Below are 72,089 nucleotides of genomic sequence, written 5' to 3'. Positions count from 1 at the left end.
ACGCGCCTCACGATTCTCCCTTGGTTCCGCTCTGCTCTCGACTCACTAGGCGGTCGAGTGTCTGATCTGTTTTGCTGCTATGGTGCTGGCGCAGTGTTTCGTTGTGAAGCCGCCCGACAGGACGATGAACCTGATGATCTGGCACAGCACCATCCCCGGCAAGCAAGGGGTAAGCGACCTGGGGCTTAAGACCCTACCTCTAAAATGTGTTATTGCGCTGGATGTTTGGATTATTCCACTGCATCATCGATCGGGGCTGGATCAGGCGGGTCGATTTGTGTCCCTACAGTTGCCCACTGTTTTAATCAGAATCCTCGTCCGATGAACAAGGCGGGGGGGGGACTTGTAAGTATGCAGCAGCCTCCAGTCTACCACGTGACATTTCAGTTCCTGCTTTGTGTGTCACGAGTTTCAGAGCTTGATTGAGATGATTTATGTGCCATGACATTCAGAGTTTGATTGGGGTAATTTGTGTACCAGTACATAGGGTAATCTGACGCCATTAAATTTTAAGGGTAGGTGCATTGTTTTCACTCTATTGTATAGGTTCTATGAGTGCTAGAGCAGGTAATAGGTTCTATGTGTGCTAGAGCAGGTAATGGAGCAAGAGGTTCACAGTGTCGACGAGGTGTATGCCGTGACTAAGGCCTGGGCGCCAAATAATGGCATTCTGATCAGTGGGTGCCAGACTAACCAAACAACAGCCGATGCAACTACACCACAGGGTGTCTCCTTCGGTGCTCTAAGCAATGCTATCCAGATCATTCTTGCAAATGAGCACGAGAAGGTGACGAATGCTATCCAGACCATTCCTGCCGACGCGAGCACGAGGCACACGAGCTGTGCTGTGTCATGCATGGCAAGCGAAACAAGTGCATGATGATGAAGAATGATCACCTGTTGCCGAGGAGAGCGTGGAGCTGGATGATGGTCTGCTCCTCCTGTAGCGTGAACTTGCCCCGCTTGATGTCCGGCCGCAGGTAGTTGGTCCACCGGAGTCGGCAGCTCTTGCCACACCGCCGCAGACCTGCAGAGAGACGGACACGCGACAGCATGCATGCATAGATGATGAGCATTCTGCTGGATGGCAAATCTATACTACTCCTATTAAGTACCTAAAGAAGGCGTCCACATGCCCCCACCCCCGCCCCCGCGTGCCATCGCTCGACCCCTCACAGCGCCCCTCGCCTGCGCACGGTCGCACGTTACCCGCTGCTCAACCCTCGCCCCGCCTCCTGAGCCCCAAGATCGCGTCGATCCACCATTCCCATGCCCTAAGATCACGCCGATCCGCCATTCTCGTGCCCTCGCTGCCCCACACCCCCCCACCCCCGCCCCTGCCCCCGTCCTCAGCGCTTCTTCCCCACTGAATCGCAACTGCCGCTTCCCCACTGAATCGCAACTGCCGGCGAGGATCGACGCCACCATGTCACGGATCCTTCGTCCCCTTCACCAGGGCGAGCCGGCGGCGGTGGCGGAATGGCGTCGAGCGCCCAGCCCACGCACGCCCCCCTCCAAATGCGGATCTGCGACCCCCGACCCTCCACCTTGGTGTGCCGGTCACAGCTCCGTGGAGGCAGCTTGCTCGCACCTCCCACGTCGCCGCTGCCTTCAGCACGCCGCCCAGCCCACGCCTGCCCGCCTTCGAATCCGAGTCTGCCGCCCCAGCCCTCCACCTTGGTGTGCTGGTCGCGTCTCCGTGAAGGTGGATTGCTCGATGTGGTGCTAGAATCCAGCTACATCGGGTGAGACGAGGCAAACCCAAGCGAGTATTATCATAGGTGCTTTAAAAACTACTTTTGTCTTTTGATAGGTTATAAAATCAATAGACAGGAAAATACCTAGGTGCTTTGTTTCATAATGATAAGAGATATCAATATTACAACAGCTGAGCAATTGTTAATTTGGAAGACCTTGTTGAAGACACCAGCATCAATTGTTCTGATTATCTACTATTTTCTTTGTGTATGGCGTAACAAGGCAGGTCACATTCTCGAAGCACCGTCGTGGCGTCTTCAAGAAGGCCACGATCTCTTCGTGCTGTGTTGTGGGATGCCGATCTTGTTGAAGACACCAGCATCAATTGTTCTGATTATCTACTATTTTCTTTGTGTATGGCGTAACAAGGCAGGTCACATTCTCGAAGCACTGTCGTGGCGTCTTCAAGAAGGCCACGATCTCTTCGTGCTGTGTTGTGGGATGCCGATGACACACTCATTTCTTTGTTTCTTGCAAGATATGCTTAATGTTCCATTAAAAACAAACATGTTCAAAGTTCAAGTGAGTATTATCCTCTTCGTTGCGGTGGAGTGAGAAGACGACACTGTGGCCTGTGGGCCTTCTCGGTTCCGTCTCTCCTATGGCTTCCAGGCCTACACCTCCTCGGTCCTCTTCCTCCAGCAGCTCAAGGTACTGCCTAGAACCCTTGTTGCTACTCTTCTTCATCCTTTAGCCGTCACTATTTGTTTTGTCTTCCCCCCTTCACGCACGTTATTGATACCTATGTAACTCCTTTCACTTTGAATTTTATCTTTTTGTTGGTGTTGAATATATTATTGTTCCTTCATATAGTTTGTGTTCTTTGATAATGTGATATGTAATGTTTGGTGTTGATCGACTTGACATGATTAAGGGAATATCACAAAAGAATCCGGCATTTGAAAAGTTTCATGAGGAAAACCCAGACTGGAACGACCAAGTTGTCCTTCTGCAAATTGTTGTGCCAACAAGAACTGACGTCCCTGAGTGTATGTGCTCCTATGTTCATGAACTACATATAATCTCATAAATTTAACTGCAATTCTTCCTTTTCCTTTTGCTCCTATTCGTGCAGCTGCATTATTTAGTAAAAGACAAAGGAAGAGTTCGCTCTGCTAAGAAATATTTCCAGGAAGGTGCTAGACACTGAATAAGTTGGTGGCATTTTTCATGAAAAAATTGTTGACTTATTATTAGCCATTTGTCTACACAGGTCATAATCAAATGGGTTTACATGGAGGAGATCTCAACAGAGCTCTTCAATCTCAAAGTTAATGTCGTTTGTAAACCCCTTCTAGTGTTACCTCACAAATATCACTAAAGTCTTAGGGTGATTAGTTTCACGTCTTCTGCTTGAATGGTTCCTAACTGATGCACAAATAACTTAATGGCCAACCTCTGTCTATGTTGGGTCTGCAATAGATAAATCCTTACATGTTAGGTTGATTGGAAAGCTTTAGCGAGGAATTGATGATCAAGATACATAGGATCTTCAAGCTTTAGTTTCCTTTATTTGCTAAATTTGGTTTGTTGATCTGTCAAAATCTTGTGTCAATGTTTTCATTTCTTCTTGCAACTAGGAATGCATACCCTCTGTCATGAGAAGAGTTGCTTCAATTTGCATACGCCTATTGCATTCATCTTGCAGCTTGAAATGGACATGAGACTGTTTTATCCAACCCAAACATGTCTTACTCCATTGGCAACAGCCATTTTTGTTATGATCTGTAACTGCAGGCGATAAGAATGCTGGGTGTTTGTGTGCGGGCAATAAGAAGGCTGGGGGATTGGTTCCACTCCGCATGCAACGACACGGGACGCGGGTAACATTGGAAGACCAGCAGAACATCAACCGCTTCGGTTGCCTCAGCACCCGCCTCCACGAATTCCAGGAAAAGATCAAGCTTGCGAAGGTGGATTCCTTGACATTTTGAGTTCACCATTTCGCAGCCTTTGAGCAGATTTATATTGTGTTGCTTTATCAGTAGACGTGATTTTGTGTTTAGTTCAAAAATGTTCATATAGTTTACAAACTTTTCAATCAGTAAAATCGGTGCCTCCTTAAGACCACTTGGGTTATGGCTCGTTGTCAAGATGAAGGCACCAGTAGTCTTTGATCCCTTTTGTTCATGTGTTTATGGACTCAGGAACGCCTTCAGGAAGGGCAATGGCGTGTCCAACTCCATTGGCATCCTCCTGCTCTTCATCTACCCTGTCTGGACCGGGGTGCTGCAAATCCTGTAGGCGCGGTTGCCTCCGTGTTCTCTGCTGTCCAGGCATCCAGCTCCGTTGCCGTTCGTCTCTTGTGCAAATGTTTCTTCTATGGTGAATTGGTGATCGTGGTTCTGTGCTATCGGGGTTGGATGCGTAATGTATGCTTGAGGTAATCAGTTGGACCCGTTGCTATGGTGGTGGACAATTTTGTTATCTCATTTGTTGTAGTTCGATGTCTACATTTGGTTTGTTCGAGTACATAAACACCAATAAAATCATTCGAGTACATAAACGCCGCCAATAAAATCAATAGTGGTGGCTTGATGTAGATCGAGATGTTATTTTATCAGGCGTGTAAACCCTTGTCGCTTCTGTTAAGTTGTCGCAAGTTTGAGGATGGATGTTTATAACAACTACTGTATATCATTTGATGCTATTTCTGAATATGATGTCGCAAGTTTGTGGTCCGGCATCCGCGCACGGCGCGCACTGTTGTCCTCTACACCTGGCTTCCAGTTCCAGCCGTCCGTTGATTTTGAATTTTAGTGAAAATTGTACACCAGAATATATTCCCTGTACTGACGATATGTTTCCGTTGCAACGCACGGGCATCCACCTAGTATATATATATACACACACCTCCTCTGCTTCTTTCCGTCATACATCATCCACATTCCACACACTTGCATAGTTGCATTATATGCAAGCAGGCATGCACCACGCACCAGGGCAGCGTGCAAGCAATTACCAGCAGACACATCACACAGAAGCTAGAGCACATCACGGGCGGGCGCCGGCGATGTCGTCGTCAACACCGAGAGAGCGAGGCGGCGGGAGGCAGTTCCCGGTGGGGCGGCGCCGGTACGCCCCGGTGGCCGACGCGGGGTGCGGCGGGTGCCGCCCGACGACGTCGAGGCTGCTCCGCCTGCCGTCCTTCCTCAAGCCCTGCAGCCAGCTGTTGGGTGGGGGTGGTAATAGCAAAGCTGCCGCGACGACGACGACAAGGAGGAGGAGTGGTGGCGGCGCCGCCGCCGTCGGTGAGCATTACTCCTGCGCCTCCACCTCTACCACGGCTTCCTTCTCCTCGTACTCCTCCTCGTCGTCGGCCGCCACGCGCAGCACGGGCGGCTACGCGGCGTCGTCGGCGGCCTACTCCTCCTCCGACTGCTGCTACTACTACCACTGCCACCCGTCGCGCGTCGTCGTGTACGGAGCTGGACCCACCGCCCCCATGCAACAGTACCAAGACCCAGCGTCGTCGTCGCTCCACAAGCAGCAGCAGCAGGAGCAGGCGTCACCAGCTCGCGCGGCGCCGTCGGCAGTCGGCCATAATAATAAGAAGAAGAAGATGAGGAGGAGGGCGGCGGAGGACGGCGTGGGCGTGGGCGTGGCGGTGGAGAAGGAGTCGTCGGACCCGCGCGCGGACTTCCGCGACAGCATGGTGCAGATGGTGCTGGAGACGGGGCTGTGCGACTGGGACGGCCTCCGCGGCATGCTCCGCCGCCTGCTCGCCCTCAACGCGCCGCGCCACCACGCCGCCATCCTCACCGCCTTCGCCGAGGTCTGCGCGCAGCTCGCCGCCGCTCCTCCTCCTCCTGCGCCGTCGTGCCAGTACCGGCGCTGCTGATGGCACATGGCAGCGTCCACCCACCACCCTACCCCGCTCGTGCCGTCTGCTAGCTGTAACGGACGGACGGACCTGATGGCGACAACAGGGCTATGCGCTTACAAAGTGCAGATTTTTAACTGTGGTTATTAGTCAGGAGATTAAGCTAAATCAAGGACAGATAATAAAGTGGCGTGGCAGCAGCGTTATTAGGCTACCACCATGCATGCATGTTCTTGAGATCCCAGGTAGTAGTAGTTGCCCCGATCTTTTGGTTTGTTATTTTCAGTCGATCTCGCAGTTAGAATTGTGTGTGTGAGGTTGTGCAGTGCAGTGCAGTGCACTTGTGCTTGCTTGTGCTGTGTGTATACTATGGGACGACATGGCCTTTCCAAAAGCATGAAGAGGCCACCCATGTGTATCATCCATAATCTGTACACGTATGCATGTTGTGACTTGTTGAATTGTACGTACGCTTGTGTTTATGTAGTATGTTTGCGTTAAAAGTTGGTGTGTATGTATGATTAGTGAATGAGAACTAACTCCACTCTTCTACGCAAGGTATACAACACACACACATGGCGTAGTGTGGTGTCCGGCTCACGAACCGAGACCAAGGCGTAGCTAGGATTTTTTCATAAGGTATGCCATAATAAAGTTTTTATAAATAGTTTAGTATAATCTATAATGATAGGATGTACTCGCGTAACCCTATGATGCTGCTATTTTTTTTTCTATTGGTGATACTGTTGCATGTTACTTAAAGCCCAAACCTGCACCACTGCGAGAGCTGAACTGGACATGCGCTGCATTTTTTGCTGAATTTGGTGGGCTGGTGGCTTGGTGGGCCGGCCTATAGAGTATGTCATGGCCCACCCGGACCACCCATCAGCTACGCCAAACCCATGTGTCACATGTCAAAGACAAGGAGGCGCACGGCGGCGCAGACTTGACAAGTCAAGGCACGGGCACACGACGACGACGACGTCCAGCCATACATGATCTTTGATACCTCAATTTAGTTGCGCGTTTAGTGTGTTAGAAATGCCATTGTTCATCTTCATCTAGCTAGAATAATAATCAGTTCTCGATCAAGAAAACCCAATTCATCTTCATAGCTCTGGCAATCAGCTCTGCTCCTTGTTTGTTGTGCGGGAAGCAAACTGAACTCAATTAGGTGCTGTTTGGTTGGTTATAGTTAGTTAGTTAGTTAGTGATTTGGTCGCGTCTTCAAAATATGGCCTAAAAGGCTAAAAGTTGGAACATGGCACATGCGCTTAATGTAACCCCACGCGTATCAGCCGGCAGATATGGATGCAGCAGGTGAGATCGAGCTTTGCCTTTCGCAAAAAAAAAGAGAACTTTGCCGGCATGGGCCGGGCCCAGAACCACGTGAACTCGGCCTCAGTCGGTAAAATTCGGTCCCATAGCGAACGCACACAGCCCGTGTGGAACGGCCGCCGGCCCAACCCAAGTATTTTCAAATATCTGATCTGGAGCGCCCAGCTCCGGCTTGGGCTGGAGGGTCTTAAATGCGCCACTGGAACCGATGATGCTTTCCTTCCCTGGGCAAAATATTTGCATGTCAGCTGCCCCTTGGAACGCTCAACGCCCCTAATTCCGATGCAACGCAGGCACTGGCAGGCAGTTGCACTCACTTTAAAGAAACACGCAGTCAATTGAATTACTCCTCTGCCCTTCCGACAGCAGTGTATTGTTTGTATGGCATGGTTTTCGAACAACACCAACTACCAATGCTACTCTTCATTCATTAGTAAAGAATATGAGAGAGAGAAAAAAACCATGGTACTCGATGGTATAAATTTTTGACTACAAATAACTATTTTATTATTTAGTTTTAAAACTTAATGTTTATATAAGTGGATTTGTCTTAACAAGTAAGAGTTTATTTATATTTTAAAGAAAAAATCAGTTAAAGTTATATTTTTTGGAGACCATGTCTGTGTCCTAAACGATAACTAATAGAAAATCGTAAAACATAAGTGTTGTCGCAACACTGGGCATGCATGCACGGCCGCCCAGACATGAATGCAAGGATTCTGCTGTTTAACTTCGAAAATAATTCAAATATTAGAAATGTTTCGGAGGACCGATTCATCAAGGGGCCGGCACACGCATCATGATGGGCTGGTGGTACTTTGCCGTACTAGCAAGTAGGAACAGCACGGCCGGCGTCTGCAGCTAGAGCTGATGTATATCTAACTGTACGCGTACTACGCGGCGGGCGCGGTGGTACAGTACAGCACAAATGAACGGCCATGGCGCCGGTCGAGGGCTCGAGGCCGGGGCCGGCCGGCCGGCTGGCCGGCGGACGCTAGTATAGCGCCACACCCACACACGCAAATACAACGTCTCGTCCATGATGAGCACAGCAAGAAAACAAAAAGGTGCTGGGTCGACATGTGCTGCAGCAAGAAACAAAAAGTGGTGGATCGGCTGCTGCCGCCATTTATGGCGGCCGAGCAAGATCAGATCGGAGGGGGCCGGGGTCCCGTTCATGCGTCGAAGATGGACGTGGCTCGACCGCTTGCCCGGCGCGCGCCGGGCTCACGAGCAGTCGAGCTCGAGCACGGCCGACGCAGGACCTGCCAACTGCCATGCATGCAGATGCACTAGTACTAGAGGCAATGCAATGCAATGTAAAGGCAACGTCCTCGTCGTCCGCGCGTGCGACGGCGCCCGGCCTACTGGTACCACCATCACATCGCTTCCATGGAAGGAAAACCTGTCAGTCTAGTAGATATGACGAGTTAGCTGTAGAGATTTGCCTCACGTACGTACGTGGACGGATCCGATCCTAGGATGGAAATTGCTGTACACATACGCGGAAATTCACTGGAGGTTCCCAATCACTACTCTTCCAAAATAAAATTCGTTTTACCTTTTTTTATTTACTCGTACAGTAATTAAAATACTCCAACAGCTACTTGTTTATTACCCTAAACCCTAACAAATGTGCGCGTCGCCAACTGCCTTTTGCCATCTCGTTGACGCCACACAGATCCCTGACATCGAGTGGAAGCAATTGAAGGAGGGGTACGGTTGCCTAGGGCCAAAACCAAAACCGGCCTAGCGGTTTGTTTCCTAGTTGCTCATTATTCTAGTTTTATTTTGTCAATGCTTTGATTAAAATAATTGATGCTAAACTTTATCAATTTTTTGTTAACAAATATTGTTCTTTTATTTTCTGCATATTGTTTGATTAATCTAGATAGGATTGTCATCATGGGTCATCGTCGTCCATCTATCTTCCAAAATCTTTTGGACGAATCATCGTCTGACGATGTATTCGTATCCGTACTCGAATTAAAATATGGTAAATAGTGACATCTGAATTTATATCTGTGCATATCTAATCTTCTTGATTCATGAGGTGGGGTGGCCTCTATCACCGTGGAAAGAATCCTCGGTGGCGCAAAACGTGTGCGATTTTCTTGTTCCCGCAGTAGAGCAGCCACATCTTTATTAATTTTAATCGAAAACAAACACGACCTAAATGATATTGGCAGGTAAGATAGTGGCTGGACGAGCATCAAGTTCAAATATAATAAGTGTAATTGTAGATACGTATGCGCGTTGTTGTTTAGGCTTCCTATTAGTACTGAAGCTATCACTGAGATAAAATAAGTGTGTCGCATACGTCTCATGCACAGTCACAATGTAGCAATTAATGCGTCGTACATTAGACTTTCTCCAATAGAGTGCTGGAAATAGAGAACATGAAACTGTAGATGACACTATTTAACACTATTTGCAGAGAAAAATTTAAAATAGAGAATGATATAGAAGATGTAATAAGAGATCTGCTGAAGATAACCTTAGATACCTACCTTAGATACCTCCGGCTCCGACCTACCAAAGTTGAAGGAAACCTTAAAAAATGAATGAAAAACAGAGCCAAGACAGACATTACATTATTACGTACGCACATAACCTAGAAAAAAACAAGAAGCAAAATATAGTCGTTTCGTAATATCTGCTCATACAGATGACCAAATGGGCCATTAGACAGGACAGTGGCCCGGCCTGCTTGACACGACATGGTTAGGCAACATTAGTAGTTCAATGAAAAAAATACAATAGCAAAAAAATTATGATTGTTATACCTCTAATGTCATGTGTTGCAAAATTTGTGAGATCAATTGTGCTACAGTTATCTCGAAAGGTAACCACAAATCACGATGAGCCAAGATGCATGGTGCTACAGTTATATAACATTAAAGTGCATACAGTTATATAGGATTAATGCATACTAATCAGCAATAGGATCTATTGAAAATTGTTGGTAAAATGTTCGTTTGCTTGAACCAAGATGCACATCTCCACTTATTTCAACGTTAACCACCTCACGTGTATGCTTCGTATTTATGTCTTCTTCATTTAATTATCCATATAGAAAAGGCTACATGTCAACTTTGAATTGTAGGGATGAAAGGGAATTAGGCTTACACCTAGTTCCTAATTGATTTTGGTGGTTGAATTGCCCAACACAAATAATTGGACTTACTAGTTTGCTCTAGTCTATAAGTTATACAGGTGCCAAAGGTTCACAAAAAGCCAATAAAAAGACCAAGAAAAGGGTTCAACAAAGAGAGCAAGTGATAACCGAAGGCTGCCCTGGTCTGGCGCACCGAACTGTCCGGTGCACCACCGGACAGTGTCCGGTGCACCAGGGCACTCGAGGCTGAACTCCTCACCTTTGGGAAAACGCAGAGGCGCTCCACTATAATTCACCGGACTGTCCGGTGTACCACCGGACAGTGTCCGGTGCCCCAGAGAAAAGCGACTCTGAACTCGCCAGCTTCGGATTTCCGCTCCGCTATAATTCACCGGACATGTCCGGTACACACCGGACTGCCCGGTGAGCCAGCGGAGCAACGGCTACTTCGCGCCAACGGTCGACTGCAGGCGCATTGAATGCACGCCAACACGCGCAGAAGTCAGAGCACGCACGGGTGGCACACCGGACAGCCTACAGGGCTTGTCCGGTGCACCACCGGACAGCCAGGCGGGCCCACAAGTCAGAGCTCCAACGGTCGGAACCCAACGGCCAGGTGACGTGGCTGGCGCACCGGACACTGTCCGGTGGCGCACCGGACTGTCCGGTGCGCCATGCGACAACAGCCTCCACCAAACGGCTAGTTTGGTGGTTGGGGCTATAAATACCCAAACCACCCCCACATTCAAGTCATCCAAGTTTTCCACCTTCCAACTACTTACAAGAGCTAGGCATTCAATACAAGACACACCCAAGTGATCAAATCCTCTCCCAATTCCACAGAAGCTTTAGTGTTAAGTGAGAGAGATTTGTTGTGTTCTTTTGAGCTCTTGCACTTGGATTGCTTCTTCTTTCTCATTCGTTCTTGCGATCAACTCAATTGTAAACAAGGCAAGAGACACCAATTGTGTGGTGGTCCTTGCGGGAAGTTTGGTTCCCAATTGATTTGAGAAGAGAAGCTCACTCGGTCCGAGGGACCGTTTGAGAGAGGGAAAGGGTTGAAAGAGACCCGGTCTTTGTGACCACCTCAACGGGGATTAGGTTTGCGAGAACCAAACCTCGGTAAAACAAATCTGCGTGTCACATTCTTTATTCGCTTGCGATTTGTTTTCCACCCTCTCTCGCGGACTCGATTATATTTCTAACGCTAACCCGGCTTGTAGTTGTGATTAACTTTGTAAATTTCAGATTCGCCCTATTCACCCCCCTCTAGGCGACTTTCAATTGGTATCAGAGCCCGGTGCTTCATTAGAGCCTAACCGCTCGAAGTGATGTCAGGAGATCACGCCAAGAAGGAGATGGAGACTGGCGACAAGCCCACTACAAGCCACGGGAAAGCTTCATCGGAAGAGTTCCACAACAAGGGGAAGGGGAAGGAGAAGAAAGCCTCTTCCCACAAGTCACATCAGAGTGGCGACAAGAAAAAGAAGATGAGGAAGGTGGTCTACTACGAGACCGACACTTCATCACCTTCCACCTCCGGCTCCGACGCGCCATCCATTACTTCTAAGCGCCATGAGCGCAAGAAGTTTAGTAAGATTCCTCTGCGCTACCCTCGCATTCCTAGACATACTCCATTACTTTCCGTTCCATTAGGCAAACCGCCAACCTTTGACGGTGAAGATTATGCTAGGTGGAGTGATTTGATGAAATTTCACCTAACCTCACTCCACAAAAGTATATGGAATGTTGTTGAGTTTGGAGCACAGGTACCATCCGTAGGGGATGAGGATTATGATGAGGACGAGGTGGCCCAAATCGAGCACTTCAACTCCCAAGCCACAACCATACTCCTCGCCTCTCTAAGTAGAGAGGAATACAACAAGGTGCAAGGATTAAAGAGCGCCAAGGAAGTTTGGGACGTGCTCAAGACCGCGCACGAAGGTGATGAACTAACCAAGATCACCAAGCGGGAAACGATCGAGGGGGAGCTCGGTCGCTTCCGGCTTCGCAAAGGGGAAGAGCCACAAGACATGTACAACCGGCTCAAAACCTTGGTGAACCAAGTGCGCAACCTCGGGAGCAAAAAGTGGGATGACCACGAGATGGTTAAGGTTATTCTTAGATCACTTATTTTCCTTAACCCTACTCAAGTTCAATTAATTCGTGGTAATCCTAGATATACACTAATGACTCCCAAGGAAGTAATCAGGAATTTTGTGAGCTTTGAGTATATGATCAAGGGCTCAAAGAAAATCAATGAGCTAGATGATCCCTCCACATCCGAAGCACAACCGGTTGCATTCAAGGCAACGGAGGAGAAGAAGGAGGAGTCTACATCAAGTAGACAACCAATCGACGCCTCAAAGCTCAACAATGAGGAAATGGCGCTCGTCATCAAGAGCTTCCGCCAAATCCTCAAACAAAGGAGGGGGAAGGACTACAAACCCCACTCTAAGAAAGTGTGCTATAAATGTGGTAAGCTCGGTCATTTTATTGCAAAATGTCCATTATCTAGTGATAGTGACAGGGGCGACGACAAGAAGGGGAGAAGAAAGGAGAAGAAGAAATACTACAAGAAGAAGGGCGACGATGCCCATGTTTGTCGCGAGTGGGACTTCGACGAAAGCTCTAGCGACTCCTCCTCCGACGAGGACGCCGCCAACATCGCCGTCACCAATGGACTTCTCTTCCCCAACGTCGACCACAAGTGCCTCATGGCAAAGGACGGCAAAAAGAAGAAGGTTAAATCCAAATCCTCCACTAGATATGAGTCCTCTAGCGATGATAATACTAGTGATGAGGAAGATAATTTGCGTACTCTTTTTGCCAACTTAAGCATGCAACAAAAAGAGAAATTAAATGAATTGATTAGTGCTATCCATGAGAAGGATGATCTCTTGGACACCCAAGAGGACTTCCTTATTAAAGAGAACAAGAAGCATGTTAAATTTAAAAATGCTTACACTCTAGAAGTAGAAAAATGTGAAAAACTATCTAGTGAGCTAAGCACTTGCCATGAGACTATAGACAACCTTAGAAATGAGAATGCTAATTTGTTAGCTAAGGTTGATTCAAATGTTTGTGATGTTTCAATTCCCAATCTTAGAAATGATAATGATAATTTGCTTGCTAAGATTGAATAATTAAACATTACTCTTGCTAGCCTTAGGATTGAGAATGAAAAATTGCTTACTAAGGCTAAAGAATTAGATGTTTGCAATGCTTCCATTTCCGACCTTAGAAGTAAAAATGATATATTACATGCTAAGGTTGTAGAATTAAAATCTTGCAAACCCTCTACATCTACCGTTGAACATACTACTATTTGCACTAGATGTAGAGATATTAACATTGATGCTATTCATGATCACATGGCTTTAATTAAACAACAAAATGATCATATAGCAAAATTAGATGCTAAAATTGCCGAGCATGACTTAGAAAACGAAAAATTTAAATTTGCTAGAAGCATGCTCTATAGAGGGAGACGCCCTGGCATTAAGGATGGCATTGGCTTCCAACAGGGAGGCAATGTCAAACTTAATGCCCCTCCTAAGAAATTGTCCAACTTTGTTAAGGGCAAGGCTCCCATGCCTCAGGTTAACGAGGGTTACATTTTGTACCCAGCCGATTACCCCGAGAGCAAAATTAGGAGAATTCATTCTAGGAAGTCTCACTCTGGCCCTAACCATGCTTTTATGTATAAGGGTGAGACATCTAGTTCTAGGCAACCAACACGTGCTAAGTTGCCTAAGAAGAAAACTCCTAGTGCATCAAATGAACATAGCATTTCTTTTAAAACTTTTGATGCATCTTATGTGCTAACTAACAAATCCGGCAAGGTAGTTGCCAAATATGTTGGGGGCAAACACAAGGGTTCAAAGACTTGTGTTTGGGTACCTAAAGTTCTTGTGTCTAATGCCAAAGGACCCAAAACCATTTGGGTACCTAAAGTCAAGAACTAAAATTGTTTTGTAGGTTTATGCATCCGGGGGCTCAAGTTGGATCATCGATAGCGGGTGCACAAACCACATGACGGGGGAGAAAAAGATGTTCTCCTCCTACGAGAAAAACCATGATCCCCAACGAGCTATCACATTTGGGGATGGAAATCAAGGTTTGGTCAAAGGATTGGGTAAAATTGCTATATCTCCTGACCAATCTATTTCCAATGTTTTTCTTGTAGATTCATTAGATTACAATTTGCTTTTCGTTTCTCAATTATGTCAAATGGGCTACAACTGTCTATTTACTAATGTAGGTGTCACTGTCTTTAGAAGAAGTGATGATTCAGTAGCATTTAAGGGAGTGTTAGAGGGTCAGCTATACTTAGTAAATTTTGATAGAGCTGAACTCGACACTTGCTTAATTGCTAAGACTAACATGGGCTGGCTCTGGCATCGCCGACTAGCACATGTTGGGATGAAGAATCTTCATAAGCTTCTAAAGGGAGAGCACATTTTAGGATTAACAAATGTTCATTTTGAGAAAGACAAGATTTGTAGCGCATGCCAAGCAGGGAAGCAAGTTGGTGCTCACCATCCATACAAGAACATCATGACGACCGACAGGCCACTGGAGCTCCTACACATGGATCTATTGTAGGATTACGGGGAGGCTACGCTAGCGCAAAACAAAATTTTCATCCCCATAATACCAAGAACTACTGCGGTTATAGGTCATGGAATTACCACTAGACGCGCAGAGCAGCGGAAGACGTCTCGATGTAGACGAACGCGTCGAGCAGTGCCGTGCAGTCGCCGGCGTCCTTCACGTCCTCGCACGGTTCGTCCAAGTGCTCCAGATGTAGCACCTCCGAGGTATCCACACGTACAGGGAGGAAGCGCCGCGTACCGAACTGCTAGGTTCGCGACGGCGGCTTGGCGAGGGCGAGAGGTGGGCGGCGGCTGTTAGTCCGCTGGTGGCGAATTAGGTTATCCTTAACCGCGCCCCCGCCCCTCATTATATAGGCGTTATGGTGGGCTTCTGACGCCGAGGCCCATCATTAACCCTAAAGCCCAGTCTAATTTCGGATCTAATCCGAATTAGGCTTCCTTCCCCTTAAGTGTGTGACCCTATAGGTTCACGTACAAATAGACATAGGCCGAGTACTCTTACTTGGCCCAATAATTGACAGCGGCCTCTAGCAAGACATGTCAACTCCTATGTGTACGTAAAGATCATATCAGACGAACCATTGCGACATTACGTACATGCTGTTCCCTTTGTCTCACGATATTTGGTCTGGCTCTAAGCTGACCTCTCTTTCTCGATACTGTGAATAGGAATCCTTTCAATGGTTAACTCTTAACCCTAGCACGGCCATGCATTTCTTGATCCAATCACTCGAGGGGCCCAGAGATATCTCTCTCACAAAGAGAGGGACAAATTCCATCTTGACTGACCATGCCTCATAGCATGCTTCCTGACAAACCCAAAACTACCTTTATAACTACCCAGTTACGGGATAGCGTTTGATAGTCCCTAAGTAAGTCAATTCACATCTTGAGAACATGCGACAATCTCAGGTCTAAGGATACAGTATTCATGTTGCAAGAAGAGAACTATATTACAATATCTCACGTTGGGTCGGTCCAGCCTCATGTCATACATGCGCCCACATTATTAGTTTAACATCTCCATGTTCATGACTTGTGAAATGTAGTCATCAACTAATACATGTGCTAGTCATCGACTCTGACTAGGGACATCATTTAGAATAACCATATAAGTAAAGAATCTCACAAACAATTCACATAATTGCTAATCAATACAAGGTGCCTTCCATGGATATTCAATTAAGCAATATATATATCATGGATACAAAGAAATATGCTCATCTCTATGATTATCTCTAGGGCATATTTCTAACATCTATTCGGCCCGATAGCTTACATAAGCATCGGCGGGAGTAAGTACTGTCTAGTTATTGTGGATGATTATTCTCGCTTCACTTGGGTATTCTTTTTGCAGGAAAAATCTCATACCCAAGAGACCCTAAAAGGATTCTTGAGACGGGCTCAAAATGAGTTCGGCTTAAGGATCAAGAAAATTAGAAGCGACAACGGGACAGAGTTCAAGAACTCACAAATCGAAGACTTCCTTGAGGAGGAGGGCATCAAGCATGCGTTCTCTTCTCCCTACACCCCACAACAAAATGGTGTAGTGGAGAGGAAGAATAGAACTCTATTGGACATGGCAAGAACCATGCTTGATGAGTACAAGACTTCGGATCGATTTTGGGCCGAGGCGGTCAACACCGCCTGCTACACCATCAACCGCTTGTATCTACACTGAATCCTCAAGAAGACATCATACGAACTCCTAACCGGTAAAAAGCCTAATATTTCATATTTTAGAGTCTTTGGTAGCAAATGCTTTATACTTGTTAAAAGAGGAAGAAAATCTAAATTTGCTCCTAAGACTGTAGAAGGCTTTTTACTAGGATATGATTCAAACACAAGGGCATATAGAGTCTTTAACAAGTTCTCTGGACAAGTTGAAGTTTCTTGTGACGTTGTGTTTGATGAGTCTTTAACAAGTTCTGGACAAAGGTAGGTCCGACTGGCTCATCATTGATCGAACCATATCCAATAAAGTCCGATTACGTCGCTCAGACACGCCATTCCTCTGAGGCGTTCCAGGCGGCGTAAGCTGTGGAACAATTCCACAACTCTTTAGATGATTGCTAAACTCATGACTCAAATATTCACCACCACGATCTGATCGCAGTGCTTTAATTTTCTTGCCACGCTGATTTTCTACTTCATTCTGAAACTCTTTGAACTTTTCTAAGGATTCAGACTTGTGTTTCATTAAGTAGACATACCCATATCTACTAAAATCATCAGTGAAGGTTATGAAGTATTGGAATCCTCCCCTAGCTGTCGTACTCATTGGTCCGCACACATCAGTATGTATGAGTTCCAATAAATCTAACGTCCTCTCCGGTAAACCCGTGAAGGGCGCCTTGGTCATCTTACCAAGTAAGCAAGCTTCACATGTCTCGTATGATTCAAAATCAAACGAAGTTAAAAGCCCATCAGAATGAAGCTTCTTCATGCGATTCTCACTTATATGACCCAAACGACAGTGCCACATGTAGGTAGGACTTAAATCATTAGGCCGAGGCCTTTTAGCACTAATATTACAGATAGGTGCATCATCAAGATTTAAAATGAATAACCCATTCATAATGGATGCAAAAGCCACAAACATGCCATTCTTAGAGATCACACAACCATTGTTTTCACTCGCAAATGAATAACCATCCTTCATCAAACATGAAGGAGACATAATGTTTCGACTCATACTAGGAACTAGATAACAATTATTTAACTCCAAAATAAATCCTGATGGGAGGTGGAGTTGCATCGTCCCGACAGTCAACGCAGCAACTCTTGCATTATTGCCTACCCGGAAATCAACTTCTCCTCTTTTCACGCTTCTAGTTCTTATCATTCCCTGCATCGAATTGCAAATATGGGCAACCGATCCGGTATTAAATACCCAAGAATTAATATAAGAATCAGCAAGAAAAATTTCTGTAATGTGAATAGCAAGTGTACCTGTTGCGGCTGTACCCTTACCGCCGCGATCCTTAATAGAGGCCAAGTACTGCTTGCAATTCCTTTTCCAGTGACCAAGTTCTTTGCAATAAAAGCACTCTGCATCTGCAGCTGGTCCAGCCTTGGGCTTTTGATTTGGCTTGGATACTGTATCCTTTGCCTTGCCCTTCTTCTTTTGAGATTTACCCTTCTTCTTAAAGTTGGGTTTGTTTTGGACCGCCATCACATGGCCGCTGCTACCAGCGCTTTTCTTTATGTCCCCCTCTGCTGTTTTCAGCATGCCACATAGTTCATTGAGGCCCCTCTCCGCCCCATGCATATGGTAGTTCGTGATGAAGTTTCCATAGCTGGGCGGAAGAGATGCTAAAATGAAGTCAGTGGCCAACTCTTGGCTTATTGGGAAGCCTAGCTTCTCCAACCTCTGACTGTAACCAACCATTTTGATTACATGTGGTCCAACTGCTGCGCCTTCTGCTAGCTTGCATTCCAGAAAGGCTTTGGACACATTGAACCTTTCAGTCCTAGCCTGAGTCTGGAACATATCCTTGAGCGCCACGATCATATCGTGTACCTCATGGTTTGTCTCAAACTGCATCTGCAGCTCAGGCTCCATGCAAGCAAGCATTAGGCAACTCACTTCAAGATTAGTATCCATTGCTTTCTTGAAAGCGGTTTTAGCTGCAGCAGTTGCATTTTCACCAGGATCCTCTGGCAGTGGGGTGTCTAGAACGTCTTCCTTTTTTTCAGCCCTGAGAACAATTCTCAGGTTACGGATCCAATCCGTATAGTTTGTTCCATTTAACTTATCCTTTTCAAGAATTGATCGCAAAGTAAATGTTGGTGTGCTAGGTGCCATCTACAACAAAATAATGCAAAATACTAAGACAAAAATATCCATGACAGAGTAAATCATATTAAACATTTAATAGTCTACTCCCACTAAAATCAATATCCCTCGATTGATACTTAGTGATTCAGAACCCACAACTAACAAGTCTACTAGTGAGCTTTAGCATCACCGCTAGAAGACAAGGTAGATCGGTAAGCAACTCCTTGCTAATCATATCATATATATGACTCCTGTTGTTGGGTGACATCTCTATGTCTCGGCTCCCAACCTTATGCCTCAAAGTCCTTAACCATTAAGCTGACTTTGTTTAAGTTAACCAACCCTTTCTGCAGTTCGTATCCGATACAAACCTATCTAGTCAAGGAAAACTGGTGGCACCCTAATTTCATAGACCCACCACCAATTGTACAAGACTTATGATAGTGCAAGGTTTGGAGAGGCATTAAAGCTTAAACATTTATGAGGGATCGTCCTACTTATAACATCGCACGCAAGGAATTATATGCAACATAAACAAGTAGAACAATAAGAATGGCATTCACACAACAGTTGTGATTCGGTATGGCTTGTTTTCACATCGTGATCTCCATCTCCAATAATCTGTCCATCACGATGATCTCCATCTCCATGATATAGGTATGCCATCCTCCAGGTGATGAGTCCTTCAAGACCTATCTAACGTATGCTGGTAAACAAATTACATATACGCTTTGGATCATCACATGTTGACACGCAGGTCATTACATTAAATTTGGACAATACATGTGGCTCCAGCCGTATTACCCTGGTCACGACACGCAGGTCATGAATAATTTGTTAACATGCATCACATACACATAATAGCCATACCGATCACATGTCCTGCAAAAACAGGTTAGACAAACACGTTTCTATACGTTCGCCACTACAGGATTCCATGCATCGTATGTATGGAAATTCCACTGGAAATCTCATGCGGTTGATCAAATCAACCCAAATCCGAGACTTTCGACCCGAAGAAGATTACACTCATGACGTCGATCTGTTGCGTCAATCTGCTGGTTGTGTACGCAGTTAGCCCCGATGGTGATTCCAGCCGGTAGGGGCAAGTCGCGCATACAACAGAGAAGGACGAACTGATCTCTCCAGTCATATCCGATGTAATCTACTTCAACCCTTTATTACCAATTGATCTAATCAAACCGTGCATCAAGTAGATCCATCACATAACCCATAGGTCCAGACCTAAAACTTACGCAGAACCTGGTTCTGATACCACTGTAGGATTACGGGGAGGCTACGCTAGCGCAAAACAAAATTTTCATCCCCATAATACCAAGAACTACTGCGGTTATAGGTCATGGAATTACCACTAGACGCGCAGAGCAGCGGAAGACGTCTCGATGTAGACGAACGCGTCGAGCAGTGTCGTGCAGTCGCCGGCGTCCTTCACGTCCTCGCACGGTTCGTCCAAGTGCTCCAGATGTAGCACCTCCGAGGTATCCACACGTACAGGGAGGAAGCGCCGCGTACCGAACTGCTAGGTTCGCGACGGCGGCTTGGCGAGGGCGAGAGGTGGGCGGCGGCTGTTAGTCCGCTGGTGGCGAATTAGGTTATCCTTAACCGCGCCCCCGCCCCTCATTATATAGGCGTTATGGTGGGCTTCTGACGTCGAGGCCCATCATTAACCCTAAAGCCCAGTCTAATTTCGGATCTAATCCGAATTAGGCTTCCTTCCCCTTAAGTGTGTGACCCTATAGGTTCACGTACAAATAGACATAGGCCGAGTACTCTTACTTGGCCCAATAATTGACAGCGGCCTCTAGCAAGACATGTCAACTCCTATGTGTACGTAAAGATCATATCAGACGAACCATTGCGACATTACGTACATGCTGTTCCCTTTGTCTCACGATATTTGGTCTGGCTCTAAGCTGACCTCTCTTTCTCGATACTGTGAATAGGAATCCTTTCAATGGTTAACTCTTAACCCTAGCACGGCCATGCATTTCTTGATCCAATCACTCGAGGGGCCCAGAGATATCTCTCTCACAAAGAGAGGGACAAATTCCATCTTGACTGACCATGCCTCATAGCATGCTTCCTGACAAACCCAAAACTACCTTTATAACTACCCAGTTACGGGATAGCGTTTGATAGTCCCTAAGTAAGTCAATTCACATCTTGAGAACATGCGACAATCTCAGGTCTAAGGATACAGTATTCATGTTGCAAGAAGAGAACTATATTACAATATCTCACGTTGGGTCGGTCCAGCCTCATGTCATACATGCGCCCACATTATTAGTTTAACATCTCCATGTTCATGACTTGTGAAATGTAGTCATCAACTAATACATGTGCTAGTCATCGACTCTGACTAGGGACATCATTTAGAATAACCATATAAGTAAAGAATCTCACAAACAATTCACATAATTGCTAATCAATACAAGGTGCCTTCCATGGATATTCAATTAAGCAATATATATATCATGGATACAAAGAAATATGCTCATCTCTATGATTATCTCTAGGGCATATTTCTAACATCTATTCGGCCCGATAGCTTACATAAGCATCGGCGGGAGTAAGTACTGTCTAGTTATTGTGGATGATTATTCTCGCTTCACTTGGGTATTCTTTTTGCAGGAAAAATCTCATACCCAAGAGACCCTAAAAGGATTCTTGAGACGGGCTCAAAATGAGTTCGGCTTAAGGATCAAGAAAATTAGAAGCGACAACGGGACGGAGTTCAAGAACTCACAAATCGAAGACTTCCTTGAGGAGGAGGGCATCAAGCATGCGTTCTCTTCGCCCTACACCCCACAACAAAATGGTGTAGTGGAGAGGAAGAATAGAACTCTATTGGACATGGCAAGAACCATGCTTGATGAGTACAAGACTTCGGATCGATTTTGGGCCGAGGCGGTCAACACCGCCTGCTACACCATCAACCGCTTGTATCTACACTGAATCCTCAAGAAGACATCATACGAACTCCTAACCGGTAAAAAGCCTAATATTTCATATTTTAGAGTCTTTGGTAGCAAATGCTTTATACTTGTTAAAAGAGGAAGAAAATCTAAATTTGCTCCTAAGACTGTAGAAGGCTTTTTACTAGGATATGATTCAAACACAAGGGCATATAGAGTCTTTAACAAGTTCTCTGGACAAGTTGAAGTTTCTTGTGACGTTGTGTTTGATGAGACTAACGGCTCTCAAGTAGAGCAAGTTGATCTTGATGAGATAGGTGATGAAGAGGCTCCATGCATCGCGCTAAGAAACATGTCCATTGGGGATGTGTGTCCTAAGGTATCCAAAGAGCCTCCAAATGCACAAGATCAACCATCCTCCTCCACGCAAGCATCTCCACCAATTCAAAATGAGGATGAGGCTCAAGTTGATGAAGAAGAAGATCAAAGAGATGAGCCACATCAAGATGACGACAATGATCAAGGGGGAGATGCAAATGATCAAGACAAGGAGGATGAAGAACCAAGGCCGCCACACCCAAGAGTCCACCAAGCAATCCAACGAGATCACCCCGTCGACACCATCCTCGGCGACATTCATAAGGGGGTAACCACTAGATCTCGTGTTGCACATTTTTGTGAGCATTACTCTTTTGTTTCCTCTATTGAGCCACACTGGGTAGAGGAAGCACTTCAATATTCGGATTGGGTGGTGGCGATGCAAGAGGAGCTCAACAACTTCACTAGGAATGAGGTATGGCATTTGGTTCCATGTCCTAACCAAAATGTTGTAGGAACCAAATGGGTGTTCCGCAACAAGCAAGACGAGCATGATGTGGTGACAAGGAACAAAGCTCGACTTGTGGCCAAGGGATACTCCCAAGTCGAAGGTTTGGATTTCGGTGAAACCTATGCACCCGTAGCTAGGCTTGAGTCAATTTGTATATTATTAGCCTATGCTACTTACCATGGCTTCAAGCTTTATCTAATGGACGTGAAAAGTGACTTCCTCAATGGACCAATCAAGGAAGAGGTCTATGTTGAGCAACCTCCCGGCTTTGAAGATAGTGAGTACCCTAACCATGTTTATAAACTCTCTAAGGCGCTTTATGGGCTCAAGCAAGCCCCAAGAGCATGGTATGAATGCCTTAGAGATTTCCTTATCACTAATGGATTCAAAGTCGGAAAGGCCGATCCTACACTCTTTACCAAAACACTTGAAAATGATTTGTTTGTATGCCAAATTTATGTTGATGATATTATATTTGGGTCTACTAACGAATCTACATGTGAAGAGTTTAGTAGGATCATGACACAGAAATTTGAGATGTCTATGATGGGGGAGTTGAAGTATTTCTTGGGATTTCAAGTAAAGCAACTCCAAGAAGGCACCTTCCTAAGCCAAACGAAGTATACTCAAGATATTCTAAGCAAGTTTGGGATGAAGGATGCCAAACCCATCAAAACACCCATGGGAACCAATGGGCATCTCGACCTCGACACGGAAGGTAAATCCGTCGATCAAAAGGTATACCGGTCGATGATAGGCTCTTTACTCTACTTATGTGCATCACGACCGGATATTATGCTTTCCGTATGCATGTGTGCAAGATTCCAAGCCGGCCTAAGGAAGCTCACCTTACGGCCGTAAAACGAATCTTGAGATATTTAGTTTATACTCCTAAGTTTGGGCTTTGGTATCCTAGGGGATCCTCATTTGATTTAATTGGTTATTCGGATGCCGATTGGGCGGGGTGCAAAATTAATAGAAAGAGCACATCGGGGACTTGCCAGTTCTTGGGAAGATCATTGGTGTCTTGGGCTTCAAAGAAGCAAAATTCCGTAGCTCTTTCTACCGCCGAAGCCGAGTATATTGCCGCAGGACATTGTTGCGCGCAACTACTTTGGATGAGACAAACCCTTAGGGACTACGATTACAAATTAACCAAAGTTCCTCTTCTATGTGATAATGAGAGTGCAATCCGCATGGCGGATAATCCTGTTGAGCATAGCCGCACTAAGCACATAGCCATTCGGTATCATTTTCTAAGGGATCACCAACAAAAGGGAGATATCGAGATTGCATATATTAACACTAAAGATCAATTAGCCGATATCTTTACCAAGCCACTAGATGAACAAACTTTTAACAAACTTAGGCATGAGCTAAATATTCTTGATTCTAGGAATTTCTTTTGATGTCTTGCACACTTAGCTTATTAGTATACCTTTGATCATATCTCTTTTATATGCTATGACTAATGTGTCTTTAAGTGCATTTCAAACCAAGTCATAGGTGTATTGAAAGGGAATTGGAGTCTTCGGCAAAGACAAAGGCTTCCACTCCGTAATTCATCCTTCGCCGTCGCTCCGAGCATCTCTCCGGCTTTGGTATAATCTTCACTCATGTTTTATTTTGCCAAAGGGGAGAAAGTAGTTAGGCAAGGGCTCTAGTGATTCCGTTTTTGGCGATTTATACCAAAGGGGGAGAGAGCATGAGCCCAAAGCAAAAGGACCGCACCACCACTAATTTTAAAAAGAATTTCTCATTTGATATGATTTTCAAATTAGTATCTCATTGTGTTCAAAAGGGGGAGAGAGTAGTATTTTCAAAATCAATATCTTAAAACCCTCTTGAACACTAAGAGGAGGAATTTATCAAGGGGGAGTTTTGTTTAGTCAAAGGAAAAGCATTTAAAACAGGGGGAGAAAATTTCAAGTCTTGAAAATGCTTCGCAAAATCTTATTCACTCACCTTTGACTATTTGCAAAAGCTTTGAAAGGATTTACAAAAGAATTTGCAAAAACAAAACATGTGGTGCAAGCGTGGTCCAAAATGTTAAAAATAAAAGAAACAATCCATGCGTATTCTATAAGTATTTATATTGGCTCAATTCCAAGTAACCTTTGCACTTACATTATGCAAACTAGTTCAATTATGCACTTCTATACTTGCTTTGGTTTGTGTTGGCATCAATCACCAAAAAGGGGGAGATTGAAAGGGAATTAGGCTTACACCTAGTTCCTAATTGATTTTGGTGGTTGAATTGCCCAACACAAATAATTGGACTTACTAGTTTGCTCTAGTCTATAAATTATACAGGTGCCAAAGGTTCACAAAAAGCCAATAAAAAGACCAAGAAAAGGGTTCAACAAAGAGAGCAAGGGATAACCGAAGGCTGCCCTGGTCTGGCGCACCGGACTGTCCGGTGTGCCACCGGACAGTGTCCGGTGCACCAGGGCACTCGAGGCTGAACTCCTCACCTTCGGGAAAACGCAGAGGCGCTCCACTATAATTCACCGGACTGTCCGGTGTACCACCGGACAGTGTCCGGTGCCCCAGAGGAAAGCGACTCTGAACTCGCCAGCTTCGGATTTCCGCTCCGCTATAATTCACGGACATGTCCGGTGCACACCGGACTGTCCGGTGAGCCAGCGGAGCAACGACTACTTCGCGCCAACGGTCGACTGCAGGCGCACTGAATGCGCGCCAGCACGCGCAGAAGTCAGAGCACGCGCGGGTGGCACACCGAACAGCCTACAGGGCTTGTCCGGTGCACCACCGGACAGCCAGGCGGGCCCACAAGTCAGAGCTCCAATGGTCGGAACCCAACGACCAGGTGACGTGGCTGGCGCACCGGACACTGTTCGGTGGCGCACCGGACTGTCCGGTGCGCCATGCGATAGCAGCCTCCACCAAACGGCTAGTTTGGTGGTTGGGGCTATTAATACCCCAACCACCCCCACATTCAAGTCATCCAAGTTTTCCACCTTCCAACTACTTACAAGAGCTAGGCATTCAATACAAGACACACCCAAGTGATCAAATCCTCTCCCAATTCCACAAAAGCTTTAGTGTTAAGTGAGAGAGATTTGTTGTGTTCTTTTGAGCTCTTGCGCTTGGATTGCTTCTTCTTTCTCATTCGTTCTTGCGATCAACTCAATTGTAAACAAGGCAATAGACACCAATTGTGTGGTGGTCCTTGCGGGAAGTTTGGCTCCCAATTGATTTGAGAAGAGAAGCTCACTCGGTCCGAGGGACCGTTTGAGAGAGGGAAAGGGTTGAAAGAGACCCGGTCTTTGTGACCACCTCAACGGGGAGTAGGTTTGCGAGAACCGATCCTCGGTAAAACAAATCCGCGTGTCACATTCTTTATTCGCTTGCGATTTGTTTTCCACCCTCTCTCGCGGACTCGATTATATTTCTAACGCTAACCCGGCTTGTAGTTGTGATTAACTTTGTAAATTTCAGATTCGCCCTATTCACCCCCCTCTAGGCGACTTTCAAGGGACATGTAGGTATAACAAGCACACGTCAATTAAATTTTCATGACCTCTAGATGACTCGGTTTTATCGATAGTCCTTTATTTCTTTGACGTGCTTCACGACGCTTCCTATTGTTCTCATTCTTTTGTTCAACGGACATCGTGGCATATCTTTCCTTATCCCTTTGCCTCTTACACTTATTAGCATCGGGTGCAAGCGAGTTTGATCCATTTTGATCACCTACAGTGTAACTTTGTGTATTAGTGTTCCCCTACTTATTATGTTTCAATCATTAATTGACACGTGTGTACTAACTTCTACCTCTAATGTTGTTGTTTGAGAAGTCCGTGAATGGTGTGCGACCAGCTTTATGCCCCATCAGATCTGTTTATGTTGGTTCTCCGTTTCACTAAAGAAAATCTGCTGGGACAATGGACTGGTTTAGTTAGTTTTGCACACATTTTTTATGAGAAACCTATCTATTGTTGTCACACAGTTTTACACGATTTATACAGTTCTCAAGCACATCAAGGTTCACATATTGTTGTAACATAACAAACAGTTTCGTAGTCAGCCAAAACATTAGTGTCTGATGTGTTCTTTTTTCATCTTTACAATTTACAGTTGAGAAGAAAAATTTGCATTCTCTTTTTATTACAATGCTTGTTCAAATCATTTTCGTTTTCAATTGTAGATTATAATTATGCATTGATATGTGGTTAGTTTAATTAGTCATTCTGTCTTCCGAACCATTGCACTCGCTTTTCTGTTTGTATGGATTGATTTTGTTCGCCTCTATATTTTGTATCAATTTTGCAGTTGCATTCGAATGTATGGGCAAAGGATGATAATAGCGATATATATGTATGAAGAGCAAACCTATGATTTTTATTTCATACATAATTGGGATAAGGAGCTTTGTCGGGGACCATAATTAGGGGTACCCTCAAGGCTCCTAAATCTCAGCTAGTAACCCCCATCAGCACAAAGATGCAAAGGCCTGATGGGTGCGACTAAGTCAAGGATCGGTCCATTCGAGGGACGCGATCACGCCTCGGGCAAGGGCAGCCGACCCCGGAGGATCTACGTCTCGCCCGAGGCCCCCCTCCAGCAACGGACACACCTTCGGCTCGCCCAAGCCCAGTCTTCACCAAGAAGCAACTTTGGCCAAATCGCCACGCCAACCGACCAAATCGCAGGGGCATTTAATGCAAAGGTGGCCTGACACCTTTATCCTGACGCACGCCCTCCAGTCGACAGAGCCGAAGTGACCGCAGTCACTTCGCCGCTCCACTGACTGGTCTGACAAAAGGACAGCGCCGCCTGCGCCGCTCTGACTGCTGTGCCACTCAACAGAGTGAGGCTGACAGCGGCCAAGCCCGGCCCTAGGCGCCATGGGAAACTCCGCTCCGCCCGACCCCATGGCTCGGACTCGGGCTCAGCCCCGGAAGACAGCGAACTCCGCTCCGCCCGACCCAAGGGCTCGGACTCGGGCTCAGCCCCGGAAGACGGCGAACTCCGCTCCGCCCGACCCCAGGGCTCGGACTCGGGCTCAGCCCCGGAAGACAGCGAACTCCGCTCCGCCCGACCCCAGGGCTCGGACTCGGGCTCAACCCCGGAAGACGGCGAACTCCGCTCCGCCCGACCCCAGGGCTCGGACTCGGGCTCAGCCCTAGAAGACGGCGAACTCCGCTCTGCCCGACCCCAGGGCTCGGACTCGGGCTCAGCCCCGGAAGACGGCGAACTCCGTTCCGCCCGACCCCAGGGCTCGGACTTAGGCTCAGCCCCGGAAGACGGCTGATAGTCGCCTAGAGGGGGGGTGAATAGGGCGAAACTGAAATTTACAAAAATAATCACAACTACAAGCCGGGGTTAGCGTTAGTAATAATAAATGAGTCCGCAAGAGAGGGCGCAAAACAAATCGCAAGCAAATAAGGAGCGTGACACGTGGATTTGTTTTACCGAGGTTCGGTTCTTGCAAACCTACTCCCCGTTGAGGAGGCCACAAAGGCCGGGTCTCTTTCAACCCTTCCCTCTCTCAAACGGTCCCTCGGACCGAGCGAGCTTTCCTTCTTCTCAATCAACCGGGAACAAAACTTCCCCACAAGGGCCACCACACAATCGGTGCCTCTTGCCTCGGTTACAATTGAGTGTTGATCACAAGAGCAAAAGAGAAAGAAAGAATGCGATCCAAGCGCAAGAGCTCAAATGAACACGGCAAATCACTCTCTCTAGTCACTAGGGTTTTGTGTGGAATTGGAGAGGATTTGATCTCTTTGAATGTGTCTAGAATTGAATGCCTAGCTCTTGTAAGTGGTTGGGAAGTGGAAAACTTGGATGGCTATGAATGTGGGGTGGTTGGGGTATTTATAGCCCCAACCACCAAATGTGGCCGTTGGGGAGCCAGTCTGCTCGATGGCGCACCGGACAGTCCGGTGCACACCGGACATGTCCGGTGCCCCTGCCACGTCATCAGTGCCGTTGGAATCTGACCGTTGGAGTTCTGACTTGTGGGCCACCCTTGATGTCCGGTGGCGCACCGGACAGCTCCTGTTCATTGTCCGGTGCGCCAGTATGGGCAAACCTGACGTCTGCGCGCGCTGCGGCGCATTTAATGCCTCTGCAGGTAGCCGTTGGCGCGGAATAGCCGTTGTGCTGGAGTCACACCGGACAGTCCGGTGCACACCGGACATGTCCGGTGAATTATAGCGGACGAGCCGTTGGCTTTTCCCGAAGCTGAAGAGTTCCTGAGGCCGCTTCTCCATGGCGCACCGGACACTGTCCGGTGTACACCGGACAGTCCGGTGAATTATAGCGCGAGAGCCCCTGGAAATTCCCGAAGGTGGCGAGTTCGAGCTGGAGTCCCCTGGTGCACCGGACACTGTCCGGTGGCACACCGGACAGTCCGGTGCGCCCAGACCAGAGGGCCTACTGTTGGCTCTTTGCCCTTTTGTTGAACCCAACACTTGGTCATTTTATTGGCTATGTTGTGAACCTTTGACACCTGTATAACTTATACACTAGAACAAACTAGTTAGTCCAAAGATTTGTGTTGGGCAATTCAACCACCAAAATTATATAGGAACAAGGTGTAAGCCTAATTCCCTTTCAATCTCCCCCTTTTTGGTGATTGATGCCAACACAAACCAAAGCAAATATAGAAGTGCATAATTGAACTAGTTTGCATAAAATAAGTGCAAAGGTTGCTTGGAATTTAGCCAATATAACTACTTACAAGATATGCAAGGAATGTTTCTTTCTTATATAACATTTTGGACCACGTTTGCACCACTTGTTTTGTTTTTGCAAAACCTTTTTGTAAATCCATTTCATAGATCTTTTGCAAATAGTCAAGGTAAATAAATAAGAGTTTGCAAAAGCATTTTCAAGATTTGAAATTTCCTCCCCCTGTTTCAAATGCTTTTCCTTTGACTAAACAAAATTCCCCCTAAAAGAGATCCACCTCTTAGTGTTCAAGAGGGTTTTGATATACCATTTTTGAAATACTACTTTCTCCCCCTTTTGAACATAATAGGATACCAAATGATAAAGACTTTTGGAAAGCACTAAGTTTTTGAATTTGGTGGTGGTGGTGCGGTCCTTTTGCTTTGGGCTCATTTCTCCCCCTTTTTGGCATGAATCGCCAAAAACGGAGTCATTAGAGCCCTTTAAGTGCAATCTTCCCCTTTGGTCATAAATAAGTGAGTTAAGATTATACCAAAGACGAAGTCCTTTTGCGTTTGAGCTTTTACTCTCTCCCCCAAGGATGAAGTCCTTTTCCTTGATGCTCATTTCTCCCCTGAAGAAGAGAGAGTTGCTCGGAGTGGTGGCGAAGTATGAGTTACGGAGTGGAAGCCTTTGTCTTCGCCGAAGACTCCAATTCCCTTACAAATATACCTATGACTTGGTTTGAAATAAACTTGAAAGCTCATTAGTCATAGCATATAAAGGAGATATGATTAAAGGTATTCAAAGGAGCTATGTGTGCAAGCTTAGCAAAAGAAATTTCTAGAATCAAGAATATTGAGCTCATGCCTAAGTCTGGTGAAAGATTGTTCATCAAGTGGCTTGGTAAAGATATCGGCTAATTGATCTTTAGTATTAATGTAAGAAATCTCGATATCCCCCTTTTGTTGGTGATCCCTAAGAAAATGATACCGAATGGCTATGTGCTTAGTGCGGCTATGCTCGACGGGATTGTCGGCCATTTTGATTGCACTCTCATTATCACATAGCAAAGGGACTTTGGTTAATTTGTAACCGTAGTCCCGCAGGGTTTGCCTCATCCAAAGCAATTGCGCGCAACAATGTCCTGCGGCAATGTACTCGGCTTCGGCGGTGGAAAGAGCGACCGAATTTTGCTTCTTTGAAGCCCAAGACACCAAGGATCTTCCCAAGAACTGGCAAGTCCCCGATGTGCTCTTCCTATTGATTTTGCACCCCGCCCAATCGGCATCCGAATAACCAATTAAATCAAATGTGGATCCCCTAGGGTACCAAAGCCCAAACTTAGGTGTGTAAGCCAAATATCTCAAGATTCGTTTTACGGCCGTAAGGTGTGATTCCTTAGGGTCGGATTGGAATCTTGCACACATGCAAACGGAAAGCATAATGTCCGGTCGAGATGCACATAAATAAAGCAAAGAACCAATCATCGACCGGTATACCTTTTGATCCACGGACTTACCTCCCGTGTCGAGGTCGAGATGCCCATTAGTTCCCATGGGTGTCTTGATGGGTTTGGCATCCTTCATCCCAAATTTAGCAAGAATGTCTTGAGTGTACTTCGTTTGGCTAATGAAGGTGCCCTCTCGGAGTTGCTTGACTTGGAATCCTAGAAAATACTTCAACTCCCCCATCATCGACATCTCGAATTTCTGTGTCATGATCCTACTAAACTCTTCACATGTAGACTCGTTAGTAGACCCAAATATAATATCATCAACATAAATTTGGCATACAAACAAGTCATTTTCAAGAGTTTTAGTAAAGAGTGTAGGATCGGCCTTGCCAACTTTGAAGCCATTAGCAATAAGGAAATCTCTTAGGCATTCATACCATGCTCTTGGGGCTTGCTTGAGCCCATAAAGCGCCTTAGAGAGCCTATAGACATGATTAGGATACTCACTGTCTTCAAAGCCGGGAGGTTGCTCAACATAGACCTCTTCCTTGATCGGTCCATTGAGGAAGGCACTTTTCACGTCCATTTGATAGAGCTTAAAACCATGGTAAGTGGCATAGGCCAATAAAATGCGAATTGACTCAAGCCTAGCTACGGGTGCATAGGTTTCACCGAAATCCAAACCTTCGACTTGTGAATACCCTTTGGCCACGAGTCGAGCTTTGTTCCTTGTCACCACACCATGCTCATCTTGCTTGTTGCGGAAGACCCATTTGGTTCCTACAACATTTTGGTTAGGACGTGGAACTAAATGCCAGACCTCATTCCTTGTGAAATTGTTGAGCTCCTCTTGCATCGCCACCACCCAATCCGAATCTTGGAGAGCTTCCTCTATCCTGTGTGGCTCAATAGAGGAGACAAAAGAGTAATGTTCACAAAAATGAGCAACCCGAGATCGAGTAGTTACCCCCTTATGAATGTCGCCGAGGATGGTGTCGACGGGGTGATCTCGTTGGATTGCTTGGTGGACTCTTGGGTGTGGCGGTCTTGGTTCTTCCTCATCCTCCTTTTCTTGATCATTTGCATCTCCCCCTTGATCATTGCCGTCATCTTGAGGTGGCTCATCTTCTTGATTTTGCCCTTCATCAACTTGAGCCTCATCCTCATTTTGAGTTGGTGGAGATGCTTGCGTGGAGGAGGATGGTTGATCTTGTGCATTTGGAGGCTCTTCGGATTCCCTAGGACACACATCCCCAATGGACATGTTCCTAAGCGCTATGCATGGAGCCTGTTCTTCACCTACTTCATCAAGATCAACTTGCTCTACTTGAGAGCCGTTAGTTTCATCAAACACAACGTCACATGAGACTTCAACTAGTCCAGTGGACTTGTTAAAGACCCTATATGCCCTTGTGTTTGAGTCATAACCAAGTAAAAAGCCTTCTACAGTTTTAGGAGCAAATTTAGATTTTCTACCTCTTTTAATAAGAATGAAGCATTTGCTACCAAAAACTCTAAAATATGAAATGTTGGGCTTTTTACCGGTTAGGAGTTCATATGATGTCTTCTTGAGGATTCGGTGAAGATATAACCGGTTGATGGCGTAGCAGGCGGTGTTGACCGCTTCGGCCCAAAACCGGTCCGGTGTCTTGTACTCATTAAGCATGGTTCTTGCCATGTCCAATAGAGTTCGATTCTTCCTCTCCACTACACCGTTTTGTTGTGGCGTGTAGGGAGAAGAGAACTCATGCTTGATGCCCTCCTCCTCAAGGAAGCCTTCAATTTGAGAGTTCTTGAACTCCGTCCCGTTGTCGCTTCTAATTTTCTTGATCCTCAAGCCGAACTCATTTTGAGCCCGTCTCAAGAATCCCTTTAAGGTCTCTTGGGTTTGAGATTTTTCCTGCAAAAAGAATACCCAAGTGAAGCGAGAATAATCATCCACAATTACAAGGCAATACTTACTACCGCCGATGCTTATGTAAGCGATCGGGCCGAATAAGTCCATGTGTAGTAGCTCCAGCGGCCTGTCGGTAGTCATGACATTTTTGTGTGGATGATGAGTGCCAACTTGCTTCCCTGCTTGGCATGCGCTACAAATCCTGTCTTTCTCAAAATGAACATTTGTTAATCCTAAAATGTGTTCTCCCTTTAGAAGCTTATGAAGATTCTTCATCCCAACATGGGCTAGTCGGCGGTGCCAGAGCCAACCCATGTTAGTCTTAGCAATTAAGCAAGTGTCGAGTTCAGCTCTATCAAAATCTACCAAGTATAGCTGACCCTCTAGCACTCCCTTAAAAGCTATTGAATCGTCACTTCTTCTAAAGACAGTGACACCTATATCAGTAAAAAGACAGTTGTAGCCCATTTGACATAATTGGGAAACAGAAAGCAAGTTGTAATCTAATGAATCAACAAGAAAAACATTGGAGATGGAATGGTCAGGTGAAATAGCAATTTTACCCAAACCTTTGACCAAACCTTGATTTCCATCCCCGAATGTGATAGCTCGTTGGGGGTCTTTGTTTTTCTCATATGAGGAGAACATCCTTTTCTCCCCGGTCATGTGGTTTGTGCACCCGCTGTCGAGTATCCAACTTGAGCCCCCGGATGCATAAACCTACAAAACAAGTTTAGTTCTTTGTTTTAGGTACCCAAACTGTTTTGGGTCCTTTGGCATTAGATACAAGAACTTTGGGTACCCAAACACAAGTCTTGGAGCCCTTGTGTTTGCCCCCAACAAATTTGGCAACTACCTTGCCGGATTTGCTAGTAAGCACATAAGATGCATCAAAAGTTTTAAATGAAATGGCATGATCATTTGATGCATTAGGAGTTTTCTTTCTAGGCAACTTGGCACGGGTTGGTTGCCTAGAGCTAGATGTCTCACCCTTATACATAAAAGCATGGTTAGGGCCAGAGTGAGACTTCCTAGAGTGAATTCTCCTAATTTTGCTCTCGGGATAACCGGCAGGGTACAAAATGTAACCCTCGTTATCCTGAGGCATGTGAGCCTTGCCCTTAACAAAGTTAGACAAATTTTTAGGTGGGGCATTAATTTTGACATTGTCTCCCCTTTGAAAGCCAATGCCGTCCTTAATGCCCGGGCGTCTCCCATTATAGAGCATGCTTCTAGCCAATTTAAATTTTTCATTTTCTAAGTCATGCTCTCTAATTTTAGCATTAAGTTGTGCTATGTGATCATTTTGTTTTTTAATTAAGGCAAGGTGATCATGGATAGCATCAATATTAATATCTCTACATCTAGTGCAAATGGACACATGCTCAATAGTAGATGTAGAGGGTTTGCAAGACTTTAATTCAATAACCTTAGCATGCAACAAATCATTCTTAGTTCTAAGGTCAGAAATAGTAGTATTGCAAACATCAAAATCCTTAGCCTTAGCAATTAATTTCTCATTCTCATTTCTAAGGCTAGTGATAGAAGCATTCAATTCATCAATCCTAGCAAGCAAATCAACATCATCATTTCTAGGATCAATGCAAACATGAGAATCAACCTTATCCAACAAATTAGCATTTTCATTTCTAAGGTTGTCTAAAATCTCATGGCAAGTGCTTAGCTCACTAGATAATTTTTCACATTTTTCTCTTTCTAGAGCATAAGCATTTTTAACCTTAACATGTTTCTTGTTTTCCTTGATTAGGAAGTCCTCTTGGGAGTCCAAGAGATCATCCTTTTCATGGATAGCACTAATTAGCTCATTTAATTTTTCTTTTTGTTCCATGTTAAGGTTGGCAAAAAGAATACGCAAGTTATCCTCCTCATTTTTATCATCCTCATCACTAGATGTTTCATATTTAGTGGAGGACCTTGATTTTACCTTCTTTTTGTCGTCCTTGGCCATGAGGCACTTGTGGCCGACGTTGGGGAAGAGGAGGCCTTTGGTGACGGCGATGTTGGCGGCGTCCTCGTCGTCGGAGGAGTCGCTTGAGCTTTCGTCGGAGTCCCACTCCCGACAAACATGGGCATCGCCGCCCTTCTTCTTGTAATACTTCTTCTTCTCCTTCCTCTTGCCCCTCTTGTCGTTGTCCCTGTCACTGTCACTTGATAATGGACATTTAGCAATAAAGTGACCGGGCTTACCACACTTGTAGCAAACCTTCTTGGAACGGGATTTGTAGTCCTTCCCCTTCCGTTGCTTGAGGATTTGCCGGAAGCTTTTGATGATTAGGGCCATCTCCTCGTTGTCGAGCTTGGAGGCGTCAATTGGTTGTCTACTTGGTGTAGACTCCTCCTCCGTTGCCTTGAAGGCCACGGGTTGCGCCTCGGATGTGGAAGGCTCATCAAGCTCGTTGATCTTCTTGGAGCCCTTAATCATGCATTCAAAACTAACAAAATTCCCGATGACTTCCTCGGGGGTCATTTGTGTATATCTAGGATTGCCACGAATTAATTGTACTTGAGTAGGGTTAAGGAAAATAAGGGCTCTCAGAATAACCTTAACCACTTCGTGGTCATCCCATTTTGTGCTCCCGAGGTTGCGCACTTGGTTCACCAAGGTCTTGAGCCGGTTGTACATGTCTTGTGGCTCCTCCCCTTGGCGAAGACGGAAGCGACCGAGCTCCCCCTCGATCGTTTCCCGCTTGGTGATCTTGGTGAGTTCATCACCCTCATGCGCCGTCTTGAGTAGGTCCCAAATCTCCTTGGCGTTCTTCAACCCTTGTACTTTGTTGTACTCCTCCTTGCTTAAAGAGGCAAGGAGAATGGTTGTGGCTTGAGAGTTGAAGTGCTCGATTTGGGCCACTTCGTCCGTGTCGTAGTCCTCATCCCCTACGGATGGTACCTGTACACCATACTCAACAACATCCCATAATCTTTTGTGGAGAGAGGTTAGATGAAATCGCATCAAATTACTCCACATAGCATAATCTTCACCATTAAAAGTTGGTGGTTTGCCTAATGGGACGGAAAGTAAAGGTGTATGTTTAGGAATGCGAGGGTAGCGTAGGGGGATCTTACTATACTTCTTACGCTCTTGGCGTTTAGAAGTGACGGACGCCGCGTCGGAGCCGGAGGTGGAGGTCGATGAAGTGTCGGTCTCGTAGAAGACCACCTTCCTCATCCTTTTGTGCTTGTCCCCACTCCGATGCGGCTTGTGAGAAGATTTTTCCTTCTTCTCCTTATGGTGAGAAGAGGAAGATCTTTTCTCCTTCCGCTTGGAGGATTTCTTTTTCTTCTCTCTTCTCTTGGTGCGGGATTCTTCCGATGAAGATGAAGTGCTCCCTTGGCTTGTAGTGGGCTTGTTGTCGCCGGTCTCCATCTCCTTTTTGGCGTGATCTCCCGACATCACTTCGAGCGGTTAGGCTCTAATGAAGCACCGGGCTCTGATACCAATTGATAGTCGCCTAGAGGGGGGGTGAATAGGGCGAAACTGAAATTTACAAAAATAATCACAACTACAAGCCGGGGTTAGCGTTAGTAATAATAAATGAGTCCGCAAGAGAGGGCGCAAAACAAATCGCAAGCAAATAAGGAGCGTGACACGTGGATTTGTTTTACCGAGGTTCGGTTCTTGCAAACCTACTCCCCGTTGAGGAGGCCACAAAGGCCGGGTCTCTTTCAACCCTTCCCTCTCTCAAACGGTCCCTCGGACCGAGCGAGCTTTCCTTCTTCTCAATCAACCGGGAACAAAACTTCCCCACAAGGGCCACCACACAATCGGTGCCTCTTGCCTCGGTTACAATTGAGTGTTGATCACAAGAGCAAAAGAGAAAGAAAGAATGCGATCCAAGCGCAAGAGCTCAAATGAACACGGCAAATCACTCTCTCTAGTCACTAGGGTTTTGTGTGGAATTGGAGAGGATTTGATCTCTTTGAATGTGTCTAGAATTGAATGCCTAGCTCTTGTAAGTGGTTGGGAAGTGGAAAACTTGGATGGCTATGAATGTGGGGTGGTTGGGGTATTTATAGCCCCAACCACCAAATGTGGCCGTTGGGGAGCCAGTCTGCTCGATGGCGCACCGGACAGTCCGGTGCACACCGGACATGTCCGGTGCCCCTGCCACGTCATCAGTGCCGTTGGAATCTGACCGTTGGAGTTCTGACTTGTGGGCCACCCTTGATGTCCGGTGGCGCACCGGACAGCTCCTGTTCATTGTCCGGTGCGCCAGTATGGGCAAACCTGACGTCTGCGCGCGCTGCGGCGCATTTAATGCCTCTGCAGGTAGCCGTTGGCGCGGAATAGCCGTTGTGCTGGAGTCACACCGGACAGTCCGGTGCACACCGGACATGTCCGGTGAATTATAGCGGACGAGCCGTTGGCTTTTCCCGAAGCTGAAGAGTTCCTGAGGCCGCTTCTCCATGGCGCACCGGACACTGTCCGGTGTACACCGGACAGTCCGGTGAATTATAGCGCGAGAGCCCCTGGAAATTCCCGAAGGTGGCGAGTTCGAGCTGGAGTCCCCTGGTGCACCGGACACTGTCCGGTGGTGCACCGGACACTGTCCGGTGGCACACCGGACAGTCCGGTGCGCCCAGACCAGAGGGCCTACTGTTGGCTCTTTGCCCTTTTGTTGAACCCAACACTTGGTCATTTTATTGGCTATGTTGTGAACCTTTGACACCTGTATAACTTATACACTAGAACAAACTAGTTAGTCCAAAGATTTGTGTTGGGCAATTCAACCACCAAAATTATATAGGAACAAGGTGTAAGCCTAATTCCCTTTCAACGGCGAACTCCGCTCGCCCGACCCCAGGGCTCGGACTCGGGCTCAGCCCCGGAAGACGGCGAACTCCGCTCCGCCCGACCCCAGGGCTCAGACTCGGGCTCAGCCCCGGAAGACGACGAACTCCTCTCCGCCCGACCCCAGGGCTCGGACTCGGGCTCAGCCCCGAAGAACGACGAACTCCGCTTCGCCTGACCCCAGGGCTCGGACTCAGCCCTGGCCTCAGCCGACGGTCTCCGCCTCGCCCGACCCGGGGGCTCGGACTCGACCTCGGCTTCGGAAGACAGACTCGACCTCGACCTCGGAGGAGCCTCCACATCGCCCAACCCAGGGCACGGACCGACCACGTCAGCAGGAGGCGCCATCATTACCCTACCCCAAGCTGACTCAGGCTACGGGGAACAAGACCGGCGTCCCGTCTGGCTCGCTCCGCCAGACAAGTAATGATGGCGCCCCACGCCCGATGACGACGGCGGCTCTCAGCCCCCTTACGGAAGCAAGAGGACGTCAGCAAGGACTCGACAGCCTCGACAGCTGTCCTTCCGCCAGGCCCCAGCGCTCCTCCAACGGCCACGACACCACACAAACCGGGTGCCAAAAACTCTCCGGCTGCCACATGGCATGTACATAGGGCGCTAGCTCTCCTCCACTAGACACGTTAGCACACTGCTACACCCCCCATTGTACACCTGGATCCTCTCCTTGCGCCTATAAAAGGAAGGACCAGGGCCCTCTTACGGAGGGTTGGCCGCGCGGGGAAGGACGGGACGGCGCTCGCGTGAGGCCGCTCGCTCCCTCCCGCGTGGACGCTTGTAACCCCCTACTGCAAGCGCACCCGACCTGGGCGCAGGACAAACACGAAGGCCACGGGATTCCACCTCTCACGCCCGTCTCCCTCCGGCTGCCTCCCCCCTTCGCGCTCCGTCTCGCGCCGACCCATCTGGGCTGGGGCACGCGGCGACAATTTACTCGTCGGTCCAGGGACCCCTCGGGTTTCGAAACGCCGACAAGCTTCTTTGCCGAGTGTCAAAAATAAAAAATCCGTAAATAGCTTCTTTGCAGAGTGTTTTTTAACACTAGGCAAAGACAATTTAAAAATCACATTTAAAGCGTTAAATTAATTCAAATGAAAAGGTTTTGAACTACAAATTTGTATGACTCATCAAGATGTACAATTTATATTTTGATCATTTCTTCATATGACAAAATAAAAGTAAATTTGTTCATAAAACCTATATCTCTCTTGTAGTTTATGAAACTACAAGAGAGATATACAAGATTTGTGAATAATGTTAGAACCATCATGTGAGATGAACAAATAACCAAACAACCAAAACAAACTTTGTAGACCTTGAGAAGTTATAGAATTTTGTAGTCGACAACGTTTTCGTTTGACGTCATCTTGTCAACAAAAACTACGTCTGAATTTTAAAAAAATTAAATTTGAATTTTGAAAAAGACCCCGAATGGAAAAAAACCACCAACATGAAAGTTGTAGGTCTTGAAAAGTTATGAAACTTTTTAGTGACAATGTTTTGGTTTGAAATCATCTAGTCATGCAAAACTATGTTTGAATTTTAAAATTTGAATTTTTCAAACTACCTCAGATGGAAAAACCACCAAAATAAAAGTTGTAGGTCTTGAAATGTAATGAAACTTTGTAATTGACATTATTTTGATTTGAAATCATCTTATCATAGAGAAATTCGTGTGAAATTTTCAAATTTGAAATTCAAATTTTATAAACGACCTCGGATGTAGAAACTATCAAAATAAAGCTTGTAGATATTGAAAAGTTATGCAACTTTATAGTTGGCAACATTTTCAATTGAATTTGTTTAGTGCTTCAAATAATCAAATTACTCTCGGTTTGTTATAATACATGAGTAGTGAAAACGTAATATAGACACAATTGATGTAGTAGTCTAGTGGTAGAGGTGGTTATACGCGAGAGAAAGGTTGTGAGTTTGAATCTCACCATTCACAAAACATGTAAATTTGATTCAAAAAATGGTGAAAATGATTAGGGCGATTGGTATGGTAATGGCAATGGTTAGGGAGTTATCTCGATAATTTAAAAAATGTTTTACTGTTTTTTTGGGTTTTTTGTGATTCTTAATTTGCCTTTTCCGACACTCGGCAAAGTCTTTGTCAAGTGTTCGAAAAAGTGCTTAGCAAAGAACCCTTTGCCAGTATTCTTTGCCGAGTGTCTGGGACACTCGACAAAGAAATTATGTCCGATAGTGATGGTGGGCAGTTTGTGCGTCTTCGGCGGACAATGTGCGTCGCAAAGGCAGGGACACGGGGCAGGCATAGCCGTGGTGCCACCCTGCGCCCACTTTACAGTCTTAATAATAGTAGGGATGTAAGGGTCTATGTGTTGTCACTGCACCAAACTTAATTTCATACTTGTTAAATACCATAGTTAACTGTGCTCTTACACAAGTCAAGTAAGTAGAATAATCGTAGTGTGTGACACTAGCTAAAATAGAGAGAACTCTATTGAAGCCCCTCAATTTAGCTCTAAGATCAAGGATGAATGCAGATGAATAGAGAACTGGAATGTCCCTCCAATACTTAAGGAACCTTATTTTCATAGGGAGAATAACATTTCTAATCAATGGATCAATTTCATAAGTACTTAGATGTTTGACAATCTAAATAATATGATGCATCATTGAAGAAGATGTTGGATAGTACACACCAGATACACACATGTTGAATCATAAAAAAGTTTACAGGAAGAGCAAGATTTTTTTAGCTACATACCAATGGTCATTAGTCAAAAGCAAAGGCTCACCTGCAGCTCTAGGGTAGTGAGTTTAGATGAACATATCAAATGTGTTCCTGTAAGGCACCCGATGTTTTAGCATAAGGTATGTAGAGTTTCACCTTACATCCACATCCAATCCAAACTTACGAGGACGTACCCCCATATCAATGCAATAAGTCTTATATTAAGCAATTCACTAGTTAGAAGAGTTGAAAAAAGATATAGCAGTTTTTAATGATTCCAGATAATGTTGGAGCCTCTTCAAACCACACTTAACAATAAGATTTAGTATATGTAAGCACACCTTTGATGCGAACACACATCTCCAATATAACTAGAAAGTAAAGGAGTCAGTCTACCCATAACAGATGTATTAGCTGAGGCATTATCCAGAGTAATGGAGAAGGTTTTGTCATCAAGGAAAAATTCTTTTAACACATCAAAGATGCACTCAGCTATGTTATCACCACTATGAGACATCACTAAGCCATAGGCCTATGATCCTCTTTTCTAATTCACATACATTATTAACAAAATGAACCACAACACTCAAATAATCTTCTTTAGCATTCACTGACCATATATTTGATGTAACAACAATAGAAGAAACTTCGGTTTTAAATATGTCAAGAAGCTTAGCATGTGCATCATTGTAGTACTTTTTTATATCTCTAGTCGTAGTTTGTCTAGACACAACAGAAAATCTAGGATTATGAGCTTTTTTAATATACTTCTCAAAAAATAGATGATTCCGCAAAGCATATAGGAAGATTGACCCTACATATCAAACGTCACATCTCAAAACAAGCAACATCAATAGTATACTCCCAAAATCTAGTAGTGCCATCAGGATTCAACTGGAGCAGGGACTAAGCCATGGCAAATCTGCCATGTTTCAGTTTGCATGCATTCATATCCCTAGCAATATGACCAGTACCACCAGATGATCTAACAAAGAGTACACACTTGCAAAATGTGCACTTAGCTTAATACTTGACCGTCACACCATCAATTACCTTTTAAATATTGTCGAAATTGGTCCACACATCAGATGTGGAAGCTCTTGATCTATGCCAACTGCTAGTTGTTGTGCCATCGGCCTTAGGCTCACCGTCAGGGTCAAGGTTGATAGGTTTCTGCTTCCGATGATGGAAAATTATTGACGGTATGCTCGTGTAGCTTGACCATGGTTCCATCATCGGCCATCAAAGCTAAATCGGTTCCTCACGACTTCAAAGACAAAGCAACAACATATATGGACATATGGTTAGTGCAACACCAACAAGAACAGTTCATAGACACAAGCAGTTCAAAAATCACAACAAGAACATGGTTAGGCACCAGATTGACAAACTTACCAAAGCTAGAGCATCAGAGCCATCCTTGACGTCTCGACGATTAAGGTTAAAACACGATTAGGCACTGGTACAGGGAGAGTCGGAGAGGATAAGAGGAACCGAAGTTGGAGGGAGGCCGAATGAAGAACATAGGTGGGAGAAGACGAGATCCAGAAAAGTAGGGTTAAGAACTTAGGGTTAAGAACCAGCTCCACATGCTATACGAGCAGTAGAGCACCAGAGTCAACCTCGACGGCTAGAGACGGCTAGAGGAAGAAGAAAGCCAGGGCACCAGAGCTCGTCGTCTTACCGAATGCGGAATGATGTCAGGGGAGGCCGGTAGAGAAGGCGACGAGGGAAGCAGTCACTACCGGAATCTGGCCCTTTGCCGAGTGCTTTTTATCGGGCACTCGGCAAAGTCCTGCGCTCGGTAAAGAGCTTGTTTATCGAGCGCAGGACACTCGGCACAACGAAGCACTCGGCAAAGACTCCTTTGCCGAGCGTCAAACACTCGGCAAAGACGGCTCTCGGCAAAGGTCCATTAGCGGCCGTCTACAGCTGACGTCCGTCAGTCTTTGCCGAGGGCCGCCAGCCGGCACTCGGCAAAGCAGATTCTTTGCCGAGTGTCACATAGCTGGCACTCGGCAAAGAGGGTCTTTGCCGAGTGTTTTCTATGGACACTCGCCAAAGCATATTTGTATTTTTTTTATATTGGCCACCAAACTTTTTATGGTATGTTCCTACACTATGTAGACCTACATGTATCATTTTGGGACAATTATAACTGTGTTTTCAATAGCTAGTAGATTTATTTCCTTTATTTGGGTTTCTTCGGAAAATTTAGATTTGAACTGCAGGTCACTCGAAACTTGGAAAACAGTGCATGCAAAAATGATATACATGCTACTTAGCACAAGTTACGACCGATTCCAAGAGCGGACCGGAAACTTCGAGCACCATGCTCACTCAACATGGCCGTGAAATTGCTATCCAGGTGTTTATAAATTGTATAAAACACAAACAAAGTCAGAAAATCATGAAACATGTCCACGTGTCATGATATCATATGTAGAGGCTGTGATAAAAACGCGTGGAGGAGTGAACAGTCGTCCCCTTCATCTGGCGTGAGAGAGAAGGGGAGCGCGTCGAATAGTTGCCCGTAGGGCTTGCCGTTGCGGGTGCTAGAGGTATAGCCGCTAAACAGTCTACAGTGTTAGGGGAGGGGAAGGGATAGTCTTACCGAATGCGGAACGATGTCATGGGAGGCCGGTAGAGAAGGCGACGAAGGAAGCGGTGAGGGAAAAGTGTTCCAAATCGTCAGACCGAGAGGAGAGTGAGAGAGAGAATGAGAGGGGCTGGAGTGGGGCAACATGTGTCGGGTGTACTAGGTGCACAGGGTATCCGTGCTTAACTGTGCTTTAACCCTAATCGGACCGTGTCGGTGCCGGCAGTGGCGGACGCAGAACAAAATTCTAGGTGGGGCCAACAGTGCAAGAGACAAATCACCAGACTAGACTATAAATATAGATTAATGATAATAACATGAATGTTAAATGATAATATCTAGTGTTTCCAAAATGATATGAATACCAAAAAACCTTTTTGGCTACCAAAAGGAGAGCTATAGAGAAAAAATAGGTGGACTGACTGAGGACGAGGCACTAGAGCGGAGCAGCCGCATCGGCGCGTCGTTCTGGCGAGTCATCGAAATTGTCGTGAGATGGCGTTGGTGAGACGACGACAGCTAGGAGGAGCGAGTGCAGGAAGCAAGGTAGCGATAGATGACGGCAAGCGACACCCATTGTCGTGTTGCAACGACGCGGTGAGACTCTAATGAGTTAGCGAGGGACAGATGACACCACGGTCCCACCAACAACTTGCTCATCTGCTGGTGCGGACTAGGAGGCAAAATATCAACGTTGTCTGCAGGATCCCGACGAGTCGACGAGCTGATGAGTGATGAGAAGGTAAGGTGCGCTGCAACGGGCGGGTTAGGTCACCGACTTACTGGTCAGTCGATGACCGAAGACCGAAGAAGTGAGTGAGCCACGACTGGGCTTGCGCTAGGGAAGAGAATCAAATGGCTCAGATAAAGAGTGGACTGAGTAGTGAAGCGTCGATAGAAAAATAGATCAAAACCTAGTTTTAATTAGATTTGTCCACGCTAACTATACAAAAATTTGTTTATTTTGGTGTGTACCTAAACCTAGGTATAAGGGGTTAAAAAATTGAGGTGGGGCCATGGCCCACCTTGCCCACCCCTTGGATCCGCCACTGGGTGCCGGGGCACCCTGCTTGGTTGGCGACGACACTAGGCGCCGGGTCAGTAACCGATCAGGCGATGCCGTGCCTGTTACCTCCTGATTTAACCGAGACCTTGCTGCCTTGTACAGTACTAATAACTTCAAAAGTAGTATTACATCGATGCGAGCAGAGCATCAAGAACAGCAACAAGTGAGTGCATTGCTAGTTGTGCAATGGTCATTGCTTTACCTCTCCCCGGCAACAGCCTCCTCTTCCAGATCATACGAAGCCGAGGAGCACGAGGACGTGCCGGCACTTATTCCACCGCCGCATCGCTCATCCGTGGTTGCATTGCAGCTGCAGCGGCGGAAGTGCTAGAGCCATCGCCACCGCTGGCGGCGCTACTGCTAGTACTGGAGCTGCTTGTGCTGCTACTACTACAGCAGCAGCAGGCTGTCGTTGTCGTCATTGTGGTCGTGGTGGCGGAGGGAGAGGCGGCCCTGCTGCTGCTGCTCGTGCTCGTGGCGAGACCGACGAGGAGGTCGACGAAGGCGCCGACGATGAGCGCGTGGTTGTGCTTGCCGTTGATGCGGAGATACCAGAGCAGCATCTCCTGCAGCGCCGCCCAGTCACGGAGTCCGTGCGCGGCCACCATCTCGTGCATGGACGCGCGGAAGTCGCGGAACGGGTCCTCCGAGTCCAGCGCCACCGCCACGCTCTCCTCCACCAGCGCCGACGCCGACGCCGACGCCGACGCCGGCGGCGGCAGCTCGGCCTCGCTGACCCCGTCGTTGGAGCCAGAGTCGGCGGGGTCGTCGGACAGCGTCATCGCTGCCGCCGCGGACGGCGACAGCGCCGCCTGCAGCGACATGGGAGCCTCCACGCGCGGAGGCGGCGCCAGTGCCCGGCCTGGGGACGGGGACGGCGACGGCGAGGCGGCGAGGACGGAGTTGGACGCCGCGGCGGGCCCGGGCGCCGGGCCCGCGTCGAAGAAGAAGCGGTCCGTGGACGTCCGGCCGAGGCTGCGGATGACGGCCTCTGACCACTCCTCGGAGGCCGTTGTCGTGCAGAAGCTCCCGACTTCGAGGTCGAGCAAGTCGTCCGCCGCGTCATCGTCCCCTCCGTCGTCGTCGTCGTCGAAGAAGAAGAAGCGGCGGGAGTCGGCGGCGTCGAAGTAGACCGAGTTGACGGTCTTGTACATCTCGTCGCCCGGCGCGGCCCCGCGCCACGGCCGCGGCCGCAGCCTCCCGCCGCCGCACGGTGCTGCTGCCGCTTCCTCGAAGCGCCCCGCGGCGGACGTGGTGCACGGCCGGTCGTCGCCGCCGCCGGCATGCCCGCGGAAGGACGCCGTCTGCGGCTTGGTCGCGCAGGACGGCCACGGCCACGGCGGGGAGGGCGCGCTCGCCGAGGAGCCGGCGCTGGGCTTGGAGTGCTTGGAGGAGGAGAAGATGGAGGCCAGGCCTCCCTTCCTGCCCATTCGCCGGACTCGGCTCGGACTCGGAGGCCGCGCGCCGGCCGTGGGTGTTGAATGGATGGACCGACCAGAGGTGAGCGGTGGGTGAATGAGTGTACGTGAGCCCCGCGAGCTCAAACGGAAGGCTCCCGATGTCCGGATGGTAGCAATTAATCCGAGCTGCAGAGAGAGAGAGAGAGAGAGAGAGAGAGAGAGAGAGAGAGAGAGAGAGAGAGAGAGAGAGAGGCGTGTGTGGAGTGAGGAGGGTGGAGGAAGGAGACGGGTCGGTGACTCGGTGATGCTCAGCTCATGTGGGGATGGGGCCGTGGGACATGTGCCCGTATTTATGTATTCCCTGTTGCTGTTGCCACCTCGCAAGGGCAGGGCAGGAGCGAGGTCGATGGAGAGTTCCATTCATTCATTCACTCACTCATGTCATGGGGCCGGCCGAGCAGGTGTGACACCTGAGGTGTCCTGCATTTCTGTGGGAGGGAAGGGAGCGTGAACTGGTGAAGACGACGACGAGACGGAGAGGAGTGACGACGGACGCCATTATATCTTCATCGCGTCACGCGATGCATCAGCTCCGTCACGTAAACTGGCCTGAAATGATTGACAGGAACGAATGATCCATATTTGCGTTATTTTTAGTTGACGAGCGAGTCTGTGGTTAAAGATGGTGACGAAGAAGAAGAGACTCATGGACACCTGCAGCAGCGTCTAGCTGAAGGTTTATTATGACTTCACAGCCCTTGCAACCAGGGCTATGAGCTGCCAAAAGTGCATCGAGAGCTGCAGCCGCATGCGTTGCTGCTACTGCCAGTTCTGCACATTTGTTTATCCTAAACCCTATGTGCTCCATTCGATGGAGCCTGCTTCATATTATTGGGCCGCGATCGTTTTCTTTTGGTGATTCCCGAGTGCGATCGTTCTGTCAGCAAGTGAAGTAGACGAGGAATTTTTTAAAAGGGCTGACTTGTTATATAATATATGCAGCCTTCGCTAACTCTGAGAAATTCCATGTCGGTTGTCCCGAAACAAAAATCTCAACCCTCAGGGCATATATGCATTCTTATTAATTGAGAGATCCCTTAAGAAGGTTAAGGGTTAATTTGTTGGATAGAGATCACTAGAGGATTCATATACGAGAAATCCAATTTTGAATAGCAAGGGGATTTCTCCACTCACTACCGAAATTTGGCTCTTTGCCGAGTGTCATATTCTTTGCCGAGTGTTTTATTTCGGGCACTCGGCAAAGAGCTCTTTGCCGAGTGCCACGCAAAAAACCCTCGGTAAAATAAAACACTCGGCGAAGAAGCTCTTTGCCGAGTGTTTTATTTTTAACACTCGGCAAAGAGTTTCTTTGCCGAGTGTCTTTTTTTTGACACTCGGCAAAGGGCTCTTTGCCGAGTGTCACAAATACAACACTCGGCAAAGAGTTCTTTGCCGAGTGTTTTTTCTCCAACACTAGGCAAAGATAATTTAAAATTCATATTTTAAAGTAGTAAATTAATTCAAATGAAAAAGTTTTCAACTACAAATTTGTATAACTCATCATGATGTACAATTTATATATTGAACATTTCTTCATATGACAAAATAAAAATAAATTTGTTCATAAAACCTATATCTCTCTCGTAGTTTATGAAACTACAAGAGAGACGTATAAAATTTGTGCATATTGTTAGAACCATCATCTGAGATAAACAAATGACCAAACAACCAAAATAAACTTTGTAGATCTTGAGAAGTTATAGAAGTTTATAGTTGACAACTTTTTCATTTGAAGTCATATTGTCAATGAAAACTACGTCTGAATTTAAAAAATTTAAAATTTGAATTTTGAAAACGACTTCGAATGAAAAAACCACCAACATGAAAGTTGCAGGTATTGAAGAGTTATGAAACTTTGTAGTTGACAATGTTTTAGTTTGAAATCATCTTGTTATGCAAAACTATGTTTGAATTTTGAAATTTGAATTTTTCAAACTGTCTCGGATAGAAAAACCACCAAAATAAAAGTTGTAGGTCTTGAAATGTAATGAAACTTTGTAGTTGACAATTTTTTGAATTTGAAATCATCTTATCATTGAAAATTTCGTGTGAAGTTTTGAAATTTAAAATTCAAATTTTATACACGGTCTCGGATGTAGAAACTATTAAAATAAAACTTGTAGATCTCAAAAAGTTATGCAACTTTGTAGTTGGTCACATTTTTAAATGAACTCATTTAGTGCCTTAAATAATCAAATTACTCTCGATTTGTTATAATACATGGGGAATGAAAACGTAATATAAACATAATTGGTGTAGTAGTGTAGTGGTATAGGAGGGTATGCGCGAGAGAGAGGTTGTGAGTTCGAATCTCACCATTTACAAAACATATAAGTTTGATTCAAAATAATAGTGAAAAATGATAGGGCAACGGGGTAATGTAATAGGAGGGGTTGGAGAGTTGTTCCTAAAATTTTAAAAATGTTTTGCTGTTTTCTTTTAATTTTTTCGATTCTTAATTTGCCGAGTGTTTTTCTTTGCCGAGTGCTTTTTGACACTCGGCAAGTCCGAAAAAAAGCACTCGGCAAAGAACCCTTTGCCGATGAAATATTTGCCGAGTGTTACACTCGGCAAAACCTTTGCCGAGTGTAAAATAGTCTTTGCCGAGTGTCTTAGACACTCGGTAAAGAACGTGATTCCGGTAGTGCCTATAGATCTCCTCGTGATCCATGTCTACCAAATGAGCCCTAAATGAAAAAAGCCGAGATGAACATGTTTCTTCACGATTTTCTATACATATTATTTTTTAACTACATTAATGTCATAGTGATTAAGGGTTGTATGATGCACTTTTTTAGCCTGTCTCTTCTACTTATAAAACCGAGCAAGGGGCTCTAGCTAGGTTGTACATGCTCCTCTCATGTAGCATATAGCCTCACTATACCAAAATAGTAAACTTTCTAGAGCCTAAACCCTAGGAAGTTAGCTCTAACATTTAGGAAGTTAGCTAAACTCTCGGAAGTTAAACCATCCTGTCGGAAGTTTGGCTCTCGGAAATTTTTTGTCGGAAGTTAGCTTAACTTCCTAGAGCCCTAGAGTAAAGCCGTAGAAAGTTACATAACTTTCTAGAGTTTGTACATGTACTCTACGAAGTTAAATAATTTCTTAGAGTCGGCCGTAGGAAGTTAGCTTTTCGTTTGACTGGTCAAAAGCTGAAATCTAACTTACTAGAGGAGGCTGTAGGAAGTTAGCTGCCCATGCTAACTTCCTAGAGGCAGCCGTAGAAAGTTAGCTTTTCGTTTGACTGGTCAAAAGCTAAAATCTAACTTCCTAGAGAAGGCCGTAGGAAGTTAGTTGCCCAGGCTAACTTCCAACAGGCAGCCGTAGGAGGTTAGCTTTTCGTTAGCTGCCCATGCTAACTTCCTAGAGGCAGCCGTAGGAAGTTAGCTTTTCGTTTGACTACACCCGCAGATCAGCAACTAAAAGCTAACTTTCTAGAGGAGGTCGTATGAAGTTAGTTGCCCATGCTAACTTCCTAGAGGAGGCCGTAGGAAGTTAGCTGCCCATGCTAACTTCCTACGACTACCTCTAGGAAGTTAACGGCTCGCTTGACCGAACGCACGGGTCAGCATGTGAAAGCTAACTTCCCACAACTTTTATAAAATATTGTAGGAAGTTATGTTTATTTCCTAGAGCTACCAGTTGCCTCTCGGAAGTTATTAATTTCCTACGGTTTATTATAAAAGCTGTATGAAGTTAAAAAACTATAAGAAGTGTATGATTTTGTTGTAGTGCCTGTAGGAGTAGGTAGGCCTAACTAGGGTATGTACAACCCCATTAAATAGGGTTCTGTTGAGGGGTCTCTAAAGGGTTAACTACAAAAAATACAAGAGACGAGCTGTTCGCGAAGAGCCCGTCTCAACTTGATTCTTCATACGCTTAGTCTCTTAGCTGCATTTATAATTTAGGAACTCAGGGTGAGGGGCGGACCTAGCCCAAAATCTGAGTGGGGGCCTCGCTAGAGGGTTACTAACAAATAGTCCTTTGTAATTACAGTAAATGAGTTAAAGGGTCCATTAAACCAAAAAAAATTGAGTGAGCCCGGTGCCCCCGCTCACCCTAACTTTGGTCCCCCCTACTCAGGGTTGTATATGCTGTTTATTTGTTATTTCTTGCACTTAGAAAACCGTTCCATCGTCTTAGAGTTGTACATGCCCTTAACCAGGAGCTCACGGCTGAAAACTAATCTACTGGCTGTTACTACTACCTTGAATGCCACTGTTCATGCATGAGATATTGATGCTAGCAGTAGCAGAAACCATGACGAAACAAGAAGCCCCGCTGGCTGCTGATGCGACCAGAGGGCAACGGCTAGTAATAGAGGAGGACGTGCGCATTTATGGGGCCGGTGCAAAAGGTACCGTACGTGTGCAAGAACGACGACGCACACGGCATTCTTGTTTGAATCTTCAATCTCGTGTAGTTTCTGACCAATTAGATATAGCACAGTACTACTAGCTAGGATTATTAAAAAAATACGTCTTGTGGCAGCCGAAACACGAGCTGCTGCGAGTATGCATGTATGCACGTCCCTTGCTCAGACAGTCATACTTGATGAGACACCCACGCGTACTGCACAGTTTTTTTTATGCGAACGTAGTACGTGTGTGTCGTCCATTCCATGCGCCACCGATCGATTTCATATGGATCACCTCGCCGCCGACAAGCTGCTGCAGAGGCGAGCGAGGACGGTCGTTGGCCTGGCCCCCTGGAACGACGGGCCCCGCGAGAGCAACGCAGGATTATGATCGTCAAGTGCGCGCCGTGCATATGCATGTGTGTCAATGTCATCTATAGATGGCCAATAGTGCCTCTGTAAAATGGGCCAGCATGAGGCACGGCACGGCCTACAGTGCCAAGCACGGCACGGCACGACCTATAGTGTCGTGTTTGGGCCGAGTATGGGGCACGCTGGGCCAGCACGGGCACGACACGATTAGGGTTTAGACATGGTTAGACACGGCTCCCTAATAACACATACCCCTCCCCCCGCGGACCCACCGTCGCCGCGTCAATCTCTCTCTCACTCTCACAGCTCACTCACTCTCTCTCGAACGGTCCGCGACTCCTGGCGACCTCCGGCGATTTGGAAAGCGACGCCTCCATCCTCTCCCCCACGGCCTCTCCGCCGCCTCATCTGGTCCTCTCCCTCTCCGGCGCCTCTGCTGGTAACACAGTCCTCTAGTCAGGTGGTGCTCTCTTGCTCGTGTCGCCTCTGGATCTAGTTCGAAACCCTAAGTTTGGTGCTCTGATCTCGAACTTCTGTTCTTCTTCTGGTCTCTCTCCCCTCCAACTTCGATTGTGTTGATCCTCTACGGCTCCCTCTCCCTGTAACGTTGCGTCGGTGCGTAACCCTAATCGTGCTTTAACCCTAATCATCGTGTCGTCGGGGTTGGATCTGGTGCTCCGGCTTTGGTAAGTTGCTAATCACGTGCTTGTGCTTCTGATTTGTGTTTTTCGCGTCTAGATCTATGGACTGTTCTGTGATGAACCCTAACCGTGCTTTAACCCTAACCGGATTGAAGGTTGGAGCCGTGAGGGATCGATCTGGTGCTCCGGTTCGGCTTTGGTAAGTTGCTAATCATTTGCAGTTTGCTTGTGCTTCTACTTTGTGTTTGTCGCCTCTGGATGTTGTTCAAACCGACGAACCCTAATCTATTATACTGCCTTGTTCTGTGATTGAAGGTTGGATCCGTGAGGGACCGATCTGGTGCTCCGGCTTTGGACCTTTGGTAAGTTATTAATCTGATGCTTGTGATCTGTGCTTGTGATCTGTGAGCTGTGTTCGAACCCTAATCTATTATACTGCCTGCTTGTTCTGTGATTGGAGCCGTGAGGGACCGATCTGGTGCTCTGGTCTAGCTTTGGTAAGTTGCTAATCTTTTGCTTGTGCTTCTGATTTGTGTTTGTCGCCTCTGGATCTCTGGTCAAACCGATGAACCCTAATCTATTCTAGTTCCTTGCTCTGTGATTGGAGGTTGTAGCCGTGCGGGACCGATCTGGTGCTCCGGCTTTGGTAAGTTATTAATCTGATGCTTGTTTGTGTGATCTGTTCTTGTGAGTTGTGACATGTGTTCGAACCCTAATCTAGTATATTGCCTTCTTGTTCTGTGATTGTAGCCGTGAGGGGTCGATCTGGTGCTCCGGCTTTGGTAAGTTATTAATCTGGTGCTCTGTGCCTCTATGCTTGTGATCTGTGCTTGATGGCCGACGACGACACCGTGCCTGCACAAACTGGCGGCGGTGAGGCTGCAGTTACTTCAACGGAGCCCATCAATATAGATCCTGACCCTACTGTGGAAGAGGTTGGGGGATAGACACACCTACAAGTTCTCGGGTAAGAAATAGAGCTTCCACATCTGATGTTTGGAATGATTTTGACAAGATATATAAGGTTGTTGATGGTGTGAGGGTAAGGTGTCAGGCTAAGTGCAAAGTTTGCAAGTGTGTTTTGTCTGCTAAATCATTTGGTGGCACTGGCCATCTTAATCGTCATAGAAATGCATGCAAACTGAAGCATGGCAGAAATGCCTTTGCCCAGTCCCTGCTCTAGTTTAATCCTGATGGTAGTGCTAGATTGTGGGAGTACAATGCTGATGTTGCTAGGTCTGAGATGTGTCATTTGGTATGTAGGCTTGATCTACCTATTTGCTTGGCTGAATCATCTGCTTTTGAATAGTACATTAAAAAGCCTCATAATCCTAGATTTTCTGTTGTCTCTAGGCAAACAACCACTAGAGATATTAAAAAGTATTACAATGATTCACATGCTAAGCTTGTTGACACATTTAAAAATGTTATTTCTTCTGTTGCTGTGACATCTGATATATGGTCTGGGAATGCTAAAGAGGATTACTTGAGTGTTGTTGTACATTATGTTAATTCTGCATGGGAATTGGAAAAAAAGATAATAGGACTAAGGCTAATTGATGTCTCACATAGTGGTGAAAACATATCTGAGAGAATATTTGAGGTGTTAAAAGAATATGGTCTTAATGGTAAAACGTTTTCTGTAACCCTGGACAATGCTTCTGCTAATACCTCTGCTATGGTTAGACTTACTCCTCTACTTAATGGTTATGTTGGGGATGTTTGTTTGCATCAAAGGTGTGCATGTCATATTCTGAATTTGATTGTTAAGTCTGGTTTAAAAAGGATTCAACCTTATCTAGAATCATTTAGAACTGCTATATCATTTTTGAACTCTTCTAATCAACGCATTGCTTTATACAAATCATATTGCATTGCTATGAATACACGTCCTCATAAGTTTGGATTGGATATGGAGGTAAGGTGGAACTCCACTTACCTTATGCTTAAGCATCTACTGCCTTACAGGAACACATTTGATGTGTTCATTCAAACTCACTACCCTAGAGCTGTAGGTGAACCTTTGCTTTTGTCTCATGATCACTGGTATGTTGCTGAAAAAATCCTGGTATTCCTTGAACTATTTTATGACTCAACCTGTGTTCTATCTGGTGTCTACTATCCAACATCTTCATTGATGATGCATCATATAATTCAGATTGCTAAACATCTAAATTCATATGAACATGATAGATTGCTTGGAACTGTTGTTTTTCCTATGCAAACTAAGTTCCTTAAGTACTGGAGGGATATTCCACTTCTCTATTCATTTGCATTCATTCTTGATCCTAGAGCTAAATTTAGGGGCTTCAATAGAGTTCTATCTATTTTAGCTGGTGTCACACACCATGATTACTCTGGTTATTTAACTCTTGTAAGAGCACAATTAACTGAGGTATTTAACAAGTATGAAGCTAAGTTTGGTGCAGTGACCTCAATTAGACCCTCACAAACAACAAGGACTGCTAAGAAAAGGACTAACTGGGGTATGATATATGGTGATGATGATGATGATTTGTTTTCAATCCCAATTGGTGGAACAGGTTATTCTTCCAACCCCACTCCATCTGCTTCTCTCTCTAGACACACTTCAGCTACTGCTTTGCTGCAAGCAGCAAGCAATTGTGCATCTCTTGGGGCTGGTTCTGAGTTATCAGCATATTTGGATAGTGATACTGTCCAGAAGTATGATGATGCCTTTAATCTGTTGACGTGGTGGCAGGATCACAAGCTGACCTACCCATCTCTTTCTATGTTGGCTAAGGATGTACTAACTGTGCCTGTCTCTACCATTTCATCAGAAAGTGCTTTCAGTCTCACTGGCAGGATTATCGAGGAGCGTTGACTGACCTCGTAGATGGTCGAGATGCTGACCTGCATCAAGGACTGGGAGAAAGGGAATGCAAGGACCCAACACACTGTTGAGAACAAAGAACTTGAAGACTCATTCTCTGATCTATATCTTGATGATGAACAAGTTCCAGTTGACACTCCAGGGTCCTCTCATGCATCTCAATCTCAGACACCTACTGATCCACAACCATATGTCGAAGACTGATCTTATTTAGCTAGTTTGATCATATTTCAGCTGATGTGCCTATAACTAAACTGTACACTGTAAACAATGTCTGTGACTCTGTGATATGTAAGAACACTAAATGAGCTGTGGGCTGTACTCTTTTTTTCTATCTAGGGTTTTCTCACAAGAGTGAGTTTTTACCTAGATAGGTTTTTAATGAGGCAGCCATTGCACTAAACAGCTTAATATTAGCTATTTTAGTATGTTTAACTGTGTTTTGTGAATGCATATGTAACTGTTATTTTGTGATTTCTGGTGTAGTGCTCGGGCCGGCCCTGGTACTACGGGTTGCCCGGGCCTACCGTGCCAGCACGGCACGGCACGGCTAAGGAGCCTTAGTGCCGTGCCTGGGCCTGGCTTCAGGCACTAGGCACGGCACGCTTAATAAGCGTGCTAAACGGGCCGTGTCCTAACCATGCCGTGTCTGGCCGTGCCAGTGCCGTGCTGGGACGGGCCGTCCGTTTGACCATCTATACTGTCACCCCAACGCGCAACACCTACGCTACGCAGTACTAGTTCCATGAGCCCATGCATGCATGATCATCCTCGTGCTCGTGGCAACCGACGCGCGCCACATGCATGCTCCACCGCATCACATGGACAGTTGACCATACACTATATATATATTATCGCGCGCTACCCTGCAGCTGCATGCTACGACTACGAAGTAAAGCCCGACGACGAACGGAAGAGGGACGTACACATCTGCACACAAACCGCTACTCCTACTCCCGGGTCCTCTATTAATTATTCTCGCGGCCATCGATTTCCATTTGCTTGTGGGTCAAATTCAGGCCCAGAAGCGGCTAAACGACCTCCCACAATGCTGCGTGCCAGGCCGAAATGAATTAGGCCCAAAAGCGCCTAAAAGACCTCCCATCCGATCCGGTAAGCCTTCGTTTGGGAACACAAAAACCGGTTTTGGCGGGAAGGGCGGGCCACCGACCAAAAAAAAAACCCCCCTCGCCGTCTGCGCGTTTGGGAGGGTTGCGTACATGTTTCCTTTACCCCGTGCACCACCGACAGGGATAAGGCTCCACTCCTTCGAAACCATTGTTTTTATGTGCCACACCGCTGCGCGCCTCTCTCTCTCTCGTAGAGATGGCAACATGCATATGCCCGTCGGGCATTGCTTGGCCATATTCGTGTCCACCACTATAAAAGACGTCTACTAAAAATCCATTCCCGCTGTTGGGTACATATTGTTTCCCAAACCCTTACCCCGTACGGGTGACGAGTACCCGCAGGCATGCATGTATCCACTTTTGAAAAAGTGACGACATGCATGTATCCACTTTTGCAATAAAGTAGCAAAATACTATTAAGCTATTAGCATAGAAAGCTTATGAACAGTCCTATCGCCTGCTATATCTTGACTCTTTGCATGTAGCTCTGTTGTAGCTGTTGCTGCAAATTATTGTGGAACGGACTAGCAAAGGGTAACGTACAGGGAGAAACTGAGCAGTACAATACTACTATCTAATTGTATCTGTTTCTTTCCAAGGTATGAACCATGGTTTCTCTGAGCAGTTTCACCACCTCTAAGATCTCTCCGAATCCTAACCCCACTAGTGGCACCCCAGTTAGAAACTGATAACACACATGGCACGACGAGAACCCCACTGATAAGACTGTAATCCCTAATAGCGAAGATACGCCATACCTTGGAAAGAAGGCACCGCATAATACTAAAATAAAAAGGCAGCCACAAAGTTCCATGCATAACAGTCTTAAATGCCAAGCTTTAATCTCATCTTTGACACTCCAGAGAAATCACAGTCGGACGGTGCAAGCAAAGACGCGGGTGCAGATGGTGATGATCAAGTCTGAAAGGGAAATAGGGTTAACAATTTCCTATAAATACATTTTGGTGGTTGACGACCAACACAAACCATATGGACTAACTAGTTTGGCTACACTACAAGAAACTGATAAATGTTCGTGGGTAAAATTAAGAACGTGGGTACTTGAGTTAAGTTCATGGGTTATGTTAAGAACATGGGTACCCATGTTCTTAAGTTAAGTTCGTGGGCCCTGAATAAAACCGTCGAACTTAACGAGTTAGGAACGTGGGTACCCACGTTCTTACGTTAAGTTCGTCGGGCTTGTGAACACCATCGAACTTAATCTTGAAAACCTAAATCCCAAAATCCCACGCGCGCGTCTCTCTCTCACCCTGTCTCATCCCGCGCGCCCACACGCGCTCCGCCGGGAGCCCGCGCCGCCACCGCCGGGAGCCCATGCCGCCACCGCCGGGAGCCCGCGCCGCCACCGCGCCGTCACCGCGACTGGGCCGCGCTGCCACCGTGCCGCCGCCTCGCCGCCGCCCCGGCTCGCCAACTCGGCCCGACCGCCCAGCTCGCCGCCGCACCACACCCGTAAGTCCTGAAGCTCCAGCTTTTACGCCCCATTTTGGTCGGGTCTTCCTCGGGTTATGATTTGGAGGTGGGAGTAAGTGAGAAATCTGGAATCGGTTCCTCCCCAACAGCTGGACGACGCAGTAAGTGAGAAATCTGGAATCAGGTTACGAGTTGGTAATGGAAGATAACCAAGAAATTGGCGCATATATGTTTAGGAGGACAGTGCCTGCTGTTCACATGGCACCTGAAGATGTTCGATGGATGGTAGGTCAATTTGCGCAGCATGAATGCATTGGTCTTCATAATTATGTTAAGGCCATAACTGATTCATCAGATCACATGCCAGCTGTGAAAGTGGCCAAGTATGGCAACCAAATCTGTGTCGTAGGAAAATTGTGAAAGGGGTTCAAGTAGAAATCATCCCTATGGCACTGTATTGGTTTGGTTAGCTAAAATTTGGCCATGGAGAACACCAGGCAAATTGAATTATTTCCACAATCACTCTCCCAACTCGCTGGTTGTGTCTAAAATGAAATTGCTGCTACCAAACTATCCTCTGTGCACCTCTTTGATTAGACTCTGCTACAACTTCGTATCCAAATACATGTGATCGAGCTCATTTTTTTAATCCCTGTCAGGCTAGTAGAAACCTGTTTCCTAGGCCAAGGCAGCTTAAAAGTAGGGCTCAATATGTTTTTTTTACTTGCACACTGCACTATCTTGCTTATCTGTTGTGCTTCTTCGCACATCATTAAGCTTACGACATTATGACTACTTACATATATGATGTCTATATATGATGTCTGAAAGGGAATTAGGCTTACACCTAGTTCCTAAATAATTTTGGTGGTTGAATTGCCCAACACAAACAATTGGACTAACTAGTTTGCTCTAGTGTATAAGTTATACAGGTGTCAAAGATTCACAACAAGCCAATTAAAAAGACCAAAGTTGGGTTCAAAATAGAGAGCTAAAGGCATCCCGAAAGGCTCCCTGGTCCGGCGCACCGGATTGTCCGGTGGCGCACCGGACAATGTCCGGTGCACCAGGGGACCTCGCGCAGAACTCCTCAGCCTCGGGAATTTTCAGAAGCCGGCGCGCTATAATTCACCGGACTGTCCGGTGTACACCGGACAGTGTCCGGTGCTCCAAGAGGTCGCGGCTCTGGAACTTGGCAGCCTCGGGAATTTGTCGCGGCTGCTCCGCTATAATTCACCGGACATGTCCGGTGTACACCGGACTGTCCGGTGTAACAGCGGGGCAACGACTACTTCGCGCCAACGGTCGCCCGCAACAGCAATTAATGCGTGCCAGAGCGCGCAGGCGTCAGGCACGCCTGTGCTGGCGCACCGGACACTCTACAGTACATGTCCGGTGCGCCACCGGACATCCAGGCGGGCCCAGAAGTCAGAACTCCAACGGTCAAATTGCAACGGCTTTGGTGACGTGGCTGGCGCACCGGACATGTCCGGTGTGCACCGGACTGTCCGGTGCACCATACGACAGACAGCCTCCACCAACGGTCATGTTTGGTGGTTGGGGCTATAAATACCCCAACCACCCACCATTCATTGCATCCAAGTTTTCCACTTCCCAACTACTTACAAGAGCTCTAGCATTCAATTCTAGACACACCAAAGAGATCAAATCCTCTCCAAAATCCACACAACGCCCTAGCGATTAGAGAGAGAGATTTGCTTGTGTTCTTTCGAGCTCTTGCGCTTGGATTGCTTTCTTCTTTCTTGATTTCTTTCTTGCGATCAAAACTCACTTGTAATTGAGGCAAGAGGCACCAAACTTGTGGTGATCCTTGTGGGAACTTTGTGTTCCAAGTGATTAAGAAGAGAAAGCTCACTCGGTCCGAGGGACCGTTTGAGAGAGGGTAAGGGTTGAAAGAGACCCGGCCTTTGTGGCCTCCTCAACGGGGAGTAGGTTTGAGAGAACCGAACCTCGGTAAAATAAATCCACGTGTCTCACTTCATTATTCGTTTGCGATTTGTTTTGCACCCTCTCTCGCGGACTCTATTATATTTCTAACGCTAACCCGACTTGTAGTTGTGATTATTTTTGAGAATTTCAGTTTTGCCCTATTCACCCCCCCTCTAGGCGACTTTCAATTGGTATCAAAGCCTGGTGCTTCATTAGAGCCTAACCGCTCGAAGTGATGTCGGGAGATCACACCAAGAGGGAGATGGAGACCGGCGACAAGCCCACTACGAGCCAAGGGAGCACTTCATCCGAAGAGTCCCGCTGAATCTCAAGCACTTTAGTTCGTGGTGCTTGCAAACAACAATTGCACTAGCAGACGTGATGCTTTCATTCTCTGTGATATTGTTTTCAGAGAGAGGTAGGAACAACAATGGTCGTTGTTGCTGCACAAACAAAGGCTATTGCTGGTAACTTTTACTTGTTATATTATTTAAGCATATTATATAGACTAGACATTTGCTACTTTGCTTTCTGATCATATTATGTTTTTGATTTATTCCTGCATCTGTTCAATATAAATTTGATATGCATATGCTCTTTCATTTCTTTTTACATTAAATAGTAAAAATTATGGTGGCAAGGTTGATGTCTTTGTGTGTGTGTGAATCAGACACGAAAATAAATCTAAATCTATTGCCATTTTAAAAAAGAACTACATTACACATGATACATATATTTATACCTAACATTTTTTCAATACTTCAATCTTTCAGTTTCGGCTCGTCAATTTCTTTACTTTCATTAGGACAGTCGTTACTGATGGTGCATTTTCCACCATTATGCCCTTCATATTCCATCAACGTGAGATAAGTTTCATTAAAATTTAAGCAATGGTGTCGAGAAGGCCATTTAGGCTCTAAATAGTCACGGCGATATACTCTTTCTTAAGACACTGACTTTGACATGGCGAGATAGTGGGATATTTGGGGCCAAAATTAGGGTGAATAGTTGTAGATAGTCGCAGGAAAATAGTTATAAGATGAAACATTCAGGCCATAAAAATCAAATAGCCTTTCCTCGATCCTTCCATCCTCTATGGTGCATTTCAAATCAAATAACCTGATGGCTGCTGTAGAAATTAATCTGCAACTTAGTGTTGTTTCTTGACAGTACTCTTACAAGATAGTGGTAAAAATGTACACTATGTAAAAAATTTGCTCTGAAATGTTCTGGCCACCATGCACTCCATATCCAAATGCCTAAGTTGGAGTGTTGAACATCCCATTTTTTCTTCATATTAACATTTGGCTTGTCGTGGCAATAGATTTGCAAAAGCAACAAACTGACTTGGTTATTTGGATTCCTCTAGATGCATAACTTTTGTTGGTTGTGCAGGGAGCTTCTCATATCTTTCTGGAGGGCAACTGGACAGAAACCAAAGAAGACCATATTCTACAGGTTTGTATCCTTTCATGAGCACCTTCTCTGACTGCCACTCCCTGTATATTAAACAATTTATCACTTTCAGGGATGGCGTCAGTGAGGGACAATTCTACCAAGTTCTGTTGTATGAACTTGATGCCATTAGAAAGGTTAACACTGAATTTTAGATTCAGTTTACTGAACCAATTGCTGAAATCCCAGTCTGATAGAGCGACTTGGAGCAGCATTTTCTCCCTTTTCTAAGCAAGGTCAGGGAGATCCACCTTAACAGAAATTTCTCACCACACTACCCTCTAACATTTTACTATGGAGAGTGCAAGCCATAACATTAGGGGTTTATCACAATAGAAGTCTGAAGTTTGGTAAAAATGCTGAAACTGCATTTCAATTTCTGAATCAAGTTCAGAAAATCACAAGTCTGACAGCCCCTATTTTAAGCAACTATAACTCCACATTTTATGCAGTACCAAGCCAACCTTCCCTAAAGGAACTTGTTCACTGATATACACTCTTCAACTTTGACACAAGGAGTATGGCTCACAACTTTATGGATCAAAAGTTATAGTTCTTCAAAGTGGGATGAAAATACTAAAATTCAGATTCAGTTAACTGAACCAAAAACTGAACTCACACCTGACAGAGAGAGTTTGAGCACAATTTACTCCAAATTTAGTGCAGCCCCAAATCAAACTTATTTAATAAACCTTGTTCTCTGAACCATGGGCTCCAACTCTTCTATGGAAACGTTAGTCCAAAACCACTTGGATTGATCACAAATGAGCTCCAAATTGGACACCATTTACTGAATTTCAGTTTTAGTTAACTGAACCAATTTCAGTCACCAGTAACCTAACAGTCCATTTTCAGTCTCTCCACTTTTTGTGTAGGATCATATCCATCACCCTTAACGACATTTGTACACCAACTTATGGTCTTCAATTTCTCTATAGAAACTATAGTTCAAAACCTTATGGATTATTTACCACGAAGCTCCAAAGTGAGTCACAATCACTGAAATTCAGACTTAGATAATAGTCCAAATCTGAAAATTCAGAATTCAGCCAACACCACTTTGAACCACCTTTACTCCTAGTAGCATATGATTTTAGGGCATCCCACCGAATAAAGTTTGTTCTCCTATAGTCACTCTACAAGTTTGATATAACAATCTTTTACTAAAAGTCCATAGTTTAAAAGTTATGGGGGTCCAAAAACGGCTAAACAAAACTATTCTGTGCTGAATTCAAATTCCCCCAATTCTGAACTTTTGCAATTTACTCCAAACTTTTGCACATAGCTTGGAAATCTCCAAATAAGAAACTTGTTCACTTTTCCAAGCTCCACAACTTTGATATATGGACTATTAGCAAAACATAGCTAGATCTTGAAATCCACTTTTGGGCAACTTTAGTGTTTCATTTGAGATTGTTTTTCTCCAGTCAAGCCTCTCATCTTTTGTCCATCATTTAAAGGTAAAGTTGCCCTTTAACTCAAGGCCCAACTTTGATACATAGTTCCCATGGCCAAAGCATCTTTAGCTTAGGAGCAGTTTACTTGCACTTGATCTCTCATTAGCTTAGTGTTGTGAGAGCTATTTTGTTGTGACATGCTTTGGACTGTTAGGTGGTTGAATTGTGAATTTTCAAATTTGGAATAGCGTCTAAGTCTGAATTTCCAAAGTAGTTTCTTGGACAGTTAACATCGCGGATCCTTTGCACGATGCATCATTTTAAATAACACGGTGCTGCGTCTTGAAATGAAGTTTGTTTTCACTCTCATGTTCATGTTTATGCACAAATATGGAAGCCACATTTTGTGTTTATCATGCTTTCCTATATCTTTGTGTACATGTGATTTAATGCCAGTTGTGTATTTATGAGAATTTTGGTTTTTTTTGTAGGATTCCGGCTCTCATCAAGTGACTCCTCCCCCTCACGTTGACTTTGCGGACAGATGTCTCAATTCCAGTGGTGGAGCTACGAACAACAATCCGATGTCCTGATCGAGAGCGATGGAGCTAATGTTTGAACTTGTGTGTTTGAACTTGTGTGTTTGAACTTGTGAACTATGGATGTGAACCTGTGTGAATTTGTGAACTTATGTATTTGGACTTATGTGAATTTGCGAACTTATATATTTGGACTTATGTGAATTTGTGATATGAACATATATCAATGTGTTTGAAATCTGTATTGTATGTGATATATTGTGTTGCATGTGATATTATGAGTGTCTAATTTTACATTTCTGTATTTTTTATTTTTTTCTGGAAAAGGGTTAAGAACGTGGGTACCCACGTTCTTAAGGTTAAGAACGTGGGTACCGTCGAACTTAATGGGCAGCCCTCACCGACCCAGGCACGACCCATAAGTTCGACGGCCACGTGGCCCTGTCGAACTTAAGGTTAAGAACGTGGGTGCCGTCGAACTTATGGAAAAAAATTCGACGGCCCCCGTCGAACTTAAAAACCCACGTTCTTAACCTTAAGTTCGACGGTACCCACGTTCTTAACCTTAAGAACGTGGGGGCCGTCGGACTTACTTCTTTAAGTTCGTTCAAAAATCGCCGTCGGCTATGTTCGTGGGTAAACCCACGTTCTTATGGTAAGTTCGACGGCCTATTACATTAAGTTCGACGGGTTTTCACCCATGTTCTTTAACTAGTTTCTTATAGTGCTACATGTGATTTATCTTAGGTGCATAAGGTTCAACACAAATCAAGAAAGAATTTCAGTTAGGGACACAATAAAAAAATGGAGCAAAGGACTTGAGTGTGCTGATTTTTAGCACATTGTCCGGTGCACTAGGCCCGTACAGACCCAAACCGGCCACTCTCGGGAATTCAAAGGCGCGCTCCGCTATAATTCATCGGCGATTTGTTTTACCGAGGTTCAGTTCCAAAGAACCTAGTCCCCGTTGAGGAGGTCACAAAGACCGGGTCTATTTCAACCCTTCCCCTCTCTCTCAAACGATCACTTAGGCCGAGTGAGCCTTTTTCTTAATCTCTTGGGTCACTTTGACCCCGCAAGGACCACCACACACTTAGGTGTCTCTTGTTTTGATTACAAGTCACTTGAGAAATATAATGGAAAATAAGAAGGCCAAACCAAGCGATAAGAGCAACAAAGAACACAAGTGATCCTCTCACAAGCCCTAATGCACTAGAGTTGATTTTGGGGCTTTGGGTGGATTGATTGCTTTGATTGTGTCTTGAAGTGTTGGGCTTTGCTCTTGCAATGAATGAAGAATTCAGAATGCTTGGATTAAAGTGAATGAGGTGGTTGGGGGTATTTATAGCCTCCCAACCACTTTTAGCCGTTGGCTGAATTCTGCTGGCGATGGGTGCACCGGACAGTCCGGTGCGCCACCGGACAACCACTTTGCACTATCCGGTGCGCGCCACGTCAGCGCAACCATTAGAGTTTGGAGCTGGTCGACCGTTGGAGCCTTTGTCGTCTTGCTGCACCGGACAGTCCGGTGCTCTCTGACTTTTGCGCGGCACTGTTCATTACTGTTCACTCTACACAGTCGACCGTTGGCGCGAGCTAGCCGTTGCTCCGCTGGTTCACCGAACATGGTGGCACACCGGACAGTCCGGTGAATTATAGCGGAGCGCGCCCCTGGAATTCCCAAGAGTGGCTGGTTCTTCTGCTGTACGGTCTGGTGCACCAGACACTGTCCGGTGGCACACCAGACAGTCCGGTGTGCCATTTTTCAGCACACTCAAGTACTTTGCTCCATTTTTGATTGTATCCCTAATCGGACTTCTCTATTGGTTTGTGTTGAACCATATGCACCTGTAATAGATAATATCTAGACAAACTAGTTAGTCCATGTGTTTGTGTTGATCATCAACCACCAAAATTAATTATAGGAAATGGTTAACCCGATTTCCCTTTTAATCACCCACCACTGTAACAAGCCTAGAGGAGGGGGTTTCACTTTGCTGACGGGAGGGTTAGTTATGTTCTCATCGAGCCACCTTACCTGGTAGTATTCAAACAGAGAACAAGAGAATAGAGCCACAAGATGAGCATTTTCGTTGATCTGAATGCCAGAGGACACAATCAAGGGTAATTAAACAATGTGCTTATGAAGTGAGGAATGATGTTAGCTATGAGGTCTCTCAGTACCTAGATTCGTGGGTGGAGCCGTAGCCATAGAAGAGATTCTTTTTTTTTCTTTGCGCAAGGAAGCGGAAAAGACAAAACCCTCTCTTGGAGAAACTAGTCCGGTTGGTAATTCCACTATAACTTGATAACTTTATGGAATAAATACCTCCCTGTGGAGCCCTGTTGATGGATTTTGGCAAGCAAAAAGAAGACCTAAACCCGACTCTAAAAGCTTCAGTTGCCTCCCTCTCTCTGCCAATGGCTAGGTTAGCTATCTCTCTCTCTCTCTCTCTCTCTCTCCCGACCCTTATAAGAAATGACACATGCCATCCCGATTTGAAACATATAAGAGTCATGGCATTCTCTGCATTACCTTGCCCTATCTTCATGCACTCAAGGATGAATCTGTGAGAGTATACTTTATACCCAAAATCTGGAATCTAATCTTTAATGTCGTGAATATGTGCTAGTATACATTTTATCACAGCAAGCTACATGCATCTACTTTTGAAATCAAGTTCTAAAAAAGTGACGGCATGCATGTGTCCACTTCTGCAATGAAGCAGCAAAAATACTATTAAGCTATTACCATGGAAAGCTAATGAGAAGTCCTATCGCCTGCTATATCTCGACTCTTTGCATGCAGCTCTGTTGTAGCTGTTGCTGCAAATTATTGTGGAACAGACTAGCAAAGGTTAACGTACACGGAGCATGTGTAGGCGCGGGCTTGCAAGAAGCACATCCGAGCAGGTGAGCCGAGCAGATGCTGTTGGAGACATAGGTGGCCGACCATTCTTTCTTGATGCAACAAGTGTAGTTTTAGATTTGGAACCCGCACAGATGAGATGCTTTGGGTCTGAGGTGCAGGTAGTAGAAGCAAATCTGACAGAGGTGCAACAGGTGGACTCGACATATTTTATCTGATTTCATGCTACTTCATTGTGCTAGGTTGTAGTGCTAGTTACTGGGCCATATTAAGATGAGAGTTTATTCTACATTCTTTATATTATGTCGGGTTTAAAAACTCGTGGGTTTGCGGGTTCGGGTGGTATGATCCCACGCCCGTACCTATGTACCCACTGGGTACATTATTACCCATTAAGAAACCCACGTGTATAGATATTAGCTCGTACCCATATCCTAATAGAGTAAAATCCCGTCAGGTTTCGGGTATCGGGTACCCATTGCCATTTCTACTCTTTCGTCCTCACCTCTGCTCAATTCGCAGTCACCCTCGCCTACCGCCCTCACCCAGCACCTCTTGGAGCACCACAACATCTCGAGGCAGCACACCACATCTCGGAGCATCTCTTAGATCCACACTCGGGTGGGTCCCATCGCTCATCAACTTCTTGTCATAGATCCACACTCGGTGTCACGTTATGCAAGTGGAGAAAACCAATGACTGGCTAATGGTGAGTCCTTTCCCGTCCTCTCCCATTTTGTTTCTTCGTTTCTTGATTACTGTTTCAGATCCACACTCTCGTGTTTTTTCTTGGTTTTTTGTTTCTAGATTTTTCTAGCAAACAAATTTCCTAATCAGGGAAGTAAGTGTAGTGGGGATTGAACCAGGAGAAGCACTTGATGCTGGACGTTGATAGGGCATATCCTAACGAGGTAAAGATCTTGACCAATGAAGATCTTACTTAGGAACTAATACTATGAGATAACTGGTCTCTAGAATTGTGGTTGTACAAAATATTTTTTGTTGCTTCATGGTATGTATAACATGTATTATTATTTTTTGAGAAACTACAAAATTATGTTGTGGTAAAGTTGCATTTTCTGTAGCAAAGTTGAGTTTAGGAAGTTCTAAAAGGGCATAAAATTTGGAGCAAAGAAATTTGTTAAGGCTAACACCTCTTGGTGTATTGTCTGCAAAAATAAGATAATATCAGTGTACAGATTGATTATTAGTGCTTGTGAAGTCCTGTTGGTGTCACAAATAATTAAATATTTGTTTTTACCTTGGACAGTACCTTGCTACTAATGTTTTTTATTTATGTGTAGTCTGGTTATATCAATTGAGAGGCTGAAGGGACAGGGTATAACAACAAATAAATCCTCTCAAAACTGAAGGTATTCAATTGATTAACTATCTTATAAAGTTAGATTTTCTTATGTCTTTTATGTTATCAGTCATTGTCTATATGCCTACACAAACTCATAAGCTTCCAAACTTTAGGTTTTGGCTAAAGATGAATATGAACATAGTTTCATTTATATTGTCGTACATCCTATGATGTTAATTACATTTCAATCAAGTCCTAGTTCTAGTTTTTCATTGCAATTAGTTGCTGCTATGTTTTAATTAATCATATGGACTTCTATACTCATACAGAATGTTTTTAGGAGTTGCTGCTACTGGTATATTAGTTGCTGCATATACAAAAGTTCCACTTCATTTTCATTTTTGTGTTTGAATTAGCGTTTCTTGTGTTTGAATTATATATCTGGATGTCGAGCTAGTCATGATAATTATATATATCTCTATATAATAGATAATGAGTTCCTGGGAGGAGGATGCTAGACAATTTCTTTTAGACCAGAAAGAAGATGATCAACTCTTAGTAATTGTCTCTCTGTTCTCGTGGCCATGCAAGAAGAGAAAAGGGACGTCCATACTTCTTCTCTTAGTGGTGCTATGAAGATTAAGGAAGTTATAGAAGGGCATGAAATCTAGAGCAAAGTTTAGTTTAGGATGGAGCCAAATATTTTCAGAGCGATAGTAGCTTTTCTTAGAGCCAAGGATCTTCTACATGACACACAAAGTGTTACTGTTGAAGAACAGTTTGGCATGTTTATGTACATGATCTCGCATAATGCTACTAATCAAGATATGCAAAAACGGTTTCAACACAGTGGTGAAACCATCCACAGGAAGATAAATGAAGTCTTTGATATAATTCCAGCAGTGCCAAGTAGGTTCGTAAAGCTTCCAAGTTCAGTACAGACTCAACCGACTCTCGTTTCATGCTTTTTTTCTGGGTATACATAAAACCCAATAATTTCTAATTCCTTCTTAGGTTTGTATGCCTCTAATTGTCTCTTTCCTAACATGCATAATTGCATTGGTGCCATAGACGATACTCATATTCCTATCACTATTTCAGAAGACAAGGTCGCTCCATACAGAAATAGAAAAGGGTCTTTATCCCATAATGTTATGGTAGCTTGCGATTTTGATCTAAATTGTGAAGAGTCCTCACAAATGGGAACATACTATAAGGAAGACAACTGTGGTACTCAAGTTTGATCTCTGGATCACTTGAGAGGGGTTGAGTGCAACCCTCATCTATTGGGACGCCACAACATAGAGGTAGGCCCTCGGCCGAACCACGGGATAAATCACCGTGTCTCATTGTCTACTTAGTTTCATTGTGATTTTCTTCTTCCGCGCTCTCCACTTCACTTTCATTATTTCTCTAGTTTCAATACACATCTTGTGAGAGCAATTAAGTGAAGAAATTACCCCTTCTATTCTTAATTGAATTTGGTTTTAGATTTCACTAACCCCATTTATGGACCAAGTTTGTTGGTTTTAGTTAAGTTTTTGTAGGATAACCTATTCACCCCCTCTAGGTTCTCTCACTTTCCCACTGGAGATCATTAAGAGCAACTCATGGTTAGATGGAGTGACCCATTTGAGTGTTTCTTGTGACACCCTAGGTGAGTCAAGCTTGTCATGCTTGTTAGCTCATGGACCATTAAGTTGGGACTCTCCATAATGTGGATGTAGGTTGCCAACAAGCAAACAAACCTTAGGGATATATCTTGTATCATCTCTTGCCCCATGTGGTTTGTCATCTACTTGCTCGTGAAATTACTTTATTATACTTATCGTGTGGTAGTTGCTTGACTCGCCATAATGCTAGTGCAATGTAGAAGCTTTTAGGGCCTCATACATGGCTTTATAAGGAACTTTTTATAGGCTAGTGATCCCCTCTAGCCATATAGGTTCTTTCATATTTATGATACACATATAAAACTAACATTATATTTTTATGTGTGACGGAACCTCCCAAGTAATTAGGCCCACCTACAGTTGTCCTTGTCCAACGGACATCAGACAACCCTGTAGGTGCCCCTGAACTACTTGACAAGTTCGGTATCTTTCCTTACCTCACCAGGAACGTCTCACCCATCTTGTAGACATTACAGAACATCGGAGATAAAGAAATGCGGAAGCGAATTACATAATCTTACATTTATTTCAAAAGCAAGCTTGAGTTAGGTTATTACAGACCAGTCTAAAAGTGAGTGCATAGGAGTAATATTATACAAACCAGGGAGGCACCAACTCCTCCCGAGAAGCTAAAAGCAAAAGATTCTTAAGTGGAGGACCGAGTCCTCCCGCACTTCAGTCTTGATTTTCTTCTTTTGGAACCACCTTGGCACAGAAGCAGCAAAAGTCTGCTACTTCCTCACCTAAAAACAACGAAGGGATAAACCCTGAGTATGGAATACTCAGCAAGTCTTACCCGACTAAGAAAAGACTCTCAAGGGTATGCTGGTTATGTGGGAGTCAAGGTAAGGCTTTTCAATAATCAAAGACTCTGTTTTGCAGAAATGCTTACTAAAGTGGATCCTTAAAAATCCAATTTTATTTGTCAAGTTAGGTAGAATTACCTGCACTAGAGTTCTTTCTACCCTAGTTCAATCACTGGTCCTGCACTAGCCAATTTCTTACAAAAGCCCATTGTCTTTAGTGGAATGCTACGTGTAGGGCAGTGACCAAGTCTTCATAACCGCGAAGGTACGGCGATCCGAATCGATTATACTCAGCTGAGGATCTCCAATCACACGACATATGTAGCACTTAACCCTTGCATATGTCAACCCGCCACCGGGGTTCTTAAGACCGGATCAGGTTCACGCAGACCGAGAGCACAGATACACCACCGTCCAGCCTCTTGCCACGGAGGGTACACGCTACTCTCGCCACCGCTCCACGCCCATCTCGTGTTGTCTTATTCCGGCCTTAGTCTGCCCGAGGCAAGGCTTACCCATGACGAGGCATGTGACCAGTTAAAGGGTCCTCGATCATCAAGCCTACATCGAGACGGTCCTTAATCGACTCAGACGGAGACACTACACCGAGACTCTCTTCTCGTGCAAGTCACCCGCCCGGTCTCAGCTTAATCATTTCAAACCCAAAGTTTGGTACCTGACAGAGGTACATCTTTTCCAGATGTTGAATCCATCAAGGCCCTGATGGATTCAACATCTGGAAAAGATGTACCTCTGTCAGGTACCAAACTTTGGGTTTGAAATGATTAAGCTGAGACCGGGCGGGTGACTTGCACGAGAAGAGAGTCTCGATGTAGTGTCTCCGTCTGAGTCGATTAAGGACCGTCTCGATGTAGGCTTGATGATCGAGGACCCTTTAACTGGTCACATGCCTCGTCATGGGTAAGCCTTGCCTCGGGCAGACTAAGGCCGGAATAAGACAACACGAGATGGGCGTGGAGCGGTGGCGAGAGTAGCGTGTACCCTCCGTGGCAAGAGGCTGGACGGTGGTGTATCTGTGCTCTCGGTCTGCGTGAACCTGATCCGGTCTTAAGAACCCCGGTGGCGGGTTGACATATGCAAGGGTTAAGTGCTACATATGTCGTGTGATTGGAGATCCTCAGCTGAGTATAATCGATTCGGATCGCCGTACCTTCGCGGTTATGAAGACTTGGTCACTGCCCTACACGTAGCATTCCACTAAAGACAATGGGCTTTTGTAAGAAATTGGCTAGTGCAGGACCAGTGATTGAACTAGGGTAGAAAGAACTCTAGTGCAGGTAATTCTACCTAACTTGACAAATAAAATTGGATTTTTAAGGATCCACTTTAGTAAGCATTTCTGCAAAACAGAGTCTTTGATTATTGAAAAGCCTTACCTTGACTCCCACATAACCAGCATACCCTTGAGAGTCTTTTCTTAGTCGGGTAAGACTTGCTGAGTATTCCATACTCAGGGTTTATCCCTTCGTTGTTTTTAGGTGAGGAAGTAGCAGACTTTTGCTGCTTCTGTGCCAAGGTGGTTCCAAAAGAAGAAAATCAAGACTGAAGTGCGGGAGGACTCGGTCCTCCACTTAAGAATCTTTTGCTTTTAGCTTCTCGGGAGGAGTTGGTGCCTCCCTGGTTTGTATAATATTACTCCTATGCACTCACTTTTAGACTGGTCTGTAATAACCTAACTCAAGCTTGCTTTTGAAATAAATGTAAGATTATGTAATTCGCTTCCGCATTTCTTTATCTCCGATGTTCTGTAATGTCTACAAGATGGGTGAGACGTTCCTGGTGAGGTAAGGAAAGATACCGAACTTGTCAAGTAGTTCAGGGGCACCTACAGGGTTGTCTGATGTCCGTTGGACAAGGACAACTGTAGGTGGGCCTAATTACTTGGGAGGTTCCGTCACATTATGGTTCCTTCATTGGTGTTGTTTATGCAACATTAGCAAGTTAACAAGTTTATTAATAGATCCCTTTGAAAGGGATATGATAAATGTAGGGTTGGCAACGGGGCGGGTTCGGGTCGGGTGCACTGTCCGCGGATCCGCACCCGAAACACGAATTACAGGCCCGCCCCGAACCCGAAATGTGCTACGGGTGAAAACACGGACCCGGACCCAAACCCATGGAGGCCCGCAACCCGTCGGGGACCCATGGACCCGAAACTCATAGCTCTCAAGTTGTCAGCAGCCAAGAGCCAAGCACAGATCAAAATTTAAAAATCAACCGATTAGTCCAAGCACAACCGTGTCAGTAGCAGTCTAGCAGCAAGAATAACATAACGAGTCAATGACTTAGCCACACATGGATATTATATTTGTCTCAAACAACATTACCTAGATTTGTACCATGGAGTTCACAATGCATCCACAACCGGTCTAGCAGACTGCAGAGGAAAAACAAAAGGAAACTCACCGTGTTGTACATATTGTAGAGGACTGGTGCTTGGACGAGGACAACTGCCAGTCCTAGTCAGGCTTGCTACTTGCACGAGCAGCACAACCATCGGTCCGGGACTGGGCGTCTAGCACAGCGACACCTGGAGCTGGAGCCCTGGATGTCGTTGGTCCCGGTCGGGCCGACAGCCTGCGGCGATGCGGCCTGTGCGGTCACCTGCGCCAATGGCCCGAGCTACCGTGTGTCGAGGACTCAAGGTCGAGGAGGAGTGTGGCGCACCATCGATGGATTTGCACGTCTCGGACAGCGAGCGGCGACACAGTGGCTGACTGGTTGCGGCGGCTGCCGCGTGCTTGCGAGTGACCGAGGGGCTGCGATGGCTTGGCTTAGGTTTCTCCTTTGCATTTTGTGTCACGAGTTGGGTGGGTCGTGGGTGGGCTGCGACTTTCACTAGTTAATTCGGGTTTCGGGTCCCCACAATAAAACCCACAGATGATTTTATAGAACTGCCCCGAACCCGTGCCCCCGCAGGGCAAAATTCAAACCTGCCCCGTCCACCATCTGGTCTAAAACCGTGGGTACCCGACCCGAACCCGCCCCGTTGCCAACCCTGGATAAATGCAACATATCAATCATTGCATTGTCAATACACTACCTTGAGGAATAAACACGGTGGAAAATATTGTTAAGGTGGCAATTATGGTTACAAACATGAAACATATATAAGTACAACCAATTTGAACAAAATTGTAATTTTACTCCTTGATGTGATGGTCCTCATGGCTCTGGTCTCAACCACCTCATATTGGTTTCTCTCGTTAGGATTTGGTGACCTAACTATTAGTGAAGATGGGAGACCTTCATATATCTAATAGCTTACTATTAGTATCCAAATATCTTGTCTTTGCGAGTTTTGCTTCAGAATTAAGATGTGACAAATGATTAGATTTCCAAATTTGCAGCTATGTTTCTTTGAGTGACTCCATCACCCCTAATTGTATATGCATAACAAGCTTGTAAGATATGTCTTTTGTTCAACTATGTTGGATGTTTTTTGCTCGTTTATTTGCATGTTCAACTATGCTGGGATTTTCTAAGACGACATCATTATAGGCACATATTGATGAAATGTAACGGTTATTGCCGTTAAAAGATGCAACCTATATATTGACCTATGCGATAGGAAACACCGATGTGTTTGTTTCACTCCTTAAGGCGCTCTCATGACTTAGGTCGTAGCTACCTCGCATTAGTTTTCATTCTTCTCTGGATCCGGCGACCTAACCGACGATAGGGAGGAAAGGGAACTCACCATATTCATCTTTGGTATATAGAGTATCTCCAAATAATCCCTTTTTAAAAGGTTTCTTTCCATGGGTATTAGAATATGATGGGTGATCGAGGTTTCTAAGAATGTTTCTACGCGATCTCAGATCTAACAAGGTATATATATGGCAAGATTGTCCACGTGATACTTTTGGAAATTTGATTTTGTGCCATCCATTTGTTCCACTTAGACAAGCTAGTGTTGGGTTTTTTGTATTCTATTTTTTTTTTCCAATATAAGAAGATGGCTAATGATCACTGAAAGGTTTCCATGCGTCTTTTGTTTGAAATCATAGGTTCTTGCATCTTTCTAGCTAGGTCATGTTTCTAGATTTGAAAAGGATTCTCTGGTTTCTAGCAGCGTCTTCGTTTTGTTCGGCGTCACTTCAAATATTTGGTGGCATGATATAAGATTGGACCAGAGATGAAGATGGAGATGGATGCGTCATGACCTATTTGTGAACTTTAGATGTTAATTTTATGTTTCTCAGGGTTCTGTATAAGATTGTGGAAAAGAAAAAAAATTGATACTGGTTATACTAAGGGGGTGTTTGGTTTATAGGGACTAAACTTTAGTCTCTCCACTTAATTCCATTTTAGTTCATAAATTGTTAAATATGGAAACTAAAATAGAGTTTTAGTTTCTATATTTAGTAATTTAGGGACTAAAATAGAATTAAGTGGAGGGACTAAAAATTAGTCTCTAGAAACCAAACACCC

The 72,089-nt window shown here is 45.5% G+C and overlaps 2 protein-coding genes and 1 long non-coding RNA gene across 3 annotated transcripts; 1 reads left to right on the top strand and 2 right to left on the bottom strand.

Annotated features, from left to right (window-relative positions):
* The first annotated feature begins 4,650 nt into the window (after positions 1-4,650).
* On the top strand, positions 4,651-6,066 carry LOC100285077 (uncharacterized). The gene has a single exon (NM_001165759.1). The coding sequence runs from the start codon at positions 4,673-4,675 to the stop codon at positions 5,597-5,599; it is 927 nt and encodes a 308-aa protein (NP_001159231.1). The 5' UTR covers positions 4,651-4,672; the 3' UTR covers positions 5,600-6,066.
* A 37,361-nt stretch (positions 6,067-43,427) lies between these two features.
* On the bottom strand, positions 43,428-45,516 carry LOC103654380 (serine-rich adhesin for platelets). The gene has a single exon (XM_008681224.4). The coding sequence runs from the start codon at positions 45,209-45,211 to the stop codon at positions 43,661-43,663; it is 1,551 nt and encodes a 516-aa protein (XP_008679446.2). The 5' UTR covers positions 45,212-45,516; the 3' UTR covers positions 43,428-43,660.
* A 13,105-nt stretch (positions 45,517-58,621) lies between these two features.
* LOC109945607 (uncharacterized) lies at positions 58,622-70,421 on the bottom strand. Its single transcript, XR_002268856.1, has 2 exons — positions 70,062-70,421; positions 58,622-59,088 (listed from the first exon to the last, which is right to left on the bottom strand). It is a non-coding gene; the product is annotated as an uncharacterized lncRNA (long non-coding RNA).
* Between the last annotated feature and the right edge of the window lie 1,668 nt (positions 70,422-72,089).

This window comes from Zea mays, chromosome 4, assembly GCF_902167145.1.
Source record: "Zea mays cultivar B73 chromosome 4, Zm-B73-REFERENCE-NAM-5.0, whole genome shotgun sequence".
NCBI classification, from domain to species: Eukaryota; Viridiplantae; Streptophyta; class Magnoliopsida; order Poales; family Poaceae; genus Zea; species Zea mays.
Note: the sequence above shows the minus strand (reverse complement) of the source record. Positions and strands in the feature narration are given on the sequence as shown.

Coding starts and splice junctions, on each gene's coding strand:
- LOC103654380 (XM_008681224.4), bottom strand. CDS start 45,211: ATGGAACTCTCCATCGACCTCGCTCCTGCCCTGCCCTTGCGAGGTGGC.
- LOC100285077 (NM_001165759.1), top strand. CDS start 4,673: ATGCAAGCAGGCATGCACCACGCACCAGGGCAGCGTGCAAGCAATTAC.